Source organism: Chiroxiphia lanceolata, chromosome 4 (assembly GCF_009829145.1).
Source record: "Chiroxiphia lanceolata isolate bChiLan1 chromosome 4, bChiLan1.pri, whole genome shotgun sequence".
NCBI classification, from domain to species: Eukaryota; Metazoa; Chordata; class Aves; order Passeriformes; family Pipridae; genus Chiroxiphia; species Chiroxiphia lanceolata.
This window is the reverse complement of record NC_045640.1, coordinates 25675504-25747592: the sequence shown is the minus strand read 5'-3', so window position 1 is coordinate 25747592 and position 72089 is coordinate 25675504. Positions and strand designations below refer to the sequence as shown.

Genomic DNA, 72089 nt, shown 5'->3' with positions numbered 1-72089 from the left:
CAGTGGTTTCAGTTGAATATATTTAACTCAAAACCTTTGTTAAATAAAAGCTTTGGGTACACAACAAATAGGGAAAATAAAAGAAAAAAAAAGGGAGGGGAGAGAGAGAGGTCAGAGGGTTAGGTAGGCTCTGTTAAGAGGAGTGATTTGTTTTGTGTCTGCCTCTGCTTGTTTTCAGTAATGTTCAAGCTATATGTATGTTAGCAGGCTGTAACTGGTTTATTTGGCCTGCTTATTTAAGTAGAACAAGATTTTAGTCAGGTAAAAATAAACCTGTCCAAATAGTGTGGTCTAGTTGTTAATTTTATGTTTTATCTTGAGCTTTCTTTTATGTTTCTCTATTGTGTACATTTAGGTCCTTACCAGGCATTTGTGTGGCCTTTATGTTCTTGAAGATTTTTGTACAATCACTAGAATTTCTTCAGTAAAAGTACTTAAAGGCATAGCTTTTTAGGGAAGGACATGCAAGATCTAGTCAGTCGGCCTCTGTCTCCCCAAACTGATGAAAATTATGACTGAGACAAAAAAGCAGGAATTCTGCTGGAAACAAAATGATGATGCTTTTCCTAGAATGTTTAAAAAAACCTCAATACATAAAAGCAAGAAAGAAAATCTTATTTAGAAGACTACTTGGTTCAATACCGAAGTGAAGGCAGCAATTTGAATGGTGTGAGTAATCAGTATACAGTAAATGTATGTGGAAGGGTGAAAAAACCTATGGAATCAATAAAGCTTATGTGCAACCAATTTGCTGTGAATGAATAACCAAAGCTAAAGATTTCAATCAAAAAAAAAATAATTTATGTCTCTACCAAAGAGAATTAAGGTTTCTAAAAAGGAGTTTAAAATTATGATAAGAAAATGACAACATAGCCAGTCAGGATGTGGAAATGCAAATATATTCACAAGTAATCTGTTTATTTTTCTTTAATGTTACTATTTTTTTTCTTGTGATAGTATTTTCTCCTTCTACCTCAAGCATCAGAGAATGCCTTTGTCCACTAACAACAAAAATACTTATCCATAGTGAATAGATAAGTAAAAGCATGGAGAGCACAGGTTTTAGTGTTAGAAACCAAGTGCAGGCTTCAAAGGAATAAACCTGGTATCATATTACTAATAAAAAAACAACTCCACATAAGCTCCCATGTGATGCAGCACTAAAAAGGGTTGGCAGTCACTTGATACTTAAATAGTAATAGGTGTATGAGAAATGAATTTATTTTTAGCTATGCCAAGACTGACACTAATATTACAAAACTGTGTACAGTATAAATGTCTGCATAGTAAAAAGGTAGCTGGGAAATCTCTAGATGAAAGAAACATAAATGATTTAATGGCTGCAGAAATTGCCTTGCAGTGAGAGTTTGAGAGCCCAATCTGTTCAGCCCAAAAACAGGGGCTTGAGAAGTGGCTTGATTACTGCTTGCAAGTGCCTTCACAGCAATAAATTATGTATTAAGGAGATGTTTAATATAATAGGGTCATAATAAGAACATATGGACAGGAAGTAATGCCAGACATTTCTGGCATGATATTTTTCCAGCAATGAAGGTGATTAATCATTATAGGGAAATCTTAAGGGAAATGGTGAATTTTTAATTGTTTCATGTCTTTGTATGAAGATTAAATGTCTCTCCTGAAGATATAAATTTGTTAAATGCCACCTGTTTAGTGTCAACTAGGTGAAAGAAAATTATTCAAGATCCTGTAATGTCTATAAATCCTGGAGATCTGTACGCTGGGACAAAACCTGTACAATGTCACTAAGGCACAGAGTTCTTTATGCATTGCAAAAGTAACTCTTTTCTATCCTGAAACTACTAACCTACATGGAAGGATGTATATAGCTATACTCACACTTCTTTGAGGATGTCCAAGAACAACTGGCAATGCTAACAATTCACATAGAGTACCAATGTAACATTTTCTGTTAAAGTGAAGTCCCCTTTTCCATTTGTGATCCTCTAACTCCCACTGTTTATCATAACAGAACAGGTTTTGTAAGCCATTATATCATAAACTTTCAGTTTGGGGTTTTAGTAAGCCTTGAACCTCAACAGTTGGAGATAGATCATAAAAAAAAAATCTTCATTGCTATTTACATGAACTTTATGGAGAGTTAGTAACTCTCCCTTATAACTGTCATTTTTACATGTTCATTTTTCTTCTGTTTCACAGTGGAGTCTTGCTCTAGGATTGCTGCAAAGACCAAGAACCATTCTGCTCCTTCAAGACCTCTGAATTCTGCAGATGAAGTTAGCACTACAAATTTGCATTTTCAAGTCGTCTAGAGCTCTAGTGGAAACTTGATGTTGACTGTGTGTTGATAATCAGTCTTCAAACGCATATCTTCACATCTTGTTGCCATGATATAAGGGTTATAAAATTCATTTCCAGTATGGGTCCTGTGTTAATGGACAATGTTCTCTAAAACACTCCAGACTTTTCAGTGAGAAGTATCTTTGCAGTATCTTTGGCAACGCACAATCTTACATGGAAAAGAAATGCTGATGGTTGAACTCAATATAATGTAATTGTTGCCAATGAGAACAATCACCTTCCTTCAGACCACCATTGGCAAGACATTCAAGTAAATGTCTTGGAGAAAGGTATGAGAAAACTAGGAGACCGTTTCTCGGACAATAAGAGGAAGAATATAAGTTTTCTATTGTCTGATTTGTTCTTTAATAGATGCAGTGTTCAACCGATTTCTGTTCATGTGAAAGAGGTAGAGTATACATAGCAAACTGCAATTGGCAGAGAACCTCTGGTGTCTTCCCTGGACAGTTTGAAGAATTTAAAGGATGTTCTATACGTGGGCTAGGCTGTAGTATATCTGATTTTGGTAGATATAAGGGGAACAGGAGAATCCAGGGAACAAAAGTAAGCAGAATCACCTAGATGAGATGACTAAGGTCCTGAAAAGAGTGATCATAAAGCTGTACAGCTAAACAAAGAGTGTGTTTTGGAAATGGCTTGAAGAGGGGAAGATTGAGTCAGATACAAAGCTATATTCTGTCCAGCCAAAGGGACAAAAAATCCTGAGTGTGTGATTTTGAAAGGAAAACATTCGAATGCTCTGGAAATACAAGACATCGTGAATATACAGAATAGCTTCTTTTTAAAGCCTTTCTGGTATGAAGTGCTGGTGCTCTGGCTCAGATAACTGAAAAAGATAACTTTTTATTTTTCCTTGCATGCATAAAACAAAAAAGTAGCTGCCTGGGGGGAAACTAGAGCATTCTTAGTTCTGCTCGCTGCAAGCAAAGCTTAGTTGGCTAATTGGGCTTCCGAGGATGTGAAACACACCAGTGGGAAACTGCAGTACGACAATGATGCTGGAGGAACACAGCCAGCCCTGCAACATCTGTCTTTTCCCAAACTTTGACGAAGCCAATTAAATTCCCTCATAACCAGCTGGTCCCAATGTGATCATCACTGACTCAGTCAAAGCAAGCTGCGCTTTTTGCACTGGGGCAAGGCAGTTTTCATTTCCACCTCTCTTGCACACCTTGCATACAACATCATCAGTCTTGCTCCTGTGGATGTCCTTCACCAAAATGCCATTGCTTCCAGGGTAAGGCCAAAAACTGTACTCAAAATGTCTGCCTTTGTGTTTTATTATGTGATCCAGATAACTTAATGTACACAGCCAAAACCATCTGATTCTTCCTGTGCTGCAGTTATGGTTCTCTTATTGACGTCATATCCCCCAGAAAACACTAGGCTGAAAGTGCTTTCCCAGTGCTCAGAGCACGTAAAACCTTATTTTTCAAAGCAGTCCTTAGCATATGAGCCCACCTACTCATGAAAACAAGGGCTTTACTGACTGACCAACCCCAGCCCCAACAACATTTCACTTTAAGTGCCTTTCTGTGGTATCTTCATGGATTTCTGCTGATTGAGGTCACTTGCCCTTTGACTTACTCTCTTCTCAAAGGCATGTAAAAATCATTTGCAAAGGTGCTGCCTGCAATTTTATTTCCTAGCAGACAGCAGAATAATCAATATAATGGCTCTGTTGTCTTTCTGCTCCTGTGTATCAATCAATTAAAATCACATAGTATAGCAAGTTTTATAGTACAGCAATTTTCATTAAGGTCATAGTCTTACACTGATGAAGCTGTTGACAGAAATGTAAGTGAATTATAGTCTGGCAAGAGATGAAGCTATTAAAGGCGAAATGTCCTCCAAGTCATCCCTAAGGATCAGCAGGTTTTACACCCAGCAGGTTTTCTTTAGTTAATGGTGTTTAAGTGGGAATTACAGGAGCCCAGTACACGTTACAGTACTTTTTATCTCTCATTTGAAGGGTTGTGCCTAGTCAGAGCAGGGTTAGGTGATGGAGCAAGGAAAGAAAAGAAACGTGAGTAACAACATCAGTTTGAAATTAGGAACTGAAACAGCTCTGTTCCTCCACATAGCCCAGCCTAGAATCTTTATATGCCCCAAGCCGAGTAGTTACTATTAAAACATTTTTCTGATGTGAATTTATCTTCATTGCCAAATGAAAACTGCAGTAGCAGGATTTGTCGTTACAGTGGGAAAACAGAAATTACCATAAATATGTTATTCCATACAAGCGCATTTTACCTTTTAATCTGCAATTCATAATACCATCAGTGATCAATGTATTTTCATGCTTTCTCTGTATTACAATAATTATTTTTTATGCAGAGAGAGGTCTACCTTGATAACTTCCTACGTGAACTCATCAACTCCTTTATAATCTGCCAGCTCTTGCCAGAATGCAGAAATGCCCTGTAAAGATAATGTTTTAGTTTGGTTCTCTTTAAGAACCAAGTCTGGGGGGGAAGTAATCTCTATCTTACTACATCATGATCAGTCTTGATAATTGAACTCTTAGAGTGCTGGAAGACCTCAGAAAATTGATAAGTTCATATAAATATAATGTTATTTGTAAATATTCTTGTTACTTATTGCACTTTCCCCAATAAATGTATTTCACAGAAAATGTAAGGGATGATTCAGTCTCCTAAAGAGCATGCACTCTAAATATGAGCATGATGAATAGTCAATGATGCATATCAAGTCATTAAAGGGAAGGCTTAAAGAGGCCCATATGTTTGCTCATGGTGTAAATGTTATTGTTTATATTTTTGTTTACACATATAGACCTTATATCAATAGTATATACATTTTATATGTATGTACTTTTTTTTTTTACATATTTGTCTGTAGTTAACATATCCATGACCTAGTTAAGATATTCTGAGGCATGGTTTCATTTTTGGAAGAGATTATCTACCTATATTTACAGTTGTCTAAACGGTATGGATCCACTCTTAACCTGGTTCTCAAATCTGTTTATATTATCCAAATAATCATGGGCATTTAAAAAAATTATTTTAAAGTATTTTTACTAGCTTAAATGCAGTAACATTTTCAAGGGTCAGAAGAGAAAACACCTCAACAACAATCTAGTTGTTTGTTTCTCTGGGTTGGAAAAGGCTGACTTGCTGAAGAAGACTATTTCTCTGAAGCAGATTCTTTTAAACTACGATTTAGAGACATTATAGCAAAAAAAGTGGCTCCCTTTTGTGTTTGCTCATTATTTGTCCCTTAATCTCAGCCTGGAGTGCCTCTCTTTCTGTGTAACTTCTTATGAATGAAGGTCCTCAGCTTCTGCTGATGCTCATCAGACATGTCCTTGTCCAATTATTCTGATATCTCAAAATATGAGTAATGATGATGACTGTTTATTATTTTTGTGCTTATACTTAATAAAAAATGGCAAGTTTTTACTAAGTCCTTTAATTTTGCCGACTGAGGTATTGATCTTATGCTCTGTCTGTCTGATTAGATCCCTGAGGCAGCATAAAGCATTCATCGCCCATGCAGCTTTATTGATGCATAAGGATTAACAGAAATACATCATCCCAGAGGTTTGGAGGATTTTTGCTAGAGTACATCTCTGTCCTACTGTGTGCTATTCCTACTTGCCATATGATGGGAAAATTAATGTACAAATGAAATTTGGGGACAAGACAGAGTCTAGATGTTCTTCACAGTCTCAGTAGTTGGCTCAAATCAGAGGCATAGTCCCAAGCAAATAGTATAGTGTTGGTACTGGGAGTTAGCTCAGAGAGGATTCACATTTCAATGATGTTTCATTGGTTTGTCATCCTCACTCATTCCTCATTTACCCGAGTTGAAATCAAAGGGAATTTCTCCCATATCTGACAGACAAGAATGCATCCACCAGATTTAATATTTAAAAAGTAAAACAGCCCCTTTTAAGTGTTCACATTTAAATTATGACATTTGATGAATTTTATTGATCATTATTTCCTACTTTGAACAGACCATGATCAATAATAATAACTTTTAGTCAACCCTTCTGACTGGTCATATAACCCTCGCTTGTTTTTTGCCGTCATAGCAGGCCTTTTCTCCAGGCCAAAATATAACTCTGTTAGCTATCACAGGGCATTACCTTGCAGCATATTTCTTTGATATATACTTCCAAATTTCAGGTCAGTAAAGGATAATGCTTTTTGTGGAACTTAATATCTGATTGTTGGGAAGGAGGGGAGTCTTAAATAAACCTTTGTTTTCCATTAGATGATTTTTCCATCATTGGAGAAAATATGAGACCTCAAAGAGACACAGGAAGTATGTGACATTGCATTGTGGCTTTTCTGGAGTTGAAAACTTATTGGCTTTCATAAATCTTTTAACTCATTTGAAACTAACTTTTCAAAGTAGAGCTGATAAGCTAGAAGCTTAGATTGCAAGTGTTTTTCCCCAGCCATTTCCTTCTAATGCAATTATTTCCTGATTCATCATCTCTAAGCAAATTCATGCCAGAAGAAAGAAAAATTGGATTAAACATAAAGATTTATTTCCAATAATTTTTACTTTTCAAATAATTGTTGGATTACAATGTCTTTACTAGAATCTCTAAATTATTTAAAGTAAGATAAGCAATCTAAATTCTTCTTCTTCTTCCTAAATTATTTAGGGCGTAAATGTTTCCTGTTGAATGCTTTTGTGGTCAAATAATGTATCTCAGGCTAAGAGAATAAAATTAATTTTAATGCAATAATACAAAGGCAATAGCTAGGAAAAGTACCTGAACTGTCTTCCATTGTGTATTTACTCACAAAAATTGTGAAACTCATGTCAGTCAAACTCAGTTCTTATTTTCATTAATAAAAACCCAACACTCTCAAGAACTTCTTGTTCCTTTTTTCACAGAACACTAAGTCAAAAGTAGTAAGTTTTCTTACACTACATATTTACTTACAGCTGAATTAACTTCTTTCAAGACCTATCTGTTTCTTTTCTTTCATTATTATGAATTCCCAGGTATAGCAGAAACAACTCAGAGTGGGTGAACACCTTGGAGGGCTTCAAGACACACCAGATTCTTACTTTAAAAGGGGAAATTATACTCTACACAATATAGCACTAATTACATAATTCTATATTTCACAGCGCATCACTCATAAAGGGAAGACAGACTAGACCCAACTGACCAGGAGTTTAAATCAGTAGGATGGTTCTCACTGATTTGAGAGGACCATGTTTGAGGTTGGAAAGCTTCAGAATGAAGTACGGAGGTCAGTAATCTCTGTGTCTGATGTAATTCTAGATTTAAATAAAAGGACAAGATTGGTTTTGTACCATTGCCTGCAGAAATTCTAACCATTCCAAATTAATATAAAATATTTTATTATGGTAGGCTGTTGACACATAAGACACTTTATCTGTTTAAGTATTTTTAGAAAGAATACACCAAGGAAACAACGAGAGATTGAATGAAAATCAACTCCCAGATGCACTATTTCTTCTTGAAAATGCCTGGATTTTTCCCACAGAGCATTAATGCCCATTGATTTGTTAAAAGAGTAAGCTACTCCCTAGCAGAGCAAACCCAAAGATGTTTACTAAATAGTGTAATATTAAATAATATTCATAATCCCTAGGCTTTTAGTGCAAGTGAGAAGTACATTACTCTGAAATAACCCAGTGTTATTACAAAGAAAATAAAGTCAGGAGGATGAACACCCTGCTTTACATGATCATCACTATTTAGAGCAAGAAATTTGCTTAGTCTCTACTCCCATGACAGCAAAATTCTCTACAGCGTAAAAGACTAGCCTTATGCTCAGATGCCAACCCAAGACTACGTAAAATGAAAGTACATAAAAATTTGTCAATATGTGATCATCTTTTGAAATTTAATATAAGTTTCTTCAGTATGACATAGCTTTTTACTCAGAAAGAAGTGTCAAATGCTTTACGGACATTCATCCCTTTCTCAAAATTCATCAAATCTAGTTGGAACTGGATGATCTTTAAGGTTCCTTCCAACCACAACCATTCTCTGACTTCTCTACAGGAAGAGAAGAAGGGTTTAGGTCAAAATTTGTAGAGGAAAATCTGCTCTTGCAGCCTTGAACACAATCTTCAGGCAAGAAAAAGAAAAGTTTGAAAAGAAAAGAAAAAGAAAGCTCAAAAGAAGCTCATAACCAAGATCCAGTCACCGACAATTCACATACACATCTTCTCAGAGTACTTGTTCGTCTTAAACAAGTCTGAACTCACATGAGTCAATCTGTGTAGAGGTTGAACAGGCATCTGACTTCAGCAGAGATCTCGGGCCAGGTGTGAATTTGGTTGCTAGTCCCACATCAGCATTTGATCTTATTTTAGAAAGTACTCCTATAGGTCTTCGTCTTTCTCATAATGGGCAGTTGCCCCCTTACCAAAAATTAACTAGAAAAAATTATCCATAGACATCTAGTATTTTCTGTCTTACTCTTCTTAATTTCTCCCTTTGCTCTAAACACTCTTTTTGCTTCTTTTTAAGTTCCTCTTAAGGTAGAGTTAGTTCAAAAGTTTTCTGCTTTCAAAATTTTCAGGAAACCACCAAAGCATGTGTATTCTGACTAGCCAGTTAGTTAGAATAATATATATATAATCCTGAGAGCAACATCCACAGTCTTTGTTGCTTATACCTGAAATTATTCCTTATTTGTCAGTCAGTAGGAGCCTTTGCCATAGGAAGGGCTCCATTTATCCATTAAGTTTCAAGTACGAGAAACCTCAAATGTCCCTGATGTGGAAGCCAGTTTCCTGCAGAGTTTCAGTTTCTACTTTTCAGTTCTTTTCATGAAAGTGATCAGTAGATAAAGCCCATGAAAAAAATGAAATGAAAATTTAAATTTATAGAAAAATCAAAGAACAACTTGCATCACATCATGTCCTAGGATGTGAATCCTGGTAAAGCCAAGCCACTTGATGGCTGTAGCGTATCAGTATGGGGAATATTTAGGACCCTGGAAAGCATGCTGCAAGCTACTGGACTGAGAACTCCAAACCATTCTCCTTTTCAGAATCAAAATCACTATTTTGCAAAGCAGACAGCCTAAGGATTACCTTGGTCTTTGATACTCATTGTCATGTACGTTAATATTCTGAGCTGTCAGGCAGAGAACATTTACTTAGATCCTTACTGCAGCATAGCAGTGAGGGACAGAAACAAGAGGAGCAGAGCTTGATGCATTTATAAATGGAAAATTTCCTATACAAAGATGCATCTGGATGAGTCTTATTTGTCACACCATAGGAGATGGCTGCTGACTCCTTGAAAGTAAAGATGCACTACTGGTGTAAATCAGAACAGAGCTGCATTCCTGCTTTTAATTCAGACTGACTTAAAAGCCATGTTGCTAGCTGCCTGATACGTCCTGTCATACTAGGAAGCATCATACCCCTAAACTGGCTCCTGGACTTGCCTTAGTAATGATGTCATTCTGTCACACTTAGTGTTTCTAGGATGGCTAAAGTAAACTGAGAAGTCAGACCCAAAACCCTAGCAGTAAAAATATCTTCTGGAAAAAAAAAAAAAGTTCTGCTTTTCATGCAGGCTGTTACAAGGAAAATATAGCTGGAGAGAAAAGGCTAGTAATTCAGTCAATGACGGAGAAGAAAAGATCTTTTTCTAGTACTGGACATTTGTCATAGGTTTTTTTAAAAATAAGCAGTGCCTGAAGAATGCTCTATTTGTCAGCCTTATGTGTCCTGTGTTTTATTATCTTCTAGCCTCCCATAAAAATGCTCTGAAAAAAAATAGAAGATTCTGCCAAATGAATTTCTGCTTTCATCATTTCTCTTTCTAAAAAGAAAACTGAGGAGGTTTTGCCTTATGTTTACTTGTAGGTATTAAGTGCCTCTGTTAGAAGGGTAGTGCCTTGGCTAGGACAGTCTCTAGTTCCTTACATGACCCTTGGATATAAATCAAGAAAGAAACAGGATTTAAGGTATTTGTCTCACTTCAAAGAGAAGTTATTTTCTGAATGCCTGAAAGGTAGAAAAACCAGCTTCAAATCCATATTCCAGGTCAATGAAGAAATTTCATTTTCAATGAAACTGAAAATAATTAACATATTTTGAAAAGTTATAGTAATTTAGTCATACAGTGCTTCAGTGGGAGAATGGTGATATGGACTATGTCATCAAGCAATGTCTTTTCGGGGGTGAAGACTCTGGAATTACAGTATCACAAATACACTGGCCTTTTCTTCACTAGCAATTTCCCTCAAGGATGAATTTGCTCATGCCATCTTAAGTTCAGTATTCACTACTATGAATATACTCAGTCTCTAGATCCATAGCATGTAAACAGATAAAAAGTATGTTTTCATGCATCAGAAAGTATGACATTCTAAACATCAGTATTCTGCCTTATGCTGCCTTTCTTTCTGTATCATACCAGTCTGGGCTGAAATACAAGCCAGAAATGGAGGGTACATGACTATTAAATAAAAGAAGGGAAATGTATTTTCTTTCTTTTTGTCTTACCCATGCAGTAAAAAAGTAAGCACATCTTCAATTCAGAGTTTTATAGCTCGGGTGCAGCTAACCATTATGGATGGCCTCTGTACAAAATTTAATCTATCTCATGTTACGCAGAAGATCTAGACACTCCTCTGAGCCTCACAGTAGAAACTGTAGGAGCAGTAGGATCTTACAAGCACTTTCAAGCCTGCACATTCAATATATCATAGAATATGCATAAGTCCCTTAGATTCAAATGTTAAAGGAGATAAGTAAGCCCAACTTGTCCAATTCTTCAGCACCAACTACCACCTCTAGACAAGCGAGTGGAATGAAGGTGGAGGAACTATGGTTGTCTGATGAATCAGGTGAGGAAAATAAGGCATCAGAAAGACAAATGTTATCGAAAAGGCTTTTTTTGCAAGCTATGCTTTGTGCAGCTGTGGCTATCCTGCTTTATACCACAGCTGTGCTGTGCCCAAAACAGTGAAAGAAAATCTGAGTTTCTCATCACATAGAAATTAAGGAACATTGCATGGGATAGAGAGAAGGGAAATGGGGTCCCTAACTGGATTAAGCAATACCTTGTAAAGCCAACTGCACTCTACCCAAACTCCAGTCAACACAGCTTTACAAAGAATAGGCAAAGCAGTAGCAAAAAGTGACATGGCGTAATATTTGCTAAAGCAGTCTGGGCAAGATGAAATGACTACCATGGAAGACTTTTCAAGCCAACACCAATTTCAACAAGGTGGTAAACCCTTCTACTACTTGTGCCGGTACAGACTGATAGCAGCAACAGAAGGAAGATGTGCAACATCAACATAAGCAGATGGTGCTGGTTTGCTAAAGTTATCCTGTTAAAAAGTATTCTGTGGTAGTGTGTGAATGGTAATGCACTTCCAAACTGGAATATATTCAATGTGGAGAGCCCACAGTCCATTCAGACTAAACACTAACTAATTATCTTGCACTTACATTAGGGAAGGTATATACAGTGCTGGAGTTGTCTGGGCATAGACCAGTGGCCTTCCTGGAGAGAACAGATGCTCTAAAACACTCATGCCAAGCTGGACATCAAACCACATGAATTACTAAGAAGAAAAAGCTGAAATCTTATCCTCAATTACTTTATATGCAATTTATAAAACTGTCTGGTGTTCTTTCTTGATCACTATAAGATACTCCAACAAGGCTACTAACATCTACCATGTTAAATGTTTATGTAACTTTGTCTAACAACATCAATTTTGTACCAAATAGAAAGCAGTATTAGAAGAGAGAGCTGATTTATGGGGCTTTCAATAAATGTTTCTGTTCCTTTGTTTACACATACAATTCAGGCCAGAATTCATCCATAGTGACTTTTCAGGGAAGTGCTAAGTAGGGAAGGTCTTGGGCTAGTTGACATCATAAAATCTTTATTCTCAGTTTAAAAGCAGCACTACTCATAATCTGAAGTATAAGTCATTTTGCTAAGAAATACATACTATTGCTGATAATCCCCTATAGAAAAAGGGAAACATTCATATAATGCAGTAAGTTTTCCAGAGTACAAGTCTCTCTATAAAGAAACTAGAAAGATATATTTTCAGAGATCATGATATGGTTGGCAACTCAAGTTTACAAAATTCAAATGATCAAACCAGCAGAAGTATACTACAAATGGATTTTTATTGACTGAATTGGATAAACAGATTAATTTTTAAAAAAATCATTTTACAAACTGGTGCAGTACCATAAAATTAGTTTGAACAAGTGGACATGCCATCTTTAGCCTGCACAGCTTCTGCAGCGCTGTAGCCCATTCTCATTGCATGCAGTACACTTGAGGGCTTTGAATGAGTCCGTAAAGCAGTTCCGAAACACAGACATCTTGCTTCCATGGCACGCTGAACACAGCAGGAAACCAAAGCCCCCACAAGAGGGGCACTCATGAGGATGCTGGACTCTCTGTTCAAAGAATGTGAGAAAGACAAAAACGTTACCTCATCAACCACCACAAGCTCTAGGACAATGAGGACTCTAGATGAGCCGAGAATACACATTTTTGTTCTCATTTTCGCAATGCCCACCGCCCATCCCACGGGAAACCACCATGAAAGACCATTACATCTGCATCTTCCTTTGGTGAGATCCACATGAAGTGGTTAGACAGGTACAATGGTCACTTTATAGCTTAATAGCCTGCATTTATACTTGCCAAAATAGCTAGCTAAAGGATAGCTTGCATACATTACTTGGATGTTGTTTAGGTCTAGATTAATTCTTGGAAGTATTGCAATTGATTGAATCCAAACCCCAGGCAGTTTATGCTGATGTTATATTTTCTATACTGTATGTTAAGATATTATGACTTTCAGCATTTGCATGCTTGTGCTGAACATACTACACTTATTACAGTTAAAGCTGATGATATAAAAAGCAATTCATAGCTTCTGACAAGTAGTGCTCAAGGAAATAAGTGGTGTATTCAAATTTATGGGTATAGAATGCTGAAGCTTTAAGTGTAAAGAGGAAAGATCACCAATGTTCAACAGTTATACCCAGGGAAAATTGCTGCAAGCAAGGTCTTGGGCACCTCAGTTATCCCAGTTTCCAAGCAAAACAGTAAATTTACTTTATTCTGTATTGGATTAAAGACAATGGAGAAGACAAGAAGAGATTTCAAAGATGTTTTCAAGTTCTATATCAGAGAAATAACAGGTATGCCACTTTGGGTACTTACCACCACGGTTTAATATCGCACTATTGAGTAAAGACTTTACAGGTTTACTCACAAAGAAAGAACAAAAATCTGTACAATTCCTGATAGTGTTAATCTGAAGAATTACATACCACTAAAAACTAGTGACAAATTACTACCAGAGTATGATAAAATACCTACAGATAATGTAGTACGTGGAGTTTTATCAAGAAAAATAAAAATATTTCTTCAAAACAATTTAGCATTCATCTATTGAATGCTCAGATGAACGTGCAAAAAAAGCAGGGGTTTTTTTGTCCTGTAGTTCATAAACTTGCCATTCTTCTTCACCAGGCAAACAGCTCCTATTACTATTAGCTTCTCCAGGGACAATGTTTGGAAGTATTTAATGTAAAATTAGCATTCTTTTTATCTCAGGTGTGCTCACATCTTTCATAATTTATGATGATGGTTTACTTCTTTGGACATTATTGCAAATAATCTCAAAATTTTAAAAGAATAATATTTTTAATCTTTACATTCATTATTACTTGTTAGGCTTGTAAATATACAGATACCTTTCCACACAGTTAAGAGAACTAACAAAAAACCAAAGCAAAATTCCTTTAGCTCAGTTCCTTGAACAATGGCCATTTTCTTCTTGAATAGATGACAATTTGTGTAACCACTTACTGCATCTTCAGTAATGAAGAAACCTGACTCCCCTTGCAACTGTAGCAAACCCATTTTGGAAAAAAAAAAAAAAAAAAAAAAAAAAGGGAAAAAAAAAAGAAAAAAAAAGGGGGAAAAAAGGAAAAAAAAAAAAGAAAAACACCAAAACCACAAAAAAAAACCACCAAAAGCCAGTGAAACAGTGATTGTACTCAGTGAGCAGTTATCAGTCTGCTGTACTCTGACATTATTTGTCTTATATAAGGACTTTTTGTCCCAAGATTAGGACACATACTGGGCTAGGTAATAACATTATAGGACCCCAAAAAACAGGATCTGGGGACATTTCATTCCAAAGTAAAATGTTAAGGAGGTGTATTAGCTAACCTTTCTAGTCAGACAAATAGTGTACTTTTTTTAATAATTTATGGTTAGATATTCAATATAGATAAACAGGGCCAAACAGGTTCTTCTGCATTTTATACAGAAATGCATACACTGATTCATGAGGCAAGAAAAGTTTTGCTGAGTTAAGAAACAGGCTGGACATATTCGGAAGGTACCACCTGCAGTGTAAAGGTTTAGAGCAGTTCATGATTTACTGGATAATGTTAAATCCACCTCCTGAGAGCGACAGAGGTGAACAACCCTTGGGCTCAGCCTGACTGGAACTTTTTTAGGAGTGCCAGGAGACTGGCTATAAAAAACCAATATGCTTCACAAAAAGACAAATTCATTTAGTGATGAACTCAAAGATATATGGTATCCAGTTACTCAAATCATATGCTGTAATTTCGCTAAATGAAGGGAAAGAAAAACTTTGGGGTTAAATCAACTAGTACGTAGATTTCATTTGCTCTTTCACAATGTCTTTTACAAATATCATATCCTCATAACTATTTTTAATTTTTATGCTACACACTTCAAAAGTTTATGTGTTATCTTAATTTGGCTAGGTGTGATTTCAAAATAACAAGATAATTAATAGCAATACATTCCTTTTCTAATGACTCAGCTATCCATATAACCCAGACATTATGACACATATCTCCCCAAAATGTTCTTCGTTGCAGGATATCCAAAGGAAAAAAGAAAATGCCTTCAGCAGCCAATAGCACAAGACCAGCAGAAAAGTCATGACCAGCAGATATCTAGCTTACAGCAAAGCTGTGAGAGCAGACCCACAATTCAAGTGTTCTCAGGGAGTGTGCATCAACTGTTCCTGGTAAAAAGGCAAACTTGCCCCAGAGAACTTCAATGGACACAGCAAAATAAGAACTGAAGAAAGGCATGATAACCTGTAACTTGAAATTTGTGCAAACTGGTATAATTGGAGACTTCCAGCATTTTCCCAGGTTTTGTACATGTCCAGCTATAGGCCTAGCCAGAATACAGATATACAGATTCCCAGTACGTTCACTGTAGCACACAGGGAACTGGTGCAAAATCCACACAAGAAACCTGACTCCCTCTGGCGAGGGTGAGGGTTAAATACCAAAGATGATTTAAAAGGTTGAGTGAAAGAGAAAATTGTTTGCCTTTCCCACTATGACAAAATCAGGTGAAAAGAGAGATGGACATTTTCGGTTAATGTTATCACCATTCATGTTTTCTTAAACTCAATGGGGTGTGATACTATGATATCATTCATTCAGAGAAAAAAACCAAAAAGCATTTAGGATCATAAGTTTATAACAGAAGAAAAGGAAATGATAAAAGAAGAAAATCTACTCAATTACAAGTTGTCAGTGTATATTCCCTATATTTATTTGCAGAAATACAATTACCTCAATTTTGGTTAAGAGATCCTGCAGTTCCCCGGACTCATTCATTAGTAAAATTTTCTCAGCACCCTATTAGGAAGAAGAAGAAAAATGTCAGCCATCTTAGCATAAAAAAACAGAGATGATTAGAAGATTTGGTCTTGAAATTTTAAACAGGCTGAAGACAAGTTTGACTCACATTAAGTATAGTTCAATTAGGTCAACCTTAGAAAAGCTAGAAGGAGAGAAGGATCTAATCACAGGTCTGATAGTAATGCCTGAAGCTCATCACCAGGTGACGTATCACATTGCCTGTTTTGTAAAAAGTGACACAGCTTGGAAATTCTATTTGTATTCCCTTTATTTTACAGGGTGTGTTTCCTGACAGAATAAAAAATATGTCTAGTTACCATGTCAAAAAATTACAATTATATAAATATACAGCACATCAGAGAATAAAGCAAAATGAGAGGAGGAAATTGTATTTCAAATATTCTGGCAGTTAAGCATTGAATTAAGACATAATGTGCCTAATGTATAACACAAGGACAAAAAGGGTAATGAAAATACTGTAACAAAATTAAAGTCAGACACAATAATGAATAATAATAATTTAGTCTGACTACATTAGGCCTCCAAGGGGTTCTGTGTCCTGAACTAAGGCAATACTGAAGTGTTGGGATTTTTTTCCTTCTGAAAGTAAATGCTAAGAAATCACTGCAGACAAAATTAAAGTGTCAGGGATGATATAAAAGTTTTTGTTCCCTTTTCTTCTAATTAGAGGGCCACATTTGAACAGCTATACTTCACTTGTGAGACCAAATTCATTGAATACTGCAGATTGCCAAACAAAACAAACAAACTTACAGACACTTTTAATCAGTAGATCACAAGAAACCAACAAAAGGTGAGTAAACTGAGGCACAGATGCACAGGCCTTACTTGCTGCTAAGGGCAACTGGCCATATCTTGACCACGAGGTGAGTTCATGCCATTGTGCTGCCCTAGTCAGCTAGTCCCTGCAGACTCCTAGATTTCATCTTTAAGGTTGCTTCCAGTGTTAGCCAGAAGGTGTGGTGGGATGCTAGCATAGGGCTGAGGGATGTGGTGGGATGCTGGCACACATCTCGGATATGCCTTTACTTTGAACTCCCCATGAACACCTCTCTCCTTGTTTCTGGGAGGACCAGGAAAAGCTACTGGTGAGTACAGGGAACACATATGTGTCTCTCATACACCTTTAAGTGTCCAGCCATTCACAGGGCCTTGCTGGGGTCTACAAAGGCTACAAGTGTGTAGCCCAAAAGCCAAATAAGGACCACCAAATATTACAAAGGATTTTGTATGACACCCTACTCAGGTTATTTTCCCTGTAGAGAAGCTTTTTGCTCTGGCTTTGTACAAAACAGAAGCACTTTTGACTCTGTGTTTGATGATTTTCATTTTAGTTAAAAAGGATAATATAAATATTTTGGTAAAAAGGAAAATATCAATATTTTTGTTAAAAGGAAAATATTGATATTTTTGTGGATGTTGAGTGCCATTTTTTGAATGAACACTACTCAGAGCGTTACACTTTCAAAGAGATTTTTTTTAAAAACTATCCCACAAGATAGTTAGTTGTGGTTAATTAATCACAGAAGATAGGAAGCTGATCAGCTAGCCTTCCTTGTGCTGACTCTTCCATTGAAATCTATTATAGATCATAGGCACAGAGTGTACAAGCTCCAACACATGCATTAGGCTCTCTGAGTCCTGGAGAGAGCAGCTTTTAGCAGTCTGGCAGCCCCTTTCACGCTTGTCCTCTTATCTTTCTCTGCTTTCATACAGAACAGGCAATGGAAGTGATTGGCACAACAAAGTGAGGATTTGCCAAGGCAGCCCATGGTATTAGCTCTGGGCCTGAATGCACTGCATCAGCTTAAGACAAAGCTTGTGCTGCCCATCTGATGCAGAACAATAAAGATTTGCAACTTTATTGATGGAACTGCAGCATGGCAAATTCCTTAAATGAGACAAGCCCCAATTTGCCCTCGTTTAGGAAAGAATGTCTTGTCTGCAGCAACAATTGGCAAAAGCATTCCTGTGACATCTGCTCCATGCTACAGTGATGTTGTATGATAATGCTGACTGGCTTTTACAGCAGTGTAATTAAAAGTCTGACAGGTTTGTCATTATAGATTTATATTTTAAAGGATTTATAAGACCAATGACATTCAGCTGTGTTCCTTTCAAAGCTATAGTTTTTAATTTAAAAATCAAACATCCAAATGTCTATCAACGTTTTTAAGTGTTTCAGTGTCTTTTCTGAGTAACAGCTGCCCCAAATGAAATATAAATAAAGGACAGTCTGCAGAGGTTAACCTTCCCTTTGGCTCTGTGAGTCTTAAAACACAGTCTGTAATTAATAGAGTAATTAAAGCAGTTGTTAAATAAGTCCAATATCTGCTTTCTGACCAAAAAGCAATGCCTTTCTTTTTCTTCCTAGGTTGTGCTCAGTGCACAATTACCCACAAAGGGATGTGAAGCAGTAAGTAGTCTGTTCCTACTGAGATTAACATAAGGAGCATGAGGCACAGTGACCATAATGTTTAGAGAATCATCAGAAAGAAGCGACTTTTCAGTTTTGTTAATCAGTTAAATTTCAAAGCAGCAGTCTGTGAATTCCTTATCTACTAACTTTGCTAGCTGTCTATCATAGGAGTCCAGGGGCTGTGGTCAGACCTTTGCTCTTCTTTTGGCAAGGAAATGACACAGATTTGGCTAAAAGGTTCAACAGGTTTTCTAGACCCTTTTAATTAATAAGATTATTTTCCCAATTATCTCTTGAGAACATCCAGAAACTAACATCATGTTTCAGACATTGAATTCCTATATATAGTTCCCATTAATTGCAGAACTAGGACAAATCCAAGGCCCACTAAATTTTCTACTGCCCCAGCCCTGTCCTCACCTGTCTGTTGCTCACCTCTCTTGGACATAACCCATTACCATTTTTGTGATGTAATTCTTCATCAAGGAGTAAACACAGATATATGGCTCTGCATTTGACTGTACTAGAATACCCGCTGGTTTTGGGAAGCAGCCTCTCTTCCACATCCTTCCTTATACACAGAGAAAAATTAGCATGGCACTGCAACATCCCTCTTGTGGACACATTTCCTGTGCAGATAAATTGCATGCCCTATTTCCTTAAAAACAAACTTTTGCTAAGTATATAAGAAAGGCCTCTTGCTAAGGCAGCAAAATGCCCTCACACACTTCACCATCACTGGACCTGCCACATTTTTCACTGTGACTTACCAAGGAGATGGGTTTTATATACCCCTGTCTCTACCTGGAACTCACACACTCTTCAGTCTGCAACATTACACCTCTCACAGCAAGGTGGCTCTTGGCAGCAGATACCCATAGGGTATGAATAAGTGCCTGGAAATCTACCCTTAAACTGAAAATCGCAGTATAGTACCAGTACCAGAAATGTTGGATTTTGTATGCAAAGAACAGGAAAGGCTGATGTGCAAAGAGTCATCAGAGAAACTGAACCCTGCAGTTCCTGAAATGTTAAACTGCAAAATGGAGGAAACAAGTGGGAAAATGTTAGGTGACTCAATGCAATAATTACATCATAGTTTTACTGTCACAGAGCTATTCATATCCACCCCATCAAGTGAATACCGGGAGTATGTGTTTAACAAAACTTGGAGGCTATAGAGAGGTACTAATTATATATGGCCACTGGAAAGCAGCTACAAAGAAACTGTTAATTCCTGTTTAACAAAATATATGTTACACATGTATTTTCTAGAAGTTAGTTACAAAAATAGCCTCATCATTCTTTGGAAATAATCATACCCAATGTGTCAAATAAAATTACTGTAAATTTCTTGCTGCTGTGCATTATAGCTGGGAAAACTAAACAGGAAACATTTTCTTCAGGGAAAAAGTATTAAATTCACATATCTGAAAAAAACATCAAGTAGGTTTGTATGGCAAGTGAATGCTGGAATTCAATCATATATTCCAAGTGGAAAAGAACCATGTATTTTTAAACTATTATGCTGTGAGTTAATATGTTTACTAAGGATGACTTTATTTGCCCTTTTTTATGTGTATACCTTTTCCAGGGTTTGCATAGCTTAAACTTTTAACAATTCTGAGTGCCTTTATAAGTGTGAATGAATGCTCCATAATTTTTTTCTGTGTAGCTTTCTGTTTTCTGGAAGTAATTTTTTATTCTGCGTTGGTATCCCAGCAGATGGCATAATTCCATTTCAGATGGAGACAACCTCAGGTGAAAAGGAGGGATTAGATCAGATGGTAAAGACCACGCTGCAGAAAGAAACTGCAATTTCCTGACAGGCTGATATTTAGACAGTGTGTGTGTCAAGAAACACAATGATTCAATCCTGAAAAATGAGAAGATTAAAAATCCTGCTGTACTGCAGCATGCAGGACTCTGCTTGACAGAGGCTAAATATGATTTTTCTATTGCTTCTGTCCAAGTCACAGATTTGTTTCACTGCCCCTGTGCAGGCAGTGATAAATTCCACAGCACTGTGAATATTTATCCACACAGTCTGTGGTGTTCTAACAACTTTGTCCGTGCTTCTGAATGGCTTGGGTACCATATATTCTATCAGATGCACATATGCTGTTTTCTGGTGATTTTGTTACTTTTATCTCAATAAGAATAATCTTGTCACCTTTCAAAAGGGTTCATATTTTAATTAGGGGATGGGGTATTTTTTTTCTCCTTATGACTCACTGAAAGGTGTGTGGCTCAATATGGATTCTTTTTTGTATTGCTACATTTCATCTCTTTCAGAGAGGAATTTTTCAGGAAACAAATAGTCAAAATATTCAAAATCAGAAAAAAAAAAGAAAAAGGAAAATATTGCACGATTTATTTACTGACACACCAAACTTTGTGATTTCTGTGTTTCATTAGCATATCAGAAGTTAATTATCATAAAAGGTATTATAGAAATGTCCACTGTTACCAATGAGACTAAATTCTGGAATTAGTTCTCCATCAGATTTTAATGAAACACAAGCCTAGCACATGTTCCAGCCAACATATTGCCTTTGGGGGTCACTGATCAGGAGGTCACTGTCTTGGGAAGGTGAACTGACTTGGGGGTGAATACCTCACTGCCAGACCTTCTCAATATGCCAAGTGCCCCCATCTTATTTCTCTTCCTAAATGAACAAATGTCAGCTTCTCTTGTGAAGCCATATTAAGAGAGAGAAATAAAAACTACCATACAACAATGGGGTTTGCCACATTTACCAACCAGAGTGTGTGCACACAGATCCCTTGCCAGGCTCACCCTGGTGCTCTCTTTTCCCACAGCCCTGCCAGCCACCGGAGCTCTGTTCGCAGCCACAGCGGGAAACCCAAGTTAGCTCTACTCACACTGGACTTGGTTTTGTCATCGTAGTTAACCTCAACTAAAGCGCTTTAGAGAATGATGGTGTAGCAAGCAGCACTGCCCCCCAGTATGCAGATAATTAGCGGACAGCCCTGGGGAGCAGAAACCTCCCCTGGGAGTAGGTGTGAGGCACACCCACAGTGGCAGAGGGAAGGGCTGCTGCTGTCCCGTGCTCTCTGTGAGCAGAGCACGCATTTCAGAGACTCTTCCCTGCCTGAAAAGCTATTTTTTCACAAATAATGTCATTCTTACATGGAATAACTTTAATCCTCTCCTGGAACTACAGTCTGTTCCAGTTAACTACAGTGTGCCTCATCAATTTAAGGAAAAAAAAAAAACAGGGAAAGAAAAAGAAGAAAGAAAACACATACCGAATCTGATTCTTTATTTTTTTTTTTTACCTATAGGAGGTAGATTTTTTCTCCCACAGAAAGCTATCTTCCTAATTCACTTGCTTTCTTTTCTATACCTCTCCAAAATGTCATCTGCAGTAAATAGAGAGCTCTAATGAGATCTATTGCTTTGTTACACTGTTGCTCCTCTGTTAAAAGAGAAGTTTCTCACACTCTTCCAAAACAAAAATAAGTAAAACCAGCAGTGACTTAATGGGCCATCCGTCATACCAAAATGACTGTAGCCAGGCTTCTGCTGTAACTAAGCAAATAATTTATTCAATCAATTTGAGTATTTTATCTGAATTCTTTTGAAAAATTGAGATTTTCTTGGAGTTGGTCATAACTCACTACTTACATTTTTCACATGATTATTAGGTGAGGAAATCTTAGTCTGAAGCCTGTTGAATTTTAAACTGCTATTGAAAGAAGCACTTCTGCTCCTGGCTGGCTGGAAAACTCCAACTCAGAGTTTTGATAAAAGCATATGCTACTATGAAGTAAAAATCACTGTCTGCTAATATTTCACACACAGGCAATTTTGCAGCTACTCTAGTGGTCTGGCAGGCCTCATGCCAGCAAATGCATTTGTTATAGTGCTCAGGGAAGCCTAACTCGTGCAGAATACTAGGAAAGCTAGGAAGGGGATGGGGAAAAAAACAAGAAAGGATATTTGACTGTTCATACAGGCCCAATATCAATTATGCCTGAATGTTGGTTACATTGCACTTTGTTACTTAAATGTTTTGTGCAAATGAAAGTGTTAAGTGATGCAAACACAATAACCCGACTGTGTTTAAATATAGTTTATGCCTTCACAAATCACAGTCTCACAGTTGGTGCTAATTGCTAGCTTTTTACCACTTGAGACAAATCCCTTCTCTGAACTCTCAAGCTATTTTCTTTGTGCCACTTTCCAGAATCTTTCTTTTGATTTTTCCAGTTTTTGAGAAATACATTTCAAAAGTACAGGCTGGTCTTAATGAAAAGGTGATTTCATTATCAATAAGCTTCTAGACCTAGAGTCCTACGGCACAAATGGGGATTATAGTTTTCCATTTGGAGTTTATGTCTCACAATAGGGCAGAGTTGGGCTGTTTATCTCTCTCTTCTACAGGTAGACTTTTTTAAAAGTAAGTATTAACCAATTCTGTACCTAAAAGAGTGTTCAGTTGATTACAGGTATGGATACAGATTACGTTGTCTAAAATTCAATGCATATTTAAAATCTGACACCCCAAGCTGTTAGTTTCATATTCAACACAGATATTACTAAATGACACATTTATGCTGTGTGTGTTCATCTTCCTGAGTAAATCATACATATAGGTTCTCATGAATTAAAAAAAAAATAAATCCATCTCTCTAGATTATCATGGCTTCAGCTACAAAGATGAGCTATTTTTTAGGAAACAGAAGATAGCTTAGATTGTATTACTGTCTCTGATTCCCTTCCTGACAGCTTCTAACCAGTTATTTTTTGTATCTTCAGATCAAACCTACCAGTGTGGATCTGGGCAGCATATGTCTTTGATTGTTCCCATCATTTCAGCATTGTCGGCAGTTTTCTAAAATCCCTGCTTCTCATTCATCAAGATTTTCATCTGGTTTCCCCCCCCCCGACTGTAGAATAAAACATAGGCTCATGCATTACTTACCCCAAGGTAATGGCCATCAATAAACACAACAGGGAGTGAGGGAACTTCACAGACCTTCCTGCATCTTTCATCTAGTTCTTTTCCATAATCGCTGTTCAGAGCAATGTTTTTTTCTTCAAATTTAACTCTATGATTTTGAAAGATCTTTCTAACCAGTTCACACCTTTCAAAAGTGGTTCTCACCACACGAAGACTGGTTGTATAAATTACTATGCGGCCAAACTCAAGGACTGTTGATACCTGGAAAAAAAATGTTTCCCATTACATTAAGCAAGGTGTTAATAGCTTCCAAATATTGAGTTATTTTATTTAAGATAGTATTTAAGAAAAAAAAACAGCATCTCTCAAACACAATCAAACATTCAACTTTTTTCAAATGTGAGGATGGAAGGGGAAGAATTAAGTTCTTGCAAACACCAACTTAAGGCAATTTAAGCTTTTTATCTAAGTAAGGTGCAACTTGACTTTTTATGGAAAGTTTTAGAGATAGTGAGTCAAGTTATACATTTTCAAGAAACAAATATATTTTAGATCGTGGTGGACTTCCAACTATGAATAAATTGTCACTGTTTTGCTGATGTCTGATTCTGTTAATACAGTCACTCATGTTTGCACAAAGACACTCTGGTAGTATGTAGAGACTAAACCTGCAGATCAAGTGATGCTGACAGCCTGCTTTAAGCAGGACAGGAGCTTAAGCCGAGCTTCAGCACAGCCATGAGCCAACATTAACTTAGAATACTTTAGGTGTCTCCACACTGAACTAGATTATGACTTCAGAGGGGACAGGTGTATCTCTAATTTTTAATGTGATTCCACAAAAATTGCTCTAACATCCAACCAACAATAAAAAAAAGTATATTTTGTGCGTATTCAGTGTTCAATCCAGAGCCTACTGCAGCTAGGGCAGGCAATTCTCTTGGCTGGAAAAAGTTTCACACTACAATTTACATTTGACTTTTTGCCCCACTTTTTCATATGTAAAAATTTATACTGCATCTTTCCTTCTGAGGATGAAAACAATTAGATAGGGTAAATACTATAGGGATTAGTTTGCCTGAGAGAGAATGATACATTTTCAAGAAGCCTGAGAATCAAAGGTATTATATTCAAATATATAGCTAAAATGCTAGGTTTTTAAAAAAGTGGCAAGGCATGTCCAAGCTTTCAAAATTATCCATTATATTCAGCAAACTATGTTTAATAATTTCATCAGTATTCCAGGAGTAAAAAATATAAGTTAGAAAATGAAAAGCAGAGATACCTGTAATGCACTGTAGCACTATAGGGAAAATGAACATTGATGGGTGAATGGATAATTTTTTAATTACATCATGCAATAACTGTAAGACACAGTTGTAAACTTTGGTAGATGTCATTGCAGATTTTGCCACATAACTGGTCATGATTTATCTTACTGTGTAAATGTCAAAGTAAAAAAGTCCTTGAAGAAAGAATATTCTGCTTAGAAAGGTGTTCACTACATTCTTCCTACGGTAAAGAGATCTCAGGGAAAACATTTGCATGTCACAGATCACTTACAGAGCACTGGAAGTGTATTGCAAACATATGTAACAATGGCTTTGATCTCCCATTCTAGGAAGGAAGTATGTTGTGAGAGGTCAATATTTATTTCTCTTTGAATGGATGTCAGAAATTCAATTTTAGGAACAAACATTATAAAACGTGGGCTACTTTTCTCCAGCCTGTGTTTTACATTGAAAATCTGTTATACTGCTACTGTAGCATTGACTTTTTTCCAGTATGTTGTTCACACATTCCAAGTGAGAGAATTAGCTCATCCTCTACTTAAAAGAAAAGTACTCTAGATAAACACTGCCATATATTTTAGTAACCACACCTGGGTTGCTCAAAGGAAGAGGAGTTCATTGTTTTCAAAAGTAACCAAAAGGAGTTCTTAAAATATTCCTTAAAAAGAAAATTTCACATATTCGTTGTTTCTTCCTCTTCAGAGTGGTAATACATTTTGAAGTGCAAAACTATTCAACAGGATGGAAACTCTTGTTCCTTCGTAGCTCTAATCTCTAATGCTGTTTGTTCCCCGACACCAGAGGCTGGCAACAGAGGCTGGCAGCGTAGGTACAGACAGTCATTATCTGGTGAAGCATCAGGGCTGTGGTGTCCCTACAGCATACAAATAAGCAGCTGAAGAAACGGAAAAATGGAAAGTTGTAAAGTGATCTGGAAAGATATCAAGTGGAAGGTGTGTACACAGAGTCCCTTTATGTTTATTCCTTTATTTTTGTGGCAGTGAAGAAGTACCCTTGTTTGCCCTGCAAAGAATTATCAAGAGCACTGACTAAATAATTATTTAGGGAAATTTTAGTAAAAACCTTTTTTTCTGGAATATAAACACACATAACTTGTCCTTGGCAGGACTTTATCATAGCAGAAAGATCCTTCTTGTCACCCACCTAGAACTCATAATTAAAAACACTGTTTCTCTTAAGAAGAATCTATGCTAATTCTTGTTCTGCTACCCAATTAAATGGCTACAGCCTGTAATATTGAATTACAAGAATACACTTTTGAAGTAAACCAGTAAACACTGTGCTTTTCCTTCCTGGGTTGCAACTGTGACAAAAACATAATAAATGAGAAGGAATATAAACAAATTAATAGAAAGACACTTTAGACAATGAACTTTACAGTTTAGCTTAGCAAACTTGAAATTAATCATGTAATTCACAAATGCACATAAAAACAAAAGGTAATTCTCTAGTTAATAAGCATGACAAAACTTTAATAAAGTTTTTAACTTTAATGAAGTAAAAGTTGGGCAAATGAACATAGCAAAAGATTTGGAGCAACTTATATTGACCATTTTCTTGCATATCTTGTAAGTGGAAATTCTCATTGAAACATAAGGCTTATGGATACCAGTTGGCCTGAAGTGGCAAATATTGTGTCAGGTTCAGGAAGCCCTGTGCACATGGGCCAAGAGTATGCTTCAGAGAAAGTGTCTGTGCGGAAGCATTGCCAAGGAAGGGATTTAAGTTTTCAGAGCGAAATAAAGTTGCTTTAGTAACAGTCCTTTACATAATTTACAGCTCTTAGTTTAACAGCACAGCGCTACCATCTCCCCAGGGGTCAGGGGCAGTATCTGCTTTAGTGCATCAAACTGAAGAGCTTGCATTGGGAGTGTCGAGTAGGGCAGCAATGGCAGCAGCATGACATGCATCACTTCACAGCACAGCCGCCACTCCCAGTGACTCAGGGACAGCTGCCCCTTTTTTAGTCAGTCCAGAGAGAAAAAGTAATTGTTGCACTAGTTCAATCCTGTTCATGACTGAACATGAGAAAAACAAAACATGTTTCTTATTTTGCTCCTTACTCGGTCTATTCCCAGATTTCTTTACCAGGTGGATCAGGCCTTTTGCAAATCATAGAATGGCTTGAGTTGTAAGGGACCTTAAGGATCACCTAGGTCCAACCTCCCTGCCATTCATAGGGACACCTTTCACTAGACCATGTTGTTCAAAGCCCCATCCATCTTGGTTTTGGTGTACAACTGGGGGAAATTTATCCCTCTGCCAGCTCACTGGTGTCCATCTGACATGGTTGCAACTAAATATAATAATTAACTGAGCAAGTCTTCTGCAAACAGCATGAGGGTTATCATACATGAGGCTAAATTTAGGAGCTCATCATCAAGAGAGACCACAGAACAGAGAAAGAAATTGCTGATGAGAAAGAGAAAGCTTAATAGAGCAAGCAAATGAGCAATAAAACCAAGGGATGCAGGGACCTAAAAAGAGGGCTGAAAAGACAGAACTAGCAAAAAACAGACAATAAACGAAAAACTGTCAGGATACTCATAAAGGACAAGTAGTAAAAACTAAATGTAGAAATAAAAAAACATGAAAAATATGACAAAAAAAAAAAAAAGATAGGCAGTGAAATGAAACAAAGTAAATGACAGAACAGAGAGGTCACTGAAAGAAGACATCCAGAACCTCTTTTAAAAGAAATCCTGGTAGTCAACAACAACAAATACATTACAGAATGTGTGAATCTTCGAGTTGTTTCAATATATTGCAGTATTCTTTGAAAACTTTTGTGTATTACTGGAGCTTTAGAAATAGAAAATTTGAGAATCTCACTCGTAAAGTATGTGTTTAAGAATTACCTCTTCTGTGTAACAGCTGCCTTGAAAATAATAATAGACTTCTCAGTAGCTCTGAAAAGATACAACAGTCAAGTGTTTCCATGGTGCTTCTGAAAGCCAAATAAATATGTACACCATAAATCTCCTACAGACTTCTCTGGTTTCGGGCCTTCCCCACTGTATCTTATCCCTGACTTCTGGATTCAACTGCAACTGAAGCAGCAGCAAGATAAGTCTGTGTTTTATATTGGTCTCGTAGCTACCTTGGCCCTGACCAGTCCTGCCAGTCTCAGCAGATATCACTCACACTCCAATTTGTGAGGGGAATTTATAAAATGATTTAGTGAATAACAATACGAGATTATTTCATCAGCGTAATTCTCATTAATTGCTTTCTAAGGGCTATAGACTTTCTTTCATGTAGTTTATGACATTTTTGTCTGCCTTGCTGGCTTTGAGTGGCTTTTTATCTTTAGACCAAAACTCTTATCATGGACAATTTTGCAGAACAGCTAAGAACCAGCCAAAGTCAGAGCAGAGGGAGTGACCCAAGCCAATGCCTTTCTGCTTGTAGTGTAAGGACCACTGCTGGATGTTGGGCCACAGGGTGATTGCTCCTAAAACAGTGGGAACATTTGCTTTCTAAAAACCTTTGCATATGAGGATGTCTGCAAACAAGTAAACAGACAATGAGGAATGACATAAGCCTCATTTTTATTTGGTTGCAGATGAAAACCATGACAGCAACAGAAGTAGTCATGGGTTTATTTTTTTAATCTTCTTTCTGGATGGAAGGCATAAACATGAGTTTTAACCTCTTTGGTGTGAAAAGAAAAGCTATTTACCTTCATATTCATATGTAATTAATTTCAATGGTGGCACCACCCACAAATTTACACTTGATTTTTTTTTAAGTACAAAGTAACAAAAGAAAAAATCAAACCTACTCTATACTTTGTATTAAATATTAGCAATTGCATTCTAGCAAAAGCAGAATGTTTTTCTGCTAAGATTGATGAGATGGTGTAAAAACTCAATAAAAGCTGAAATGCTTTATCACATATGAGATTTTTAAAGGTTTTTAGTATGTTCAGATATAACATTCAACTAATGTTATTCATGCGGTAGTGAATTGCTTCTGTGACCTAAATCAATGGCTGATATGCCCTTCTCTGTCTCAGAATATCATCTTTCAGCTTCTCAGAGTGTTCTATTGAAATATGCACCCCTTGGCTCTGTAATTAGATACTATCAGAGTGGGAGAAGTATCTACTGTCCACTAAGTAGGCTGAGGCAGCAGTCTAGAGCACATTACAAACCCTGTGCCAGATTCTTCAGTGTTTAAATGAAGCTTTCGTAATATCAAAAGAAAATGCTAAGAGAAAATGAATATATACATATATACATATGCTTGCATATCTAAAAGCTTTGAGTTAAGCTGCTCACTTCATAATTGGCATTATGTGGCTTATAGCTTGAATTGGTATCAATAACTGAGTGGCAAGAAGAATTGTGGTCTAACACTAATTTTCTGATCATAATCTGGTTTGGACTTTCTGTTTTTATTTTACACTCACAAAAAGAAGAGAAGAAAACAGCTATGACTTTTTTGTTGAAGAAGTTCTGCGGACAAAAAAAGCCATTTAAGGATTTAATTTCTGCAAGATTTTCAAGCTTTTACTAGCTTTTGAGTTCTAAAATGCTTTCAAAACACATAGTAAAAGTAATGAATACTTTCTGAAAGATTATTTTAAAGTCAAAACTGTGAACAAAAATTTTCAATTTTTTTCTACATGACACTTCATCAGAACATACATGTTTTCAAAAATGTTTTCATTAAATAACATTTAATGAAAAACATACTTTTCCTCAGGTCTTTGCTTACATGACAACACGCAACATTTTTTGAATGAGATTGAAGGAGATTGAAGATTTGTGTTGTAGCAAAAACTACAGTGTTTGCCATCAATGCCATTTGCATGGTACAATGCTAATGGAGTTGGGAACCAGTCCATTCTTCCTGTTGGTTGCCTGGTTCAGATTAAAAGTTTGATGTCATTTCTCAGGAAGAATTGATTCGCTGGTCAGAAGACCTCTTCCAACCAACAGACTTCACTGACATAAGTAATTTACACATACAGGAGGAATTACAAGTGGTCCCTAGCCATGGAGTGCGCTCTTGTTACAAAATAATGTTCCCTTTCACTTTACCGTTTGCAGTTCCAACCCTTCATGGGCTCTCACACAGCAAAGCACAATTTGTGCTTAAATTTACATTTACACTCTCTCTTAAGTGCTTGTTACATTAAGATTACAGTCCTGTTTGCATTGTCTTCAAGGACCTGGCACTACATCAATTTTCAGTAAAATTCAGAACTTCATTAAATTCAGAAAACTGCATTTTATAGAAGCTATGTAGAATGAAGACTGACTTCTGCAATAGTGCAAGTCGTATACTCAAGTCAAAGCATGTACTGACTTTCTCTTAAATATATACCTTCAAAAACACTATACTTTTTCTTACACGGTTTTGGTAATTAAAGGGACTATAACTGCATGACTTGTAGTCTGTGACCCCCTGGGGCAATGGAATGATATCACCAGTTACCATCCTCATAACCATCGGCAAGCTGAGAAGGTCTATGAATACCAATTTACAAGTGAGGACATCAAGAGCTGCACTCCTAAACAAGGTAGTCAGAGAGTCTAGGACACTCTCAAATATAGATACCAGTTTTGCTTTCTCTAAGGAAGTGCTCAGGTCACTGTTTTCCTCAGCTTTTAAAATAGCACAAATACCTGTGTGGCTTTTGTCGGGCTGTATGCTGTAACTCAGCTTCCCCACAAACAGCAGCTCTAGGAATACATCAATTTCCAAAAGCCTGAAGCACGGGCTCCTCTGCCTGTGTCACAATTCAGGGCATGAAACATCTCATTTTTTCCTGGTTGCATTTCACAGGGCTAGATAACACTGAGAAACTGGTCTCAGTTATAGAGGAGGGCTGTGATCCAGCAATGGCTTGAATTCTCTGATCTTCTAACTCCTGGGCAACTGTTGTCACTCATCTACACACACACCATATACTGCTGATTGTAAAACAGTGATTTTACCTCCTGAAAGTTGACATCCTCAAAATTGTTCAACTGCAGTGTAAAATAGATATAGGATGCAATTATACCTCAGACATTGTTATAGTATATTTACATATGTTTGTAATTAATTTGTACTTTTTAGGCTGTATATCAATTTTGGGGGTGTCAGATGAAAATAACAAAAGTAATAATATTTCGTGTGATATTTATACTGTTCCTTTCATCCCAGAATCACTTGACAGTATGCTAAAAAAAACCAAAACCAAAAGGAACGCTTTCCATCCTCTGACACCATGTATATGTGTGGTGTTACCCTTTCTCTTCTGCCACCCTTTCTCTTCTGCCAAATAGTACAATATAACATCATCTGTCTTTTTCTGCCACTGCAGACTTTCCCACATATTTTCTGGCACAGACTGCTGTTCAAGCGATATCAAAGTGTTCTTATTTCAAAGCAGTAAAAATACTTATAGTACCACAGCAAAGGAGTACAGGGCATGACCTGGCCTCTCCCTGCTCTTTGCAATGCTTCAGCCATCTTCAGGTTCAAAAGGTACAAAGACTGCAACTGAGCTTACCTCCCAGTGCCCTTATTACTGTTCATCCAGCACACACCCATACAAGCAGGTGACCTGAGCTCAGATAAGAGAACAGGTTATGTCCCCAGGGTTCATGGTCTCTGCTAGACCCTGATGCCTCTGCTTCTGTACAATGTGTAGTCAAACTGTCTGATACAGGTGTGGCACTGACTTGGGGGTAAAAGTGGCTTCTCTTCAACAAGGCACAGCAATGCTGTGGAATCAGCCAGCACAAAATTTATTTTCAATAAATGAAAACTATGTTCTAATTAGTTGAAAGAAGATCCATATCTGTACATGCCTAATTGGATTTTGTTTATTAAGCGTTGAAAGGTCTATCAGTATTTTCTTATTAATTTATTTATGCCATTCTGCCTATGATAGAAAAAAATTAAATGTTCAAAAATCAGAAACAAAAGATGTTCCTGTGATTAACCTGCTCTACAATTCTCCTGAGAAGAAACAACTCTGTAATATAATGCTTATTTCTCTCTTTCGTTTACTCATTGCTTATTTCTTTCTCCTCATATTCACCAATCTGACATCTCTGAGAAATTCTTAAAAAAAAAAAAAGAGAATATCTGGGAAGACTCTTGGAAATGTTACTCTAGTTTTTACCAGTTTGTAATAAAGGAGAAGCATTTCTTTGTTGTGTAAGGACACTCCCCACAAAGACTGAAGAGGAAGAGGCAGGAGGTACTGAAAATAGTTTTTTCTCCAGCAGTTTATATGAGACATTAGAAGCTGTTTGAAACATGGACTGTCCATCAATCTCCTTTCACATTGTACAGTTCTTTGAACCATTCCTGTATTTAACAGAAGCTAGACTAGTTGTATCTAAACTGTCCTGTGACGATTATGAAGCTACTTCAGATAGAGTAGTAGGAAGTAGGTTGAGACAGGTAATATCTGAGCCTATTATTATTATTTAAAAACCCTTCATTGTTGCAGAGATGTCTGCGTTCCCGTTTGCTAGTGTCCTCCTCCCCTCTCATCAGCCTTATAAATAGAGGAAAAAATGCAATGTTATGGAGCACAACGTAAATAGCAATAAAATATTAGAGCCAGACACATGGTTCCACAGGTAATCTTTTTGCAGTTAGCCTATAAAAAAGTTTGACTGCCAATGACTTTGAAATTTCCACTACCAGTACAAAGAAAATCATAAAATCATAGAATGGTGGTTTGGGTAGTAGATTCAAAGATCCCATAGTTGCAGCCCCCTTTTATGGGCAGGACACCTTCCACTGGACCAGGTCACTCAAAGCCCCATCCAGCCTTCCCTTGAAAACTTCCAGGTATGGGGCATCCACAACTTGCCTAAGCAACCAGCTCCAGTGCCTCACCAACCTCAAAGTAGAGAATTTCTTCCTAAATACCTAAGCTAAACAGACAGTATTTCTAAGTCTTTCTATTTGAAGTCATTCTCTCAAGTCCTATCACTGCATCTTTATGATTTGGCCCATATCAGAAAAATCCAACACATAATTCAGTATAGTGCAATTTTCTAAACAGCATTAGCCAGAGAAATTTATTTCAGAAATTTTTCATCAACCAGCACAATCATCATGCAAAAATAACATGCAATTATTTTTTTAGGACAGCCAGATTCAGTTCTTTGCCATTTACAGCAGGAAATTCCAGTGCAATATTAAGGCAGCAGTCAGGAAATGCCTACACCAAGTTTCAGCAAGGTGTATGATAACTTTCTCCTTCATTTTCAAAGAGTGCTGTGGGATCTCACACCAAAATAGACAACTGAAACCTCATATACTATCTTTCAGCATTATTATGGTCTCTCCTAAAAAATATGACTGCAACCAAATATTTCCTGGACTAAGTAGGACTTAAAATCAGGAATTGAGTGTTGTCACATTGCTTTCATTTCTTTGAGTGTATCAATCATTGTAAGCCAGGAAAAGAATTACTCTGGGATGATTATTTTATATCAGGTTTTTTTGAATGATGTTACAGATACATTTTGAGGTTTTTAGCCAGTTCTACTTGGTAAACAAGATTCAGCTTTGTAATAGTAAATGTGATGAAGGGAATGCTTTGTCATTTACAAGGCATTCACTACATAGGTATATTTCATAAAATTATTTTCTAGCTTCTGGACTACAATTCCTTGAGCACACATCAGTGACTATTCACGCAGATAAACTTCCATAGGAGTTTCTCAATATGTGTATTTTACAAAAATATACAGTGTTTTCTTGTCAGGTGAGCAAAGTGGTCTCAGACCACATGGGAAGTACACTTGCTTTTTCTGATATTGATCTTCATCTTCACTGAGAGCTTGAGTGCTTCTCAGCCTTCAGTGGCAGGGCCATGTCACAATCCAACCTCATTCTTTCATCTGTTAGTTCAGTAACTATTGTCAGCTCTGAAACTAACTGATTGGGAAAGGAGAGAGTGAAGAAAGTTAATAATTGCTCTGATGCTGCTCATCAAACAGCCAGTTCATCTGTTACTCTTCTTATCAATTCATTTAAGAGTAAAAAGACTTCTTATACAAGAGAAAAGGTGCTGGGATTACTTTACTTATAAACACAGTATTTGCAAAATGGCTCTTCTGAGGCAGGGAACATGTCTCAGATGATGTTAAGACATTTTTTTTGCAGTAAAACAAAGTCAGTTTCTCAGTGGGGAAATGCTGCTGTTTCTGATAAGTAGTTTTTGCTATTCATAGCTGGTTTACAGTATATTTAATATGAACATGCTTAATACCTACCTTAAACTATACAGAAAACATCATTGCCCAGAGAAGTTGTGAATTCCCCATCCCTGGGAGTGTTAAAGTTCAGGTTAGAGGAGACTCTGAGTAACCTGGTGTAGTGAGTGACATCCCTGCCTGTGCCAGGGTGGTTGGAACTAGATGATCTTTAAGGTCACTTCCAACTCAAAATGATTCTGTGATTCTACATCATGCAAACTCCAGCCAGAACCAGTCCTAAAAATGGATTTTCTTTGGCATTGGATTATGCCGTATTTCCCCTGTGTACTTACTCTGTATTGCAAGACTGATTGTAGTGTGTTGTAACCTGGCATCCAACCAGGGAAACATTTGTTTTCTACAGGTGCAGTGCTAGTAGGAGAGCTAGAAGCTAGTGTTACTGAGGTTTGATTATCTGCTATGTTTGATAAATGGCTTTCAGCTGAACAATCTGAGTGGCGATATAAACAATTTCTCTTTGTTTGATGTAATAGTTGGATCAGGAAATTGAAACCCATAGTTCTGCAAAATTGTGTTACAGTGTTACAGGAGATATTAGCTCCCTGATCTGCTTCTTGGGCCTTTGACTGCACAAAACAAATGCTAATTAGGAATGCTTATTAAATTTTAGTACCACTTCTTAAGACGTAGAGTGTACCAGTCAGGTGCAGATGAGGACCTAAGTTTAGGAAAATTAAACGGCAAAAACTGCAAAAATCTTGCAAAAATTCAAATTCTTTTGTGGTCAAGACTGAAGTTCTGGTGGAAATTATGCTACAGTTTATTCTTCTGGCTAAAAGAAAGTTACAAAGAAAATTCACCATAGATGTACTTAAAATACAGGTATTTTAAAGCTGCACTCGAAAGAATCAACAAATGGATTATTCTTAATATTGGTCACCAACAGGTGTAGTTGAAATACAGTGTAAAAAAAACCCCCACATGCTCCCATTTGTATGGCTTAGCCAAAACTTATCAATTCAAGCTGTAATTGAAAACTCCTGTTTCCTTTGTCCCTTTTTCTCTCTTTACTTCAGAGAGCTGACCAGATTGCAGACTAAGCTTCACTTTCCCTCCAGCAAGCCTGATTGCTCTTCTTCTGTCTTCCAGATCAAAGTCCTTCTTTTTAAAAAAAGTTCAAAAATGAACACCCAATTTTCCCACATCTCCATGAGAAATTTTACTTCCTCCAATACTGCCAGCATACAGAAGCCTTTCTTCTCCTCTCTCACTTTTGGCTTTATTCTCTCAAGACAGAGTACTTCACTGTCACACTTGACATTTCTGGCAGCTATTGAGGACTGAATTTAAGTGCAGTCCTTACCTTTTCATAAGAGTTACATAAGGTCAAAATTACAAACCTGTGCTGCAGGCAGGTTGCAGGAGTGGCTGGAAGCTAGAGATTTCCATGGTGCCAGCTCAGAAGTAGATGGTACCTCCTTAGAGGACTCACACTACTAAGCAGATAGATGTCGCCAGCTGAAACTAGGGGCGTTTGTGGAGAACACAGTTTTCAGGTTTCGTCTGGGCATTTATACTCAAGTGTCACACACATCCTACCCTTTTGTATGAAGATCATTGCCATGAATTGCCATGGAGTATGGACAGTGCCACCATTTCAGATGAACTCTGGCCGTCTGGCACTTTGTATTGGTTGCAGTTTATGTCTGAAATGTGTTGAATTCAAAGCATTACTTCCTTCTCTGGTAGGTTTGTTGAGAAATTCTCTGAGTCCAAGTGAACACATTTACCTAACCATCTTAACAAAAACCGAAAATACAGAGTACTTAAAATTATTGCAGAGCTTGTCCATCAGCTTCACAGGCTCCCAAACAATATTCCAAAAACTGACAATCACAGGTCTTTTATTTTCCTCCAACATGTCTCTGTCAATCCAGATAGCAGGAAGCTTTCTCCAGCATCTCATGGATAAACTCAGTTTTTCTCTGCAAGTAGTTGATTTATCTCCTGCATTCCCTCTACAATATCAGCAACCTTATTTTATTCCTCTCCACCCAATCCCATATATTTGCAGTCACAGGCCTTGTATAATTATCACCAGAGATTTTCTGAAAATTAGTTACTTTATCTCAGTATCTACAACCCAGACAGTATCGTTTGCCATGATCTTGGTTTCCACTAGTTCTGGTTCTTGGTTAGCTTCATCTTTTCAGATATGCCTACAGAATAACTTGACAAGGATGCTACATAATTTCATCCTATCAACTTTGTATTCAGAGTGGTTTCTCCAAAGAGACTTCAGTTACAAGAGGGGAGAGGAGAGGAGAGGAGGGGAGGGGAGGGGAGGGGAGGGGATGGGAGGGGAGGAGAGGAGAGGAGAGGGGAGAGGAGAGGAGAGGAGAGGAGAGGAGAGGAGGGGAGAGGGGAGGGGAGGAGAGGAGAGGAGAGGAGGGGAGGGGAGGGGAGGGGAGGGGAGGGGAGGGGAGGGGAGGGGAGGGGAGGGGAGGGGAGGGGAGGGGATACCTTTGCTTCCCCCACCAATAACCTATAGTGTTTTGCCCATTTACTCCCAGTATCCACTCATCAGTTTTCTATCTCACCTCCTGCACTGCTTGATGCAAGTTGTTTAAAAATCATTAGATACAAAATTTACTAAAATAATTAAGTACTTGATTATGTTTAAATAATTTGCACTAAAATTCACACTCAGTCCACAGAAAACATGGTAGCTGTGAAGCATGGTGGCATGCCAGTCTTCAAACTGAAACTTCCCTCTTCTGCAAGAAAAACATTATTTCTGGTAGATATGGCTTGTGTTGTGACAGGACTGAACACGGTTGTGATGTCTAAAAAAATGTACAGGATTATGTTGTTGCATGAATCCTGTGACCACTTGGAGATATTTTAATTTAGGAATAAATTTAGACTTGAACTTTCATTGCATATTAGACTCATTTTGGCTCAAGTAGCATGTCTGATCTGTGCAAAACTAAGAGGACACAGCTTTAAATTGTCCCACTGAGGGTTATGACTGTGTTACATCAATGAGAAAGGAAAAGGAAAGAGATGAATTTCTACTTTAGCTGTTTGCAGCTGTTTAGCTGGAGACAGTTTTCTGAAGATTTTGCTGACAGAACATCAGCATAACAGTTCATGCAATGTGCCTTTGACGTAAGATACAGTGATTTTAAAATATCTGGAAAATTGAGAAGTCAAACTAAATGTGAAAATAAAAAATAGTTCACAATTTATCATTTCCACACATTTTCTGCGTCTACTAACAGACAACACAAAGTTAGAGAACAGGCAAATTGGAAGGTGACTGTTACTTCAATGTACCTTGAAAACTATGTACCTTGAAAACTAATCAATGTAAAAGAGAAAAAAAAGTCTACTGCATGTCACCTAAAGAAATGGTGCTATCAGTAAATTAAAAATGTATGGCTTGAGCTGCATAGCATCTGCCTGCCTGAAGGTGTGTCTGTAAATAGCGTGGAAGATCAGAGGACTGAAACAATGGATCACAGATGGGTCATGAAAAGAATGTTAGTATTAATTACACAATTCTAAACAAAATGAAAGCTCTGGAAATCTGAGAATAAGTCTCTATTCTTAGAAGAAGATTTGTCCTAGATTACATAGTTTAATTTCCTGTTGTTTAACAGTTATGTGTTACCACCTGGTGATAACAGTTACATGTAGGGGGTATGAAAAATAATTATTATTCAACATCTGACCAGTATTTATTTCACTTCTATCTCTATCGCTAGCAACAGGGAGAAACAGACTGAGCAAAATGAGAATTGAACTTCTAAAAAATGGAACTTTTTCTCAAGTTTAAAAAATATTGTTCAATTTTTACATTTTTTTTTTCTGGGCCTTTCTGTTTTCTGTTTCTATTCAAAACAAGAAGAAGGGCTGGAAATAAAAGAAGAGAGCATGTAGGTCAACTTGAAAGAGTTCTGATTAGCACTTAGTGTTTGGTCACTTGACCAAAAAGAACTCTAGACTTGCCTGTATATGGTTACAGGTATGAAATATTTTAATAAATTGCTAGTATTTTTCTGGAATATTTATTTTTCTACTGTCAGTTCACAGTTTAAGTTACTTTGGAGATTGCTTTCTAATAATATGAGTAGGATTTTTCAAATATGTTTAATTCTCTTGAGAAGAAATGTTTTGTTCTTCTACATGCTCAGACTTCTGTGGTAATTCTATTTACTTGTGTACCATTTCCCATGTTGACACCCTGAACTGTTAAAAAAAAGCCCACAATGTCTTAAACAGCATTTGTAGAGCCAAAATTCCATTTTCTCTTGTTATGAGCAGTTTTTCATTTTGCTTGTTATTTACCACACTGTTCGTGATGTTTGAACCTATGTTACCTGTTCACGGAGGATCAATGGGCAGCTCATGCCCTCTTCGAGAATATTCTGTAAGGATGGCTTTAGTCAGAAGTGAACTAGAGCAGGACTTGCTGGAAACGGGCAGATAAAGATGAAGGAGTTCAATATCTCAGATCATGTGGAAAAGATAGCAAACAATATGGCTCCAAATGAGTCCTGGTTTGAGCACGCTGGCGCTGTCTGTAATCACTGTTGCTTCGCTCGATAGAATATTTCGTACTGCAGAGAAGGACTTGTGTGATCAGTAGCAAATGGCTGTCATGGAAATTACTATGTCGACTCTGGCCCATTTCTTTTTAGCTTGGCAGCAGTTTTGGAATACCCTGTTTACTATTCTCTGGAAAGGGAAATGAAGTTTTTTAAAAAAAAGGTTTGTATCCCTTCCGTCTTTTTCTTTGCTCCTCTCTTTCACCAGTCCCTTACTCATTATTTCTAAAATATTCCTTTGGTATCCTTGGACTGATGGAGAGACTGATAGATGCTGAAAATAATGTGATGATAATAATACATACATACATACAGGGATCTCTGACTCATTTTACATTTAAACATAGCCAGGTGCAGTTAAGTCATGCAGTGATCCCCTTTGTAGTTCACAAATATCAGTTACAGTTTGGTTAGTTAAAAGGCATTAGTGGTCTATGAAAAATGTGTTCTAGTCTGTTGAGCTTCTTACAAATGCAATTAATTGTATTTCTGACTGGAGAATAAAACAGTTAGCTGCTGAGATCCTGCTTACAATATTACATGGCTATTCCTTCTTTATCAGCTATGTTTGGTGTGATAAGTGGGTCTGTTTTCCCAAGACATACTTTCAATATATCAGAATATCATCAGAAACAGAACAATAGCCTTTATATGTGTAACAATTCTTTATATTTGCACCAGTGTTGCAACTGTTGTTTTTTCCTAGTGTTAGAGAGAATCCACAAGTAAAAAATTGTATTCAGAAAAGCTCTTATCAGTTACACTTAGCTCAGTTGAAAATTTACTGGATTTTCATTAGCAGATTTGTCAGCCTTTCATCATGAATTAATTACATGCTAGATTCAGTCTTATGCAACAGAACTACTTCTGCTTACTCAAAAAACAACTAAAGAAGGTAATAGCATAAATGAAATAAAGTGTCATTCTCCACTGCAATCAATACCAGAGAAAATTCAAAAATTACAATTCATTTTTCATAATTTACCTTCCTAAGCAATAAAAAGAGAAGAAAGATTTAAATGAATTCTGGTTTTGATTTGTGATGCCCACTGGAGTTTTCATGTTTGGCAGGTAACAAGCTTTCTGTCAAAAGTGATTTTATCTTTTACTGTATTCCTGCAAATTGAAGCTGAAATGAGATGCACTAAGATCCTGAAACTCCCAAGGAATATTGAGCAAAAGTGGGAAACCACTGCTCTCCCTTAGTTTTCATTTCCAAACATCTGGCAAATGATGTACTTCTTCTTTCCTGACACTTTATAAAGTTTAAAGTCTACGTGAAAATATTATTCATCTGGGCTGAGATAAAAACAGGCCATTTTGTAAAAGTTGAAATTGTTATTTGCACTGCACAGTTAAAGAAAAAGCCAACGATTTGTCAGGTGAACATGGAGTATTCTTTCACCTGGGGTCACAAAGCACTTTGCAACCAGCAAAGAATTTTGCACAGGTCTTAGAATGAGGCAAAGAGCAAACTTAAGCAGTGATTAGTGCACCAAAGTGCTGATTCAGTCCTTACTCCTCAATGAGAGCCCTATTACTCAATGTATGGAAGTAAGGAAAAGGAACCTCTTGTAGTTATAGCACTACTTTGTTCTCTGTAAGGGCTGAGTGATGAAGGACCTGGTTTCCCTGCTATATTACTTAACCTAATTGGAACTATGCTCTCAGCTATCTCATCACTTAATAATACCTAGGGATTTGGTAGCTTCATCTTCAAACTCTGAATAGTTAATTACTAGTTATATATTCACTATTCATTTTTTAAATTAAAGATCCATATGCATTGCACACATAAAGTGCTTCATTTCTTTTCTTAAGCAATAGATTTCAAAACTAAAGGCAGAGAGCTTGAGATTTTTATGCAGATATAGAGGATACAACTCCTAGACAGCATACATAAACCAGCTCTGCCCTAGAATAGTCTGTACTGTGGCTGCTAGCCTTGATATATGAAAGGGGACAGATGGCTCATCCACCAGTTCTGTGTCAACAAAATGAAATACAACTTTGTGGAGCAGAATTATAGACTTTGTTGTTGGAAAAAAGCTAAGGTGTAAGCTTTTGGTTTGGTTTGGTTTTTAACCATATAGGCATAATGTCTGAAAATCAGAATATAGCAGGTTGTATGCTTTATACTAGCTCCTAAACCTGCTAGTCAAAATAGCTGCCAAGTTAGTTAGTCTGTATATATCACCCCTGCAGCAGGACTAATTTTTTAGCAAGGTCAGTGTGAGCAACTTTATGCTTTAATATGATACAGGATTTTGCCCAGAGGCATTTATTTGTTAAATAAAGCAGAAACTAATGTTCAGAAAATCATAATTTTCATATAATAATGTTCTTACAATAGGGCTAGGATCTACATTGTGTCATAGAGTTAAATATGTTCTGGTCAAGGAATAAGACTACAAATGAAGATACTAAGATTATTAAATTGGCTATCTGCTTTTCTTTCAGATGAACATTTCAATGGCTTCTTTGCATAGACATCATTTAACACCCTACAGCAAGAAAAATTAATAACAATATTTATTCTAATATCATAATTTGTCTTTAAACAATTCTGAAACTCCAGGCTGATTGCATTTCTGCCAGCTGAATAACCTTCTACCAAAATGAGAATTAAGATAGCAAAAAAAACAGGTCAGAAAGTTTGCTAGACATCTCTCCTTTTTTTGAAAACTCTTTCCCTTATCTGTTGTGACTGCAAAAGAGAACTGCTGGAGCAGCTGATGATAAAACTATCTGGCTGAAGGAACTACATGATTCAAGTCTACTCTCAATCAGTAACAGCAAAAAAAACCCAGATACTATTAGTCACCTGTATCCAGCTGCAAATACTGGCCACTAGTATCGTTCTTCCACCCCACACTCTCCTACATGGAGATGCACAAGACCATCATGCACCAAGCAGATAGGTTTCCAAAAGGCCTGACCACCAAGCAGGTACAACAATGGCTGCCATGGCAATATTTTGCATAGTTAGATGAACAGATGAATACGTCATTTATAAACTGCTGCCTCTCTTAAATTGGTATGATACCTTAAGTTTGGACTTGGAGGGACTGAGTAGGTGCTTATATTTTTGAACCACAGTGGGATTTGGAACAACCAGATATACCCACTGCATGCGTGTGAATCTGACTGAAAGCAGCATAGAATCATGGGATGGTTTGGGTTGGAAGGGGACCTTGAAGATCATCTAGTTCCAAACCCTGCTGTGGGGAAAGACACCTTCAACTAGACCAGGTTGTGCAGAGTCCCATCCAATCTGACCTTGAATACTTCCAGGGGTGGGTCACCTACAGCTTCCCTGGGCAACCTGTTCCTGTGCCTCGGCACCCTCACAGTAAAGAATTTTTTCCTAGTACTTACTGTCTTTCAGTTTGAACCCATTCCCCTTGTCCTGTCACTTATATGCTCTTGTAAATAGTCTTGCCCCATCTTTCCTGTAAGTTCCCTTCAGGTACTAGAAGGCCACAATTAAGTCATCCTGCAGCCTTCTCTTTTCCAGGCTGAACAATCCCAGTTCTCTCGGCCTATGCTCATAAGACAGGTGCTCCATCCCTCTAATCAGCTTGGTGGCCCTCCTTTGGACTTGCTCCAACAGGTCAGTGTTCTTCCTGTGTTGAGGACTCCAGACCTGGATGCAGTACTCAAGATGGGGTCTGACCATAGACCTCATCAGACTATACCTGGAAAGGGGAGTTCTTAAGATGTGGATTAAGACCTATGACAGGTGGAAAGAACTCCAGCAATAATGCTTAAAGGTCTCATTTTTCACTGTGTCCATCAGCCTGTCTCTTACGACATTCTCTGCTTGAACAACAATGAAATGCTTCATAGTTACCTGTAGGGCTAGGAAGGAAAGTTCTTTGCATTTAGATGCAGTTAACCAAGAGCAAGACATGAGAGGCTAGGCGGGAAAATATCACATTTTCTTTAAAACACTGGAAGTTCAGTTGCAGGTTTGGAAGCTGACTTCTTTCTGTCTTATAGAAGTTGCAAGGAGAAACAGATTTTTCTTAAATAACAGTGTTTCACTCCTGTCAATTCCTAGTAGTTTTAAACCTTGTTAGATAATTAGCAATCAGTAGTATTCCAAACAAGGCTACTGAGAGTCAATTCCAAAGAAAAAAAATCTTTGCCTTTGAACCAGCATTGGCTGATTTGTCAGTGCAGCACACAACAACACATGTTGTTATAAATGTGTGAAAATATTGGCCAGTAAGGCTTTTTATACTTCTTTGTGAAAAAAGGAGAAAGAACAGTTTTGTGTGTGGTATTTCTGCAGTACAGAAGACATACTCCTCTGACACTGATGGAGGGTGTTTCAAAGTTCCAAAGTAAAATGGTAGTAAGGTTGTTAAAATGCTTTCCACAATTCATACCAGCAATGAATGATAGTTTTTCTGTCTTCTTTCTTGCCATGCGTGAAATGAGTCTCTACCTCACTGACTCCAGCTGCTCGTCCGTGACCATTTCTGTTGCTTTGTATGATGGAGGCTATAAAGAGTAGTGCTGTGGCAGCCTCTCCACAATGTAACTACTGCATCAAGCAAAACACAAGATTGCCTGTTTGGATGGGGAGCTGTATCTTTCCAGCTCCTTTTTTAAAATCAACAGGATGGGGATGCTGTCCTATCTATTATTCCTCTTGTAAGTTTTGGAAAATGTCAGTGATATTTGAGTTTCGTGTTTTGTACTACCTAACAATGGATGTTGCAGAAATGAGAAAGGTTTTTACGTATGAAAGCCGTACCCTTTTCTCTCTGGTAGCAAATTCCATTCTAAAGAATGTTTTATTCCACTTCAGCTACAAAATTATGGTGCTGCCAAACATTGCAGTCACGGGCTAAAGCTCTAGCCAAAAAAAAAAAAATAGCAATATCTTTTTGTCCATTTCTTTCTTTCAAGCTATTAATAATCTACCTTGTGTTGGTACAGTATGTCATAAACTGTCAACACTGGTAGAAAAATGTCAGAGCAAGCTGCTGACAGACCAGAGCAGTCTAGCACCATAACATTTATGGCACATATACATTTATATTTTCTAGCTTGTGTAAGCTTACTAATGCATTTGCAAATCCTACTTCAGAACTGAAACAGCTTTGAGATCTGTAAACTAAAAAAAAAAAAAGGAATTTTAATGCACTTAACTTATTAGGAAATATTTAAAGTTTTAAAAAAGGAGCTGTGTTTCATCCTCATTATTACCATATATTTGCAGATGCACAGCTGTGCAGTCTGGTGACATATTGGCCCAGTGTAGTCAAGTATTTGCTTCCGTATTCATAAAGTTTTAAGTAAAATGTACTTCACCTAAGACACTCAGGTGCGATGAGAGCCCTTAAATATTTGGTTGTAGAGTAATTTATTTGTACATGAAATTAGGGGTCAGTGACCAAGTATGGTGCTAGGAATTAAGTACATAGGACAGTTCATATTTGTAGGCAATTGAGTTCATCTTTATATGTTCCACAAAATTTGTATTTGCTGTGTCAAAGGCATACAAGTGTCAGTGGCAAGGCACTAGCAGGCAGCCTGTTGTACTATTTCAAAGAAGAGGGAATAGCCCCAAATTTTCTCGATAACCCTAGTTTTAAGAATACTTCAAAAGACATCTTCTCCTTATTTTCCTGCTGAGTTACTGAGTTGAGATTCACAGATGGCAAAAGACAAGAGTTATTGCTACTAATTAATGATTAAGACTAATCAGTTCATCTTTTTCATCTCTGTTGTAAGAGGCCAATTTCGAAAAAATCCTACTCTTAGAATAAGTAGAAAAAATTTCTGCACTAACATCCTAAGATTTTTTTTGATAGGCTGTTTGCATAACATGACTCTTTTTTAAGTCAGTTTGAAGTAAGATGAAGCATTTTTCATGTTAATTCAAAGGCTGAGCATCTTATTGAGCAGTTCCACAAAGGGACATTATGTAAGAATCCCAGAGCAGTACATAGGCTCAGACCCAGTGTTCATCTGGTATTCCAAGTCATCTACCAGACAGATAATTAAAAGTAAGAGGATGGAAAGCATATATGGCATTTTCTTCTAATACTGTCTTATTTTATGACTGGTTTCAGCTCAGAGAATATCCTGAGGCCAATATGACTTAGGAGTCCCACTTATTACAACCAGGAAGCATCTTTTTTCCGTTTGGCATTTGCATTCATTCATTCAAAAAGAAAGCAAATGTGTTTTCAGATTTAAAGGCAGAGGATGAAACAAGGTGGCAGAACATGATTATTTGCAATCTCTCATGTCTTGGATACCTGGATTCAGTCTCTTCTCTACCTCTTTTCCCTAGCAAGCACATCACAGGCCACCAGCTCTTCTACGATACCTTTATGTGGAAGAAATGTGACCACTGTACTCCTTAATAGTGAGAAAGAGAGAAACAAAGAAATGGACATCAATCATGATGCTGAAGAACAGTACTGTTTGGTACAGCAAGCCTGTGTTCCATTCCTGTTTCAGCAACTTACTCGTGCTGTCCTGTTACTGTCTGTTTCAAAGTACAACTCCCACCACTGCCTCCTGGAAGACACAATTTGTAACAAAGCAGAATCTGCTTATGTACAGTTAGTGTAGGATCTGATCCACCAGGCATGCTCAGGGAGCACCTACTGCATCAAGCCCTGCAGGTGAGACAGGCAATGGAACCCCTATTTTATGGTTCCCATAGGACACGAGTAGGAGGTACCTGTCATGTCCTGTCAACACTGAGATGATGAGGCACATGGCCAAGACAGGGAATTAGTCAAGTTTTCATTAATGAAAGGCTTTTGCTGCCTTTGAGGCAAGGCAGCGCCAAAGAGAGGTTTGGAGGATCTCGGTGTTGGAGCTTCATGTCTAAGTCCTTCTTCAGAGGCCTATGGATATTTTGAATCTTAATCTGAAGTCTTGATTTGAATCTCAAGTCTAGTACTACATATTCTGTATTCACTACATATTTATTACAGCATTACCACAGCTTCTTCGCTATGCCCTTTCCCATGGAAAAGACAAGGCCAGTGTCTCAAGAATGCTGACCTCATTTATGGATCCTTTACAAGGATCAAGACTCATCAGAGCAAGAATAATTTTGATGTCATGCAGTGTGCTGGAAGGTTGGACAGATGTCCAGTACTTGTTAATCAGACTGCCAGCATAAAAGCCTATCAATTTTTTTCTATAATTATAGATTCAGTCTCGAAGAAGTGGTAAATGTAACCATAGTTTTATTGCTAAGCTTCCCAATCTTGAGTGTATTGAAAAGTCAAGACATCCCATATTTACATTTTTAAAAAATAAGACAGCTTAGTCTTTTTTAAATCAAAGCTTTCAGTGGTTTAGATAGTTTAAAGTCTATTTGCCGATCATTCCAATTCTATGTCAAATCGTATTTGCTTCAAGTCCAACAGAAGCAAATCCTACAATGCCAGTGATAGCCTAATAATAGACTTGTCTGATATCAGTGCTTTATAGCTGATTTCTATGGTTAAAAGCTCACAGAACTGAACATTTTATTTTTTAATTCAGTGTGTCTGTTTAGACATCGGCTCTGGAAACCACTTGTTATAACTGTGAATTGATCAACTGTATCAGCTGAATCACTGTCCCATGCAATGTGGTCACAGATCGAAGTCCTTCTGAAGGTACAAAGGAGTTGGTGAAAGGACGCTATGCCTATTCCAGTAGTGATTCAGTTGTCCTTCTAACACTGATGTTTCTTTAACAAGAAGAAACCTACTTTTCATAATCACTTGATCCTCTGTGTCATTAAAATTTTTCCTGTTCTCCAGTGCATTTCAGTCCAATGCATTTCAATAATTAGTTTTCCAGACTTCCTAACACTATGAAGACACATTGGAAGTTTGTACCTCAGATACCTACAGCTCATTGGGATTTTATCTCCACCCAAGTAAGTGGCATTACTACAGCAAATGCTCTGTACAAGCAATCCAGCACATATTTTTTTCTTGCAAGCTATGCCTATTTGAGAGTCACAGGGTAGTGTGTATGGATGAGAATATAAAGGAAAAGTTCAGGAGATCTTTTACAATCCTTTTCCAGTCCTAGCAGAGGTCTTTGGGTTCAAAGAGTTCAGTGATGCTGGAATGACAGCATTGATCATCTGCCAAAGAAGTGAGGAGGACAATATCATGACTGCAATTCTCTAGTGAAAGTGTAAATCACACTTTCTCATCTCCCCAGACTTTTGGGAGTTTTAATGATATATGATCCAGAGGAGTACTATACAATATGCCACCCACCCTAAAACCTTTGTTTGTACGATTGCACAAGAAACTTTCCTTAACAACACTTTGTAGCATCTGCCTTCTTTGGAAGACAGTTGGGTTTGCTGCTGTACTTCAATTTTTTTTGTCTGTAGTATTAGCTAGCCCTACTGGTTTGTAAGCTCTGCATGTTCTGCTGTGTATTAACTTTTCCAAGTGTGAGAGACTGAAATTGGTTAATGACTTAAACACCAGGTCACCTACAAGTAAAGAAAGATGAAAGTGAACTTAACCACCCCAAAAGCTCTTCTTCTCTTAACAAACTTCCACATGATTCCTTATTCTTTCCCACCTTTCTCCCTAAACATTAATAAGCTCATTCTTTATCAGGCTGAATAATGACATGCACTTTGCAACCTTAAATGTTAACTCTACCTGAGAAACTGTGCTGGAAAACAGTGTAAAGACCAAGTACATTGTGTCTGACTCTTGGCCCATATCTCTGACGCAGTGCTCACAAAGGCATTCATCAGGCCCTCTCACAAAAAACGTCAGCAGGCCCTGCCTGAGAGTGAGTTCTGTGGCTAATGTAGCAGAACGTGACCTTTCAGAGGAGGCTGGAAGGCCAGTGGAGTGTGTAAGTATGGAAATAGAGGAAAATACCCTTGCTGAAGCAGTGAAAATGAGGGGAGACCCATATAAAACCTTTGGCTGAGCTCCATTACATTGCACACTGGGATGGAAACCCAGTCTGGCATGAAATGATCATTGTATTCCCCAGCAATATATCAGACAACACAAGGATTTTTGTTCCTTGTTACCTGGAAGCCATCATAGGGATAGTCTAGTAATAAAAATTGGTCGTGAAGAGAGTTATATTTATTTCAAGGAAAAAATAACTATTTCTCTACTACTTTCTATGGGAAAATATAGGAAATATTCATACTAATTTGCATTTAAATAGTATTCTAATATTAGAAAGCAAAATGTCTGGTAATGTACTGAAATAAGACCATTACTTTGGATATGCAGAGAAGGGGCTTTTGCTTCTGACACAATTAGCAAGTCTCGTCCCCAGTTCCGGAGCTGATGACACTGTTAGTTTTAGTGTTTCAGCAGGAGAAAATGTCACTTATACCAAGGAGGTGCACAAACAGGGAGCCTGGGAGTTTCAGCTCCTTCCTGTTTTTCAAGATTTTCAGTAATGCCTGTTTCTCACAAATAAAGTGTTCCTGGCTGTCTGACACCTGTGTTGCCAGCACTGTGGGAGGCCACCCCCCAGGCCCAGTTTAGGTGCCAACAGAAGCTGCATGACACATGTGACGGTCCCTACCCTTCACCAGACAACTGGGGACCTCCCTCCCACCTTCCTCACCCAGGGTGGTTGCTATGTCAACACCCATCACCCCCCCTCCTCAGGATGTGGTTGCTATGTCAACAGTCTCCTTGTGGCATCCACCCCATGGAGGGAAAGGCTGGAGGGGTTGCCATGGAAACCATGCTGTCCTGAAGCATCAGTAGAGCTGGTCTCTTCCCCACCTTTCTTCCCCCAGAATGTTCTGCCATGCTGCTGGGACAATCCTCAGACATGTCCTGCTCTGTCCCACATTCCATCCCCATGGCTGTACTAGCCCCAGCTGTCCACAGCTGCTCCCACCTGCCTGGTAGCAGCTTCCCCAGCCATATGGGGATGGCCTGATGGGAGACCTTTCACTGCCACAGCACTGGAGCAGCTCTCATCTGGAGACACAGGCAGCCCTTGGACAAACCAATGTAAGGGACTTAGCTCCACTTCTCAGGGAACAGTGGAAACAAGAAGTCACGGATTGTGCTGGTGATGAAGTGCTCAGTGCATGACTGTGGGAAGATGTAGCAGGGGATGCACATCTATTTGGCAGCAGATATACATTCTCAGACCAGGCTTGTATCATATAGCAACAACAAGCAAAACCACCTCTTCATCTAGAAATACTTCCTGTATTACATCACTCTCTTAAAATTGAAAAAAGCTCCAGAAGGTGTGATTATTTTTTTTTTCAGCTGAGTTTGTTGTGGGAAGAAAGGATCTGAACCAATTCTGTAGAAAGGCTGTAGTAAGAAAATGTGGGGAAAAAATACTCAAAATCCCAAATATTTGATCGAATGTTAAAATACACAGGAGTACTTTTACCACGGGTATTTAAACAGAAAAAAATCAAAGGTCTTGACTGCACAACATAACAAACCACAGTTAATGAATACCTGCTTATCCCTAGAATATCTGAGCAAAGTGATTTGTTTTCAAAGATCTCTTCCCTATCACAGGGAGCATCTAGATATTTGGAGAAGTAGCATAGTAGAGGAATTTGCAGATATAGTCTGAAGAATCAGAATGTGGTCAATGCAGAAAACATAAAAAACCCCCTAGTTTCAGAGTCACAAGACACTCACACATACTCAATATTTTGCTTCTTGCATACACATTTTAGTTAATAAGTGATACAGTGAATACTAAATAAGAAGTATTTGAATGCATATTTATCAGTGCTTAGGATAAGGATTGTCAAGAGTTCAGGTGCATATTCTGAGATTACAAACACTGGCTTTGACATTAACTCTGGGAAATATACAATGAGTTCATCTCACAAGAGATGCTGAATCATCAAAGGGGCAGAGATGGACTCTCCTCAGGGATAAGGGACTCCATACACATTTTAACTATTGTTATACACCTGCTGCTGCTTATTTAAGAGAAACATGTAACTGCAGATGACCTCACATAATCAAGAGAGTAACTTACAAAAAGGCCCAGATCAAGAGATTTTGAGTTATACCTCGTAAGAGATATCTTTCTATCTTACTGCCTTTTTTACTTGTTCTCTAAGAGGTATTCCAGCAGGAAGTCTGGAACATGCTTACAGAAAACTAGAAATCATCCTCTAATCTCATGCTGAAGGCCATTACTTCATTTGTAATTGGATGGATTTCAATCATATTTCACATTACAATAAAACAGTTCCAAATCCATCTCAAAACTAACCTTTTTGCTTTGTTCTCCTCTGCGTTCACTATGTAGCATAGAAAATTGGCTCACAGTATGATATAAAAATATGCAATCCAGCGTTGCTCTTCACTAGACTTCAAACTTTATCTCTGGGGAAATAGGAACTTGTTTGTATAGAAACATAAAATCATGATGTTCTCTGTATTATTGAATATATGTCTTTGATCCAGTAGGCACTTAATGTAAGAATATACAGTTACGTCTGGAAATCAGTCATCTAGACCTGCCTAAGCAGAAGCTGCTCAGTTCCCCATATATTTTCCTCATCTGCTTTCAAAATCTACCTTTCCTTTTGGACTTTACAATACCTGTAGCAGAGAGCTCTTAAATTTAATTATGTACTGTATGAAAAACTGTTTAATTTGTTTTCATCTGATAATTTAATTTTTCCCCTTTCTTCTGCAGTAAAATATTGTCAATAAAAAAATTCTTAGCACCTTTTAAACCAGTCATTATTTTACAGGTTTTAATTATGGACATCTGTGGTAGACTTGTATACATATAATCTTCTGACATTGTAAGATGGATATGCCTTCTTTTGAGCAATATTTTCTTCTGGTAAAACACCTCATGGAAATAGCACTGGTCCTAGCTATAACTCTGCTAGGAATTCAAGAAACATTGTAATCAAGGTACATTGATTTCAGTCCATGGGTCTTTCCTGAAGAACTTCCAATATAAAACTGGAGATAGAAAAAGCAAAGTGGTGGGGACACTAATTAAGGTGTGGATGTCTTCAAATGGGTCTATTTATTTAGCTGATTCGAATTTCTTAGCTTGGTGTCACTGATATAGCAGAAGAAAGCATTTAGGAGGGAATAAGGCTGGTGAATTGGTGTACTACACATAGTGAAACAGCACAGAACAGTGGAATCAAATTTGGAGAAGAACTCAGACATGCATCAGTTAAAACTTCCTAATTCATATCTGCTTAGAAAAAGTGAGTTTGCTACAAATTTTGTCAGAGTAGGGATTTCAAGGACAAACTCTTCAGTGAATAGCTTGAAAGAAAGCAAACTACTTAAGTGCTACATAATGTGATGTTATGTAAAGAAAAAAAAAGAACAGGCAATTCATCTTTGAAACTTCAACTTCCACAGGAACGTTTGTATTGACAAAAAGACTGTTATAATTTAGGTACAACATAGAGGATAAATTCATAACCAGAAGCAAGAGAATGTTAATCTACAGCCATTTATAAACGTATTATGAAATTACTTAGTTTCAGTGTAAGGAAGAACACAACAACAGTCATAAATATCAAATTTCCCATTATTTAAAACCACATAAAAGCTTTTAAAACAATGCCCTGAAGCCAGTTATAGGATAATTTAAGTGAACAGCATAATTCTGGATTATAAGAACCTTCAGAAAGAGTCTGGTTGCACACTTGTTGCTCTTTTGTATAAATATTAATGACTGAAAGGCTTGAATAGCATATATAGATAAATTGTATATATGAGCTAAATATTTTAGAACTTTTGTCTTGATTTTTCTTTGATGTTTCTCTGACTAAGGCATTAGTGTGGCATATGCTATTTCAACTACAAATATTATGCTCCTTCTTCAAAATAAGTGGAAACCAAACATTAATAAAAGAGACCTCTGACTAAGATTTCATTCCTTTGAAATTTTCATGTGGGAAAACTGTCACTGCTGCCATCCTGCACCTAATTTGATCTACTTTTCAGATTAAACAATGGGATTTGCAAGTATACATATTTACATGTAGGGACAGGAGATAACATAGTACACTCATTAGAATTAATATAATGTGAGTGGAAACGTGACACGGCCCTGTACCATGGACCTGTACAGATCTCCAGCAAAGCCCCAGTTAAATCCTCTGTTACACATTTCTTTGCTGGTCCATATGTGGGAAGCAGAAAATATATATTTCTACTCAGTAAACTTTAGGTCAATTTTGAAAACCAAAGTTCACAGTCAGTTTGGAGTGTGGAGCTGTTTTATACCAGAAAGACCAATGAGCCCCTCTTGTGCAACAACAGCAAGTGGATAACAATGGGAATGAAGCAGAATATTGAGAAATCATAAATGAGAGCAGTTTGAACAAAGTGAAGAATAATGTGTGGAATTAAAAGGGACAGACAGAGGGCTTACAGCCAGCAGAACTACATTACCTACCTGAAATACTTTTGCCAAATTGTCAAAGAGAGCTTGACCAGCACTGACTTTATGCTTGACTCCCCTGACTGTGCCATTTTTGCTGAGGATGTTGACTCGCTTTGTACCAAATCCTTTCTCTTTAGTGGCTCTGACTAAAATGAGCAAGTCGTCCTCCTCGTTCTCATTTTCATCACACTCGGACCCCATGTGTCCATTCTGTTGCCCGTCCACTTCGCTCAGCCGGCTGGTTTGATCAGTCTCTGAGCTACTGGTGTATTCAGAGTCCAGAGAGTCGGCAGCCTCCCCATCGGCGTACACCTCCTTCAGCACCCTCCCGCTGTGTGAGGACGCAACACGGAATCGAACCTTCCTCGACAGCCTCTCGCTGTCCGCCTTCACCTCACTTTTAAACATTGCCTCTTCCATTGATATAAGCAGTTTGCATTGTTCCAGCGTGGTGCCCATTGCATTTGCCAGTTTGTCACACTTAACAACAATATCAGCACTGTTTTCTGTTGACAGGGGTTCTCATATTAAACTAAAGAGGATTCCCAAGAAGCCACTGCTGTTCTGCAGTTAATAATGGATGCATTTGTGCTATGGTTACCTTTAAACTAAAACCTGTAAAGTGATATCATTAATTAAATATTAAAAAGACATTGTGTACTTTTTAGCACTAAGGAAGAAAGCAAGAAAGGGAGAAATTATATTCATGGATGAAAATAAAAATTCAGACTCACGGGGAAGGGAAAGGGAAAGGGAAAGGGAAAGGGAAAGGGAAAGGGAAAGGGAAAGGGAAAGGGAAAGGGAAAGGGAAAGGGAAAGGGAAAAGGAAAGGGAAAGGGAAAGGGAAAGGGAAGGGGAAGGGGAAGGGGAAGGGGAAGGGGAAGGGGAAGGGGAAGGGGAAGGGGGAAGGGGAGGGGGAGGGGGAGGGGGAGGGGGAGGGGGAGGGGGAGGGGGAGGGGAAGGGGGAGGGGGAGGGGGAGGGGGAGGGGGAGGGGGAGGGGGAGGGGGAGGGGGAGGGGGAGGGGGGAGGGGGAGGGGGAGGGGGAGGGGGAGGGGAAGGGAAGGGAGGGAAGGGAAGGGAAGGGAAGGGAAGGGAAGGGAAGGGAAGGGAAGGGAAGGGAAGGGAAGGGAAGGGAAGGGAAGGGAAGGGAAGGGAAGGAAGGGAAGGGAAGGGAAGGGAAGGGAAGGGAAGGGAAGGGAAGGGAAGGGAAGGGAAGGGAAGGGAAGGGAAGGGAAGGGAAGGGAAGGGAAGGGAAGGGAAGGGAAGGGAAGGGAAGGGAAGGGAAGGGAAGGGAAGGGAAGGGAGGGGAAGGGAAGGGAGGGGAGGGGAAGGGGAAGGGGAAGGGGAAGGGGAAGGGGAAGGGGAAGGGGAAGGGGAAGGGGAACATTTAGACAATGCTCTCTGACACATGGTGTAATTCTTGGGGCTGTCCTGTGCAGAGCCAGGATGATCCTTGTGGGTCCTTCCAACTCAGAATATTCAATGATTCTGTGATTCTATGATTCTATGATAAAGTAAATAACAGAAATTACACAAGTTTATATAAATGCAGCTCAATTTGCTGAGAAAGACAAAGAGTTTTTCACAAGATCTGCAGAGTCAAAACTGTTCATGTATGTTGCACCTGAGAGGAAAATCACAAACTTCAGCTCTTAAGTCAATGATCAGCACGTTTCTTTCATCAGAACACTTCAATTCCCTACCAGTCAGACCTCATTCACCAAAGTCTGCTTTTTATACAAGCTCACAGGCATTCGGCAGGGAGCTCTGACTTAATGGTTTTCGATGCGGGCCTTTTCACAGGCTGGCAGAGCAGCAGAGAAGCAATTAGTCACAATTTGTTGCACAGAATAACATAGTGTTATTAAATAAAACCGAGCCACAACTAACACCACACAGCAACCACAGCGTATGTTCTGTTTTGCCATTTACTCAAGGGACTGGGCGAAGCAATCTGAGCAAGGAGTAGGAGAAAGTAAATTAATTGAGGCAACAAGGATCAACAACAAGAAGTAGGGTAAGGTGGATTCATCTACAGGGGAAGAACATTGCCCTATCCCAGCAAATTACAAGTAGTGGTTGCCACAGTGTTCAGTACCTACCTCTCGATGTAAAAATAACAAACCCACACTTGAGGTTTCTGGCTATGTCTGCTCAATATCATGTAGTAGCACCTTAAACCCCCAAACTGGTTCTGAGTTTGCATGATGATTCCTGCTTACAGTGCTATTTCTGTATTTTCTTCATTTAAAGGAAAATGCAGCATAAAGAACTTAATCCCTTTCTCATTTTCCTGACAAACATTCCCTATATACTCTCTACAGTTTCATTTTCTCTCTAGACTCATGAATATTGAATTGCTTCCTGAAGCCTGTGACCCACCCGAGAGGTGTGAGCATGAAATAAGTCCATAGATTCACAGCCAACCCAGAATGAGTTGACCTGCAGTCACTAGAGGCTGCAGACCTTCAAGGATCTGAGACTTTCTGGCCAAGATTTTGGAAATGCAGAGTCAAATTTTTCAGCAGTTGGTTGGGGGTTACTGTGACTTTATTTTGAACAAGAAACATAAAAATACTACTCTTCAGCCCAAATAAAATCACAATTTCTGTGGCTGAACTCTAAAATTATCCATTTTCTGTCCAAAAAGGAAAACACAATGATTAGTGGCATTTCATAGCACTAGTGGTTGCCACACTTCTTTCTAAAATGAGATAACCACTATTATTAATACAGAAAATATTAGGTAATAATAATAAGTTCCAGGAGTTAAAATGCATTGCTACTTATCTTTTAGTGAAGAAAAACATCTAGTATTCAAGTCTGTACTAATATTGAAGTTATAAGACACCATGTGAAATTCATTTAGGGGGAGGATGCTGAATCTCACTGATTGTGACATAGCCACTTGCTCACAGGAGTTTTGACAAGAAACACAGTTCATTATTAGTAAAAAGTAACTTAGAATGAAGAACATTCTATAGAAGGATGAATATTTCAAAGTATCTTCTATGGAATTATCCAAACAGGGCTACAAGATAAACAAACAGGGCTGGAGAAATTACTTAGTCTATTACCTACCCCAAAGTTAACTAACTTAATAGTGTTTCCATGATTATCTGAGTGATTTCCTCTTGGAAACCTGCAGTAATTACCTTTGTTCATATTACTTTTTAATTAAATAATAAAACCCATGTCCTTTGCAATGAATTACCACAGATTAAAAATTCCAATCTTCTATAACAAAAATATTTTGCACAACAGTTTTATAATATTTTTATCTTCTCCAGTTGGTGCATAGAAATCATTTTACTCCTGTTGCAGGCAGTGTGAAAATTGTAGTGCAAAGGATTTGATGCTACCTGAGCGATTTAAAAAGTTAATTTAGTGTTGAATAAATACAGAATTAATCAGTATCACATTTTAAAACACTCCACATACTGTTAACATCTTTCTCTATGTTAGTAGGAAATTAGGTCATAGTTTAGTTTCATGGCAATTCCATTATTTACTGAGAAATATTTTTATGTCTTATTATGAGAAATGAGAAACTGTATGCACAACGTTCTCTGCAGAAAAATATTTATGCAAAGTGGAGCGTGCCCCTTGACAGAGGCATATACATGCATAAGATTTCATCTTGATGTTCCAGCTGCAGACTTTCTCTGAGAAAACGTGACTCTGGGGCTAAGTGCATATATCCAGCAGGAAACAGAATACAGACTCTAAACAGGTTATATTCATGACATAAGACATTTGAGAGTTCAAAGAACTGAAACACATCTTTATACCATCTTCCTGGGCACATGTTCTCAAGAACAGCAGAAACGATGGAACTTGACTAGGCATCTCTGTCCCTCCTGTTGACTAAAATTGTATTCAATGCTTAAACTAATTCCATTTATGCAGCTTGATTCTGCACCCTGCCAGCTCTTATATTTGTGTTTATCATTTTTAGCTTCTTTACACAAATTTCTTTTCATTCAAAAGCTTATTTTATTTAATGAGCAGTATCCATTAATGTGAAGGGGTTTTGCAGTAATGAGATATTTCTTGCCCGTAAATTACTATTCCCAAATCAGTTGGCTATTGTCAGTTTTTATTTCTGCCTAGTTTGATTAATTCGAGGCCAGGGTATCCAGCAACCATAAAGACAGAGCACATAGGGGAAAAAAAGAACAAAGAATGACTCTGTAAAAAAAAAAAAAAAAAAAAAAAGATACACAAATACAAAACCACTTGGAAATAAGCTATTACATCTCTTATTTGACTCTTTCATTTCACAAAGAACGGGACCAACCCATTACCTTACTGCTGTGATAAATAATATGGTTGCCAATAAAATCCTCAGATTTTATCATGTTCAATATATCACTAAGTTAAAAGGAACAAAGAAGATGATGCTTCTGCTAGTTATTGACTTCTGATAGTTCTGCTTCATATAGAATCAAGAAACAAGTACTGGATGAACACCAGGGCACAGATGCTGTACATTACAAACTGAAAAACAAACATCTACTCTGAGACATCTGAGAATTCACACTCCATGCAAGGAGGTGCCTGCAGAGGCAACTCATCATATCTTTCTTCCATGACAAATAGAGGAAGAGTCCGAATATTTACCTTTTAAATGAATGAAATTAGGTCAGGTGAGCCAAAGTCTTTAATACTTTTTCAATAAAAGGTTTGAATTCAGCTAAAGTAGCAACTACATTATGCCAAGTGAGACTTTTATAGCTGTATCAGTAAGACAAAAAAAGAGCAGAAGAGAATAGAAGGAAACTCTAGTCTCATTTATAACTCTGATGTAATTTCTTTAATTTATAGGTAAATCCTGCTGTCAGAGTTCATCATACATATGCATAATTCAATTTTAGCAGTTTATACAAGTAGAGAATCTGTCCTACGTGTTCCATTTCACCAAGTTTGAAATACTACCAGCTCCACCTCAGTAAAAACCACAAATCAATAAGAATAAACTGTAGCAAAATGCTTAAAAGAGTATCCAGATGTGTATTAAGCAGCAAAGATTATTTGCATTTTGCCAACGAAATGTAGAGTGTGCTGTCTGAAATTACTGTTAAAAAATGTACCTCATCAGATTCCCATGGATCAGAGAATAAAAGGTATAAAAAACTAGTAGAATTGGTAATATTCAAATAGCAGCAAAATGAAACCTGAATCATGAAAATGAGACTTTCAAAGAAAACAAATGCCAAAAAAAGAAGTAAACTAGGTTGAAATCAACAACTGCCTTCTTCATTTCTGAACATACAATCATTTTAATAGACCGGTTTACCCTATGACAAAGCATCCTACACTCTATTTTGATGCACAGTGTATGCAGGACCATTTTGTGTAATGTATTTGCAGGTTACTACGTATATATATCAAATCTGAAGGCTGACTTGATACCATCCACACTGGTGTCATTCATGACTAAACAGATGATATGAATTCACAGTGACGTGTCTTGTGATACTAAGGTTTTTTCACTCTACAAAGACTGTTTGTGACTGTCTCTGACTTCATTACGCTAGTAGTAATCAGAAGCATATTCTGTAATCTTTAACTGTTAATGCAAAATTAGCAGAGCAGTCATCAGAACCCAGATATTCAGAAGCCCTAGATTCCCCACCTGTTGTTCAGGAGCAGGTATTTTGGTTTGTATAAGCACATGTGGTAAGTTGAATTTTTTTACTCCACTACAAGTCAGTAAAGTTTGTGAACAACATGCTTTAGAGATTACAAAAGCAGATGATTTGAACAGCAAATGGTAAAATTGTTTCTAGTTGAGGCAGATTTAAGGCATTTCCCACTTGCTCAGAGAAGGAATATTCCCATTTGCTAAGCTGGCAAAACATCTGTCTACTTTTCTGCAAGTCCAGAATAACATTTTAATTGCAGTAAAGTTCATGAGGACACACAGAGCACGTTCATGTCCCCATCAGGGAACTCTTGCATCTGGCAGTTGTTTGTCAGGTGTAGCAGCTGCTAAGCAGAAACACCACAGAGGAGAACAGATAGAGCATTCTGTTGCTATTATTATATCTAATTATTCATATGACAAGAGCTTTACACTGTCAGTTCATTTTATTCGTAGATTTCATTCAACTTCTGCTAAACAATTGTTAGACAGAATGGCAGGGTTTCTGTGTCTGTGTTTCTGCTTACATTAGTGAATTAGGTGCATTGTTTCTTCAATTTATATAATGAAGAAATTAAATGAATGAGGAAATCGAGACCAGTATCTAGACCATGCACACGAGTGCACAAGGAGGCAGGAGGACATAGGGGATCTTTCTGCTACCCTTTTAGCCAGGGTGAGCAGAAAGCCTCTATTTCCAAAATCGTTATGGAGAGATACTCTACATTGCATTTGGAAAGGCAGTCAATTACTATCCTTAACTTGAAATTCACAGCCATTTCAACAGTTCCTTCATTTCTGCTTTTCTGACTGTAGATTTCCATAGGAGTCAAGCTGCTGAGTTAGCACAGAAGCAGCAGTGCAGGAAAAGCTTCTGTCATTATGTGGTACTTCAGCTTCAGATGAAGACCTAATTTGTTTATTTACCCTGGACAAAGTAAAAGGTCAGCTCTTAAATGTGTTATATATCTGAGTCGTAGAAGGCACAAGCCACTTTTTCTTCAGGAGAGCCTGGAAAATGCTTCTAGCCTACTGGCTATAGTAGTAAGAATAGGGGTTGGAAATTTCCATACATGTCAGATGGCTGATAACAGGCATAATTTTTTATTTTTTCTTTTACATAGCTGTTATCAAAATTCATTGTTTGTAGCTCCATTTTTTGTAGTCATGTAAAAGTGGTCATCATAGGATGTCTATAAGTGTTAGCAGTCTCTCCAGAAGCTTTAACCAGTAGCTAGCCACCAAAGTTTTTGGTGGCAACAAATCTTGGGGTCTAAAATAGAACTGAATTCCTATGTTGAGCTCCGTTAAGAACTCTGGTCTTAATTAGAATACTAATTAAATTAATTGTGTAACTTAGAACCAATGAACGTTAATTTCTTTATTTGCTAAAATGTATAAATACATGAAAAGCCTTGAAAGGGACATGTGGCTGGAATGATACACTACGTTTCTCTGGCCAGAATAAAGTAATGCTTGTCTCACTATCATTTAAAAAGTAGTCTTGGATTCCTTTCTTCCTTTCTTCCGAATGATTTTTGGTAACAGTAGGATTGAGACTAGAGTGTGCACCTCTCCACCAAGCCACCTCCCCACTAACCACAACAGGTGAGAGCCAAGGAATGAGATCTGGATGCCAGAATCTAGCAGAGAACACATCTGAGGGTGACTTTCAGCTAAAGGATTCCTAGGCTGTGGAGCAACTATAGAAAAAATAAAGACAAAAAAGTGTTTTTCTGTCTGATGATTTCACAATCACTCTGTTTAAGCCCATCTCAAATTGGATTTATTGTCATTTATAGTGGAATCTACAGGGGGGCCTGTGTTGCAAAAGAAAAAATTTGAGATTGGAAGATATTAATAGTAGAGCTAAATATTTGTACACAGTTCTTGCAAGTTCTGCTTAAACTTCATAAATGTCAAAATGTCCTCCTATCTTTCTTGGTGGGGTTAGAACACCTTTGTATGAAATCTGACCTAAAATTTGATAGCCCTTCTCCATCAAATGCCACAGTTCAAATAATACCAAAGATTTGGAAGAAGAACCTGCTACGGAAGCACTGATCCTCTCAGAAGAATATCTTTCCTGTATCCATGTCATATTTATCATTGATTCAATGACAATGGAACAACCAGGAACTTTAAAAAGAGATTTAAGCTTTGCAAGAAAAATGACTAATGGTAGTTTTCAAGGCTCATTTTCAGGAATTGCAAACAGTCCCTCTTCATTGCAAACAAAGACAAAAAAATCAACATGAAAACTTCAGAGAGTCATTTCCATTCTTGGACCTCCGCACAAAACAGACTTGGCAGCAGCAGAGATACCCTGTCCTGAAATTCCTCGTATTTTTATTTCTCTCAGTTCCCACTGGAGAGATGGGCCATCTTTCTGTGTTGGGCCTGTTGAAAAATATAAATAAGATAAGTATAGGGATTAAAGGAACCTGGCATTCAGTTACATTGGAAAGAACTAGCAGTCTAGTGAAATTCAATTTAGTGCTGCTCTTCCTCATGTGATTCATAGCCAGTTGTTAAGTACCATAGGTATGCTTTCCAGACTATCCATGTTTATGTAGAGCATCTCTGGATAATATCAGCTAAATAAAACTTCGAACAAATACTATCAAACTTCTTTCGTCTTTTGACTCATAAATACATATTTTATATATATATATATACACACACATATATATATGATAAAAAATCCTTATAGCTGTTTTTATATGGAGGTATGTTAGGCCTACATGTACTTTCAGTATTCTGGACAAACTCCAAGTAGATCATTGAATGCTGCATTGTTAAATTTTGGATGTGGTGGTCTTCCCCCCGCATTGCTCTGCTCTGTTAACAACTTCTGAGTTCTACTGCTGAGCTGCCAACACTTCATTAGTGAGTGACCTTATTTAAACACATCTCTTAAATGTTCCTTGGAGGCAAGAAAGGTTTAATTGTATAGTTTTACTAGAATTACTCAGAGATTATTCTAAAGAAATTTAAAGGATTTATAAGTACTGTGAGTGGGCTTATGTTTTCTTAAATTTTATTCTTATATTACTGAAATTTTTTTGGCTTGTTATATATCCAACTTAAGTTTTTGGATGGGAAGTAGTTATTTTGAGGCTTTAATTCTGAGGGAATCAGTGTTAATGACACATAAGCAGCACTTTTTTGGGTCAGATTTATTCTATGTACTATCTGTGGTAGTACATACAGGTTACTGCTTGCAGACTGTATGAAAATTCTGCTGCTGAGCATGCAAATGTCTACCAAAACCCTCTATCTGACTTGAAGCACAGATCTTGCATGCCTCCCTCAAACTTTCTACTATGTAGTATTTTTGACATATCTTTTTGAGACAAAAATAGTGATTTAGAATATTATTTTGCATCTATGGCTTTCAGGAGAAAAATATATTCACTGCTTTCTTCCTATCATTTTTTTCTCCCCAGAAAACCACATCATTATTGTGATAGTAGACAGCAGATACTCCAGAGATAATAATGTATAATAATGCAGCTTAGGTCTCATTTCACACATGGGAATAAAAGTGATGAAAATAAGATAAAGGACTTTCATTTAGTTCCATTGTTACTAGCTAATGTTACCTCTAGTATTCTTTCTGCAGGTTTCTTTTATTCAAAACTTGATAAATCCTTATATGTTGTTTGTTCTCCATGTCTTCAGATCATTGCTGAAAAAAGACTCCAAAATCTTGTGAAGCTGGGTTTTTTCCAACTGGTCTTGCACATGACAGCTGACTGACTCCTGTAGAAGGAAGTTGATCTGCATATACTGTGATTTCCCATACAGCCATTAGCTGATAAAAAATGTCATCCAATCCCTGGATTGCTGTACTATTTTTAATTTAAGATAAGGTGGATATCAGTTTTTGTGATGGAAAGATTTATGTATATACAAATGTATTCAATCCTAGATGAAGAGAATATTATTTCATAAAGCCTTCAGGATGAGAGAAACATAACACTCTTGTGTGCCCCTGGGGAGAATTTAACAGTCATGACTTCCCAAAGCAAATCTTTATGAGACCTGGAGGCAGAAAAGCCATCACTGGACAAAGAAGAGGTAAGACTGGTTTGATTTTCCACATGACAGTAAACCATAACTGAGTCTAGAGGCAAACAGAGAATGACCAGGCAGAGTGCAGGTGTGGTGGTTTCACTCTAGGCCTTCCTGGAGACCAACTTGTAGCCAGGAAGGAACTAGAAAAGTGATCACGGAAGTATTCCATGCTATTCCTTTACGTAACTTGAGGTATAAATAAAGCCAGCGGGAGGGATCTCGCTCTCTTCCTCTCCGGCGAGGTTCGAGAACGGTGGATCCCTGTTTCGGTCGGGCTTATCTGGAGCCGAGGCCTATAGTGACTGCCGTTATCTGCCCGCGTGAGGGGAGAGCCGAGGACCGTGTCTGGTCATCCTGCCTGTTCGAAGGGAAGTGGTGAGATTTTTGCTAGTTTGCCTTCGGCTGGCCGTTTGACTTGTTCGGTCCTTGCCCCTTTTTGTCCTTCTCCCTTTCCCCCCCCCTTCCCCCCCCCCCCCCCGGTGTGTGGTATTCTCCTTTTGTGTATCTGTCTCATATGTAAAGTATATACATATATATATATATATATATATATTTTGCTATAGCTTTGGCTGCTTGGTTTTTTTTTTTTTCCCTTTTTTCCCTCTCTGGGAGGCGGGTTCTTGTTGTCGAGTTTCGGGGGGACTTGGCGGGAAGCCAGCTCGAAACTTGTACAACATTTTTGGTAGCAGAGGATGGTTGTTTTGGTTAAGTTTGGCTTGTTTTGATAAACATTTTCCGGGAAGACAGCCAAGCTCGGTGTTGTTTTGCAAACCAATCTATTGTTTTGGGAACAGGTCTGGGAACACTGCCAGAATCTGGGAAAGCAGCCAAGGAAACTTTGTTTATATAAACAAAAGTTTGTTTTGGGATCAGGAAGAAATAATAACAAAAAACAATGGCTATTTCATTAATTTGTCTTATAATTCTAGCCATCTTTACACCTGTGCTAGGCTACTCTATAGGGAGACGTCCAGACCTTGAGGATGGATGGAACGAATTGCTTCCATTCTTTAATTTTGACATCGAAGGTTTGGTAAAGGAGATCCCCATGGTTAAAATCGGCTCTAATTACTATATAAATCTTATTGCAACAGTACTGTCATTGATAAAGGTACTGGAAGTGCTCCTTAAACTTGGAAGAATGGGGTTCCGTTGCTTTCCCTCTTATAGGAAAGATCACACCTCAAAGGGACTCGCTGGAACTTTGGAAAGGGCTGCAGACAGGCCAGTCCCCGGGTGGCATGGAGCTTGGGAAGATTTCGGTAGACTAGTAGGACATGTGTCACCCCCCATTAATTGGGAGTTCACACCAGAACAAATGTTTGATTCTGGTGAGATGGCCCACTGTTTGGCAGAAGGGTGTTTTTCCTACAAAGATCCGAATATGCAATTCTCTGCTTTGTGCTGGGGCCTGGCTAATGCTTATCGAGCTGCCATAGACCACCTCCAGAGGGTTAAGGTCGACACAGAGACCCAAACCACGCCACTTGAAACCAGTGATGTCCCTATTAGGTCCACAGAAGTTGGGGTCCAAACACAACTTGAAGTCAATACCATCTCTACTAAGTCCACTAGAACCGGGACTCAAGCTAAGAACCGGAAGGTCATCATTGCCCCTGTGAAGAAGAAGAAGACGTGGGTAAGGGAGATCAAGGAACTTGCGGACCCATCTCCGCAACCAGAACGCACAGAAGAAAGAGAAGAAGAAGAAGAAGAAGAAGAAGAAGGAACAGAGGATGTTGTGAACGAAGGAGCGGCAGCAATGGGAGAAGGAGCAGCAGCAAGTGATGAAGGCGCGACTGCGAGAGAGGAAGAAGTGGTTGTGACTGACGAAGGAGCGATTAGAAGAGAAGAAGCAGCTACCAGAGAGGAAGAAACGGCTACACGGGAAGGAGCACGTCCAAAAAAACTAGGGGCACGCCCAAAAGAAATACAGAATAGCATCAAGAGAAAAGAAAGCAACAGTACAAACGGTCGGTGGTATATTGTCGCTTGATGATTTATATCCTGACTACACATTCAGTATTACAAAAGACGCAAAGAAGGAGTCAAAGCATCCCCCTCAATTGGAGGGGGAATTATCCCTACCACTCCAGACTCAACCTTCTCTTGGAGGTATGAATGATTGGAGGAGAAGGCCCTTATCTCAGCACGTGGAAGATTACTCACTACCTCCACCCGCGGGGTATCGCGAACGACACAGGAGTCCATCCCCATGGCGTGAATGGCATAGAAGTCCATCTCCACGGCGTGAACGACGCAGAAGTCCATCTCCGCGGCGCGAGCGGCGTAGGAGTCCATCCCCACGGTATGAACGACGTAGAAGTCCATCTCCGCGGCGTGAACGGCGTAGGAGTCCATCCCCACAGTATGAACGGCGTAGAAATCCATCTCCACGGCGTGAACAATATAGAAGCTTATCCCCACGGTATGCCCAGTCTCCACCTCCACATGAGAGATATAGGGAGGAAGTGGGAGCAGTCCCACGTAGGAGTGGAAGAGTAAAGAGAGAGGTGGAAAAGATTCTACGTGGGAGAGATGGACAAGAAATAATGCGAGAAAGCGAAATTACACAATCACTGACCACAAGAGAGCTTCGAGATTTACGGAGAGATTATATGCGCTTGCCTGGTGAAGAAGTCCTCACCTGGCTGGTGCGATGCTGGGACAAGGGAGCTGATAGTCATGTAATTGAAGGTGATGAAGCACGACAATTGGGATCCATTGCTCGAGACCCTGTGATAGAGCAAGAAATGGGGAGGGAGAAAATGGCGTCCAGCCTTTGGCTCCGAATTCTCCACGCGGTGAGAGTGAAATACCCATTTAAGGAGTCCCTGAAGAGTTCTTCAAGAAGGTGGAGGACTGCAGAAGAAGGCATCCAATACCTACGGGAATTGGCCATGCTGGAGATCATCTATTCTGATCCAGATTATTATGACATCCAAGTTCCTGAGAATGTTCCATGCACGCAACCAATGTGGAAAAAGGTAATTCAAGGTGCCCCCAAACCATATATTTCCTGCTTGATATCCGTATATAATCCAAAGATGGAGGAACCAAGCGTGGACGCTATGTGTGCTTGGATAAGAACCATAGAGGAAAATATGGAAGACTCCTTCAATCCCCTCTACCGACACACCTACGATAGGGAAAGAATGGAGAGAGATTATGAATGTTCCAGATATGAGGACGACCTTAGAGACAGAGAGGACAGAAGGTATAGAGATTACCAAGAAAGGCCAATGGGAAGATCACGGTGGGACCGACAAAGACGACCTCGGCCTAGACCTCGATCCTGGTCTCGATCTCGCTCACGGTCCCTGTCATTCACACGTCGAAGGAAAGAGAACTCTAAGCGTTGGTCACGTAACCAACTATGGGCATACCTTCGTAGTAAAGGAGAAAACATGAAGAAGTGGGATGGTGAACCCACTTCTAAGCTTGAAGCTAGAGTGAGGGAGCTGAAGCGAAAGAAGACTGACAAGAAAGTTGTCTATGTAGTAGACGGAGATTTCTTAAAAGAGAAACTGCGATCGCCGAAACACGAGAAGATGGAGGTCCACTTCGACAACGGCAAAAAGTCTAAGAAGTCAAAGTCAAGCTCTGACGACGAATGCTCTGATCAAGACCAGTAGAGGGGCCCTGCCTTCTGCCAGGAGAAGGAGAGGGACCAAGAAGATAACCGAGTTTACTGGGCTGTGTGGGTTCGATGGCCTGGCACATCGGATCCTCAGAGATACCAGGCCTTGATAGATACTGGAGCCCAGTGTACTGTAATGCCTTCGGAGTATAAGAGTACCGAGACTGTTACTATTTCTGGAGTGACCGGAGGGTCTCAAGAATTGCCAGTAGTAGAGGCGGACATGAGCTTGACGGGAGACCAATGGGAAAAGCGTCCCATTGTGACGGGGCCAGAAGCCCCTTGCATCCTTGGTATGGACTACCTAAGAAGAGGATACTTCAAGGACCCGAAAGGGTACCGGTGGGCTTTTGGTATAGCCTCGGTGATTGAAGAGGAGTCCAAGCAATTGTCTGCCCTTCCTGGCCTCTCAGAAGACCCTTCCATTGTAGGATTACTGCGAGTTAAAGATCAAGAAGTGCCAATAGCCACAACAACTGTACACAGACGACAGTATCGGACAAACCGAGATGCTGTGATACCTATCCACAAAATGATCCGAAAGTTGGAGAGCCAAGGGGTGGTCAGCAGAACCCATTCACCCTTCAACAGCCCCATCTGGCCTGTGCGTAAGTCCGATGGAGAGTGGAGACTGACTGTGGACTATCGTGGCTTAAATGAAGTTACGCCACCGTTGAGTGCTGCCGTGCCAGATATGTTGGAGCTCCAATATGAGTTGGAGTCCAAGACAGCAAAGTGGTACGCCACCATCGACATAGCCAACGCGTTTTTCTCCATTCCTTTAGCGGCAGAGTGCAGGCCACAGTTTGCTTTCACCTGGAGGGGTGTTCAATATACCTGGAATCGACTGCCCCAGGGGTGGAAACACAGTCCAACCATCTGTCATGGACTGATCCAGGTCACGCTAGAGAAGGGTAAGGCTCCCGAACACATCCAGTACATCGATGACATCATTGTATGGGGGGATACAGCAGAAGAAGTTTTCAAAAAAGGACAGACGATCATCCAGATTCTCCTCGAGGCTGGTTTCGCTATCAAGAAGAGCAAAGTCAAGGGACCTGCCCGAGAGATCCAATTCCTAGGGGTGAAATGGCAAGATGGACGACGCCAGATACCAACAGACATAATCAACAAGATTGTAGCAATGGCTCCCCCCACAAACAAGAAAGAAACCCAAGCTTTTCTGGGAGCAATAGGTTTCTGGAGGATGCATATCCCAGAATACAGTCAGATTGTGAGCCCTCTTTACTTTGTGACCCGTAAAAAGAACAATTTCCAGTGGGGTCCTGAGCAACAACAAGCTTTCAGGCAGATCAAGCAAGAAATTGCACATGCCGTGGCTCTTGGACCAGTTAGAACGGGACCAGATGTAAAGAATGTACTCTACTCTACAGCTGGAGATAAAGGTCCCTCCTGGAGCCTCTGGCAAAAGGTGCCTGGCGAGACGCGAGGGCGACCACTGGGTTTCTGGAGCCGAAGCTACAGAGGTTCAGAGGCCAATTACACCCCTGTGGAAAAGGAAATCTTAGCGGCATATGAAGGTATACGAGCAGCTTCAGAAGTAATTGGTACCGAAGCACAGCTCTTCCTGGCACCTCGATTACCAGTCTTGAGCTGGATGTTCAAAGGGAAGGTGCCCCCTACGCATCATGCCACCGATGCTACGTGGAGCAAGTGGATAGCCTTGATTACGCAGCGTGTACGATTGGGAAGCTCAAATCGCCCTGGAATTCTGGAGGTTATCACAAATTGGCCTGAAGGTGGGAACTTCAGTCTGGCAGAAGAAGAAGAAAAGCCAGTGAGCCGAGCTGAAGAAGCTCCGCCATTTGATCAGCTGCCAGATGAAGAAAGGTGTTATGCCCTTTTCACTGATGGTTCTTGCCGTATTGTAGGAAGGAACCGGAAGTGGAAAGCAGCCGTTTGGAGTCCCACCCGACGAGTGGCAGAAGCTGCCGAGGGTCAAGGCGAGTCGAGTCAATTTGCAGAGCTCAAAGCCGTCCAATTGGCCCTGGACATCGCCGAACGAGAAGGATGGCCGAGACTCTACCTCTACACAGACTCGTGGATGATAGCCAATGCTCTGTGGGGATGGTTAGACCGATGGAAGAAGATGAACTGGAGGCGTGGAGGAAAACCCATTTGGGCTGCTGACTTGTGGCAGGACATCGCTGCCAGAGCGAAGAGTCTGAATGTGAGAGTCCACCATGTAGATGCCCATGTGTCCAAGAAGCGAGCTAATGAAGAACATAATAACAACAGAGAAGCGGACCGAGCTGCACAGATAGGGGTGTCACAAGTAGACCTAGACTGGCAGCAGAAGGGAGAGCTGTTTCTGGCTCGATGGGCCCATGATGCTTCCGGTCATCAAGGCCGAGATGCCACCCACAGATGGGCACGAGACCGAGGGGTGGATTTAACCATGGATATCATTTCTGAAGTTATCCATGATTGTGAGACTTGTGCCGCTATTAAGCAGGCGAAAAGACTGAAGCCCCTATGGTATGGTGGACGATGGGATAAGTATAGGTATGGAGAGGCATGGCAGGTTGATTATATCAAACTGCCACAGACTCGCCAAGGTAAGTGCTACGTACTTACCATGGTGGAAGCAACAACGGGATGGTTAGAGACTTTTTCGGTGCCCCACGCAACGGCCCGGAATACCATTCTGGGCCTTGAAAAGCAAGTCCTGTGGAGACACGGGACCCCAGAACGTATTGAGTCAGACAACGGGACTCATTTCAAAAATCAATTAGTCACCACTTGGGCGAGGGAACATGGTATCGAATGGGTGTACCACATTCCTTATCATGCACCAGCTGCTGGGAAGGTTGAGAGATATAATGGACTATTGAAGACCACTCTAAAGTCATTAGGAGAAGGAACTTATAAAAACTGGGACAAAAACTTAGCCAAGGCTACCTGGCTAGTTAACACCAGGGGTTCTGTCAATCGAGCTGGCCCTGCACAGGCAGAATCCCTTCACATTGTTGATGGAGATAAAGTTCCAGCGATCCATTTGAGGGGAATGCTAGGGAAAGCTGTTTGGGTTACCCCTGCCTCAGGCCAAGACAAACCCATTCGTGGGATTGTCTTTGCTCAAGGGCCAGGACATACGTGGTGGTTAATGAGGAAGGATGGAGTCATCCAGTGTGTGCCTCAAGGAAATTTAGCCTTGGGGAAAAACTAATTGTAGGTCCTAAGTTGTGTTTTTACAGGAAGCCAGTCACCAGATGAGAGAGAGACCTGAACTAAGCTGATGCTGGTATCCGGCGATGAAACAGCCCAGTGATGAAACAGCCAAAAATCGAACCTGTAATTGTGACTGAGGAGACCAAAGATCTGGACTGAACTGACATCGGCATTGATTTTCCAATGACGAGACAACTATGCTATATATGCGCGGGATGTAGGCGAACATGAAACATAGGTGTTACGTAAAGAAATAGTATGGAATAAGGGGTGGAGAATGTGGTGGTTTCACTCTAGGCCTTCCTGGAGACCAACTTGTAGCCAGGAAGGAACTAGAAAAGTGATCACGGAAGTATTCCATGCTATTCCTTTACGTAACTTGAGGTATAAATAAAGCCAGCGGGAGGGATCTCGCTCTCTTCCTCTCCGGCGAGGTTCGAGAACGGTGGATCCCTGTTTCGGTCGGGCTTATCTGGAGCCGAGGCCTATAGTGACTGCCGTTATCTGCCCGCGTGAGGGGAGAGCCGAGGACCGTGTCTGGTCATCCTGCCTGTTCGAAGGGAAGTGGTGAGATTTTTGCTAGTTTGCCTTCGGCTGGCCGTTTGACTTGTTCGGTCCTTGCCCCTTTTTGTCCTTCTCCCTTTCCCCCCCCTTCCCCCCCCCCCCCCGGTGTGTGGTATTCTCCTTTTGTGTATCTGTCTCATATGTAAAGTATATACATATATATATATATATATATATATTTTGCTATAGCTTTGGCTGCTTGGTTTTTTTTTTTTTTCCCTTTTTTCCCTCTCTGGGAGGCGGGTTCTTGTTGTCGAGTTTCGGGGGGACTTGGCGGGAAGCCAGCTCGAAACTTGTACAGCAGGGTATTGGTCTGTTTAATTGCTGAGCTAACTGCAAGAGGGTGAATCATTAAGTCATTTAGGCTCTGTCAATCTCAGCCACCATACTGGGAATGACATCACACAGTCTGATTCAGAGAAACTCTTACTATGAGCGGGGAAATAATGTCAGTAAAGTCTTGTCTGGACTGACTGATGAATCCACACTGAAACTGGATGAAATCGCTGCCTTATACCAACAGAAGCCTTGGATGGTGATTTAGCCACTGGGGCAGGGATGTCAGCTTCTGTCACAGCCAGTCTCTGGATGAGGCTGGCACACAGCAGCCCCAAGCAGGTGCAGAGTGGGTTAGACTGGTATCACCAACAGAGAAGGGAGGCCTTCCTTTTCTGTTTGCTAACAGAGAAATGGGTACATTTTGATCTATAGAGGAAGGAAAAGCTTGGAAGGAGACATTATGCTTTCTTCTTCTGACACTGATTGTTTCAAAACTGTTTGGAACAAATGATGCAGTGAGATCCAGCTTTTCCCCCACACTTCAGTGCACTGTTACTATCATAAATTCAGTTATTTACAACTCTAATTTGCAGTTGCTTCCCTGGGCCACTCATTTGCTATCAAAAAAAAAAAGAGATGCCAAACATTGTCCAAAAGGACATGCACATACCATAGCACTAGGGAAAAATGAAAAATATGAAGTCTTCCCCTTTAGCTATCCTTAATCGCTTTAGAGACTGCTTTTTAGAACTGGGAAACACTGAGTCACCAGCTGAGTACCCAGCACTCTAATATTTGAACACTGTTTAATAGGTTGCATTGTACAATATAATGAATCATATGTCTTCAGTCATATATTCTTTTGTTGTTGATGTTATTATTATTATTATTATTATTTCAGTCTTACTGCATTCCTCATAAAACTAAAGGCACCAAAACAAGTAACCCTTCATATACTCTTCTAATCTTGTTTTCATTTCAGCTTGGATTTTGAGTGCTTTGGCTGAGCTAATTCAATTTACAGGGTCATTAACCAGACTGCAAATGAAAGGGGAAGACAGCACATCTCCACGGGAACTCTCAGTGTCACAACGGTCCCTGGGTCTTAAAACCTCAAGAGCCCATGGTTCAGCATCAGTCTGCTCAAAATAGGATCCAACAGGTCAAGAAAGTGGCAAAGAAACTGGAAGGAAAATTATAATGTCTTTTCTTCCAATAAATACTAAATTACATGTGAATTTCTCTAAAAGCTTCCTGGTCAAATCTTTACAAATAATGACTGATGTGCCAACAGGCTTTTATGCTAAATCTCTTTTTTTTTTCTGATTTACCTTAAAGCTGTTCCAAAACAAAAGAAATATTTTTCTTCTCTCTTGGAATCTCTCTCTTTCTAGCTCTACCTTGATTTGTCACAGCTGAGGGACAGTAACAGCATTCAACACTGTTTTCAAAAGGCATATCTGAGGACTGCATCCTGAGCCTGCCTGTACAAGCTTTTCAGCGTAGACAGTCAAATCATTACTGATCACATGCTTATTTCACCTTCTAGTTACAAGATTCTTTCTGTGAATGTGAGATTCCTTCATTTATAAGTGGTTTTCTGGTCAGAATACCTTTTGTGTTGCACTGTAACTGTTTGCTTACTATTTCGTATTTCTTATTTCTTTGCTCCATGGAGCTGAGGAGACTGCTAAATTATATCAATTCCCAAAGGATGCAGCCTTCAGCTGAAAACATATATAAAAATGACTATTTCATGTGTGGTGCATATTCATCAGAAGCAAATTCAAACACACAGTCTCATTTTACTAGATTCTTACATTTGAAGTAAGTATTCACAAAGGTGAGGTTCAGTGGCAGTCTTCATTCCAAGCTCACCAGGAACTCAGACGTCCCCATCACCTCCCATCCCCATGCTGAGTTCAAAATATTGACTGAGCTGCAACATATTTAATTTAAAATTTTACCCTTAATCTGCAGTTAACAACACACACCTGCACTCTCAAACAAACCCTGTTTACAAGTAGTGGCCTTTATGCCTGGCAGTTAAATGCCTGGTGACTAAATCTCAGCTCTTTGAGTGCAAAAGCTGTTGCATTGTCCAGAACTGTTCCTGGAACACTGAGCAGAATAATGATTCCTGATAAAATAGGCACCTGAGATGTCTGACACTGCAATGAATTTTCATAGACACGCACTCTCACTAGAATACCTTTTATTGTGGTCTCCAAAGGCATGCATTTATTGGACGCAAAAATCTCCTTTCTCCTGGCGCTTCAGTTCCAGGCCACATAATTTGTGAGATTTACCCTCACAAATCTTTCTATGCCTTACATTTTGAGGGGCAGATTCTCATTTTTCTGCAGCAGGCTTTGTTTATTTTCAGTAGTAATAACCTGGATGAAAGCTAAATCAGCTGAGCAGGTGAAGATTCCTTTTTAAAAAGTGAAGTATTTTGGTGATTTAGCTCTAGCACAGAGATCAGATCATTTAAGAATGTCACAGTGAGTGACAAGACTGGGTAAATATTGTACAATTTTTAAATGTGCATATTTATTTTCTCTTTGATCTTGATCCTGTTATTGCATTCCTTCATTATTTTCAAATATTCCCTTGCAACAACACAGAGCTCAATCACATTTTTCCAGGAAGCTGAGATCTTCATGCAATCTTTTTACTGCAATAGTTGTACAATTGCTCAGGACCATGTCCAGTCAGGTTTTGAGTAATCACATTTTTCTCTCTTTTGCTGAAGATCACCAGTTATTGTGATACAA

The 72089-nt window shown here is 38.8% G+C and overlaps 1 protein-coding gene and 1 long non-coding RNA gene across 2 annotated transcripts; both read right to left on the bottom strand.

The window, feature by feature from the left end:
• Positions 1-12473: 12473 nt before the first annotated feature.
• Positions 12474-52317, bottom strand: GRXCR1 (glutaredoxin and cysteine rich domain containing 1). Its single transcript, XM_032686569.1, has 5 exons — positions 51922-52317; positions 49445-49447; positions 23419-23658; positions 15958-16023; positions 12474-12765 (listed from the first exon to the last, which is right to left on the bottom strand). Exons 1-5 carry the CDS (start codon positions 52315-52317, stop codon positions 12586-12588), a joined length of 885 nt encoding a protein of 294 aa, XP_032542460.1. The 3' UTR covers positions 12474-12585.
• LOC116786181 lies at positions 43587-48098 on the bottom strand. The gene is made up of 4 exons (XR_004356852.1): positions 47753-48098; positions 45000-45051; positions 44787-44889; positions 43587-43629 (listed from the first exon to the last, which is right to left on the bottom strand). It is a non-coding gene; the product is annotated as an uncharacterized LOC116786181 (long non-coding RNA).
• Positions 52318-72089: the final 19772 nt, after the last annotated feature.

Bases quoted from the DNA above. Each gene is read 5' to 3' on its own strand.
- GRXCR1 (XM_032686569.1), bottom strand. From the start codon at position 52,317: ATGTTTAAAAGTGAGGTGAAGGCGGACAGCGAGAGGCTGTCGAGGAAG. The intron at 16,024-23,418 runs GTAAGTAATGCA...TCTTCCTAATAG, and splicing joins TTGATGGCCATTACCTTGGG to GGTGCTGAGAAAATTTTACT. The intron at 12,766-15,957 runs GTAATTGTATTT...TTCTTTGAACAG, and splicing joins ATCTCTTAACCAAAATTGAG to AGAGTCCAGCATCCTCATGA.